Source organism: Ranitomeya variabilis, chromosome 5, assembly GCF_051348905.1.
Source record: "Ranitomeya variabilis isolate aRanVar5 chromosome 5, aRanVar5.hap1, whole genome shotgun sequence".
NCBI lineage: Eukaryota > Metazoa > Chordata > Amphibia > Anura > Dendrobatidae > Ranitomeya > Ranitomeya variabilis.
In genome coordinates this window covers 115653172-115725260 of record NC_135236.1, presented here as the reverse complement: position 1 = coordinate 115725260, position 72089 = coordinate 115653172, and positions in this window count along the sequence as shown.

Here is a 72089-nt window from a genome sequence, read left to right as displayed (position 1 = left end):
AACAAAGGTTGGAGTGGACACAGTTCAGGTGTTTTGTAATGTACTTGATTTAGCAGCTATAAACGCAACTATACTCTATAAAACAGCAACTGGGAGTAAAATTAGCAGACGGAAGTTCATTCTTCAGCTTCATGCTATTACCATGTAAAAGGAAAATGTGTGCTGTACTTGATCTTAACACTGTTCCTACTAAGTTAAAATAAATGTTCTTTAATTTGTTGGAAACAAAAAAGTTATTTTTACTCCAGAGTCAGTACTTTTGAATGGGGGTCAAAATGACCCCTAACGGGAGTTATAGGTATTATGAAACCTGCGGTAGTTCTAGTGTTTAAGAATATTAAAAAGAGCTTTGAAGGGCACCCATTGTCAAAACATTTTAAGGACCAACATAACCATTCATATAAGGGCCTGGTATTTTTTGGCATCCAAATCATCCCCACACATTGTAGAGGGGGGACAATATTGGTTGCATGTCCAGAGTGGAGTCAAAATGGATTTTTCTTTTGGATAGCCTAGCACCAAAGGGCCTCAACTTTGAAATAGATCTCTATGCCTTTTAGGCTGCTTTCACACTAGCGTCGGTACGGGGCTGTCGCGCTGCGTCGGCCCGACGTACCGATTCATACCGTGAAAAAAATTCCAGATGTGGGCAGCGGAAGCAGTCTTAGGACGCTTCTGCTGCCCCATTGCAAGGTCCAGTGAGGACGGGGTGGAGTTTCGGCCGTGGTCGAAAATGGCAGTCTCGACGCACAAAAAATTGACATGTAACGTTTTTTTGTGGCGGCGGTCCGCCAAAACACGACGCAACCATCGCATGACGGTTGCGACGTGTGGCACTGCGTCGCAATGCGTCGCTAATAAAAGTCTATGGAGAAAAAACGCATCCTGCGGGCAACTTTGCAGGATGCGTTTATTCTCCACAACGACGCATTGCGACGTGCAGTAGCCTTAAACACTACTTTTAATTACCAAGAGATCTCCCCTCCATCTTTCTTCTTCTTTTATTCATTTCTACTCTTCCTATAGCAAGTTTTAGCTTCATATATTTGTTATAGTATGATGCACTCACACAATGTTTTATCTTAATGTCTAAAATCTTTATATATTTTAACGATAATGTCAATAAAACATATTTTTTAAACGTAAAAAATAACTATAAATTCTCTTTTAATAAAATCATTTAGTTACATTAATTACATTTTTTACACACTGAAGGATTATATGAAATCACATATTTATACATGTAAGATTCACTTTATAGATAGATATACCATGTATCCGTCATGTAAAGAGCTAGGACATCCTCAATTAAAAGCAGCATTTGAAGGATCATTGGAATATCTGAAAAGCAGGCAGATTTATAAAAGGTGCTCTATGCACTGCTTGGAGCAAATACCCTGACGAAGGGGAACTGAGTATTCCCCGAAATGCGTTGGTAACCTTTTTGGCTCCTGCGGGACACCGTACTTTGTGACGTCACACCCCTTTCCAGTGCCGCCGTCCATCTTGGATTCTGGTATCCAGGGACGCTATCGGCAGGAGCCAGGGGTGGCTTTACACACGCGGTCTTTTCCTTCATCTCTGCTGCTTCTCTGCCAGACCTCTGAAGTGCTTCGCTGTCTCTAAAGTCACAGACCGCATCTCAGCAAACACCTTCCCCACATGATCTGCTAGAAAAAGGCGAAATCAGGGCACAGTAAGTACTATCTTTTTTTAAACATTACAATGCGGTATCACCAATGAAGATATTTAAGAGTATTTTGAAAGTGGTGTACATTTGAGTAATGGTATTTTACTGATAAATTTGGCTGACACGGAGCACAGTGCTTTTTTGTTAACTTACAGAGGACAATTTCTATTATTCAGGTGGGGCATCTGGCTTTGCTCCAGCTCCATATTTCTGTTCACTCTCACAGTTTGCACACAGACCTGTGTATCTGCCTGCAGCTTTTTATTCTATCTCCGTTGCTAACCTATCTTTTGGGCACTTGTGTATATACAGTGGGTATGGAAAGTATTCATATCCCTTTAAAATTTTCACTCTTTGTTTTATTGCAGCCATTTGGTAACTTCATTTTTTTTCTCATTAATGTATACTCTGCCCCCCTCTTGACAAAAAACCCCCCAGAAATGTAGTAATTTTTGCAAATTTATTAAGAAAGGAAAACTGAAATATCACATGGTCATAAGTATTCAGACCCTTTGCTCAGTATTGAGTAGAAGCACCTTTTGAGCTAGTACAGCTATGAGTAGTGTTGAGCGATACCGTCCGATACTTGAAAGTATCAGTATCGGAAAGTATCGGCCGATACCGGCAAAGTATCGGATCCAATCCGATACCGATACCCGATACCAATACAAGTCAATGGGACTCAAGTATCGGACGGTATTCCTGATGGTTCCCAGGGTCTGAAGGAGAGGAAACTCTCCTTCAGGCCCTGGGAACCATATTAATGTGTAAAAGAAAGAATTAAAATAAAAAATATTGCTATACTCACCTCTCCGACGCAGCCTGCACCTTACCGAGGGAAGCGGCAGCGTTCTTTGTTTAAAATTCGCGCGTTTACTTGGTTACGTGAAGTCCCGGCTTGTGATTGGTCGCGGCGGCCATGTTGCCGGGACGCGGACCAATCACAGCAAGCCGTGACGTAATTTCAGGTCCTGCAGGATTTTAAAATTACGTCCCGGCGTTGTGATTGGTTGCGCCGCAGTCACATGGGCGACGCAACCAATCACAAGCCGTGACGTCACAGGAGGCTGGACACGCGCGTATTTTAAAATGCGCGCTTGTCCAGCCTCCCGTGACGTCACGGCTTGTGATTGGTTGCATCGCGGTCAACCAATCACAAGCTGGGAGGCTGGACGCGCGCATTTTAAAATGCGCGCTTGTCCAGCCTCCCGTGACGTCCCGGCTTGTGATTGGTTGCATCGTGGTCAACCAATCACAAGCTGGGAGGCTGGACGCGCGAATTTTAAAATGCGCGCTTGTCCAGCCTCCCGTGACGTCCCGGCTTGTGATTGGTTGCATCGCGGTCAACCAATCACAAGCCGGGAGGCTGGACGCGCGCATTTTAAAATGCGCGCTTGTCCAGCCTCCTGTGACGTCCCGGCTTGTGATTGGTTGCATCGCGGTCAACCAATCACAAGCCGGGAGGCTGGACGCGCGCATTTTAAAATGCGCGCTTGTCCAGCCTCCCTTGACGTCCCGGCTTGTGATTGGTTGCATCGCGGTCAACCAATCACAAGCCGGGAGGCTGGACGCGCGCATTTTAAAATGTGCGCGTGTCCAGCCTCCCGTGACGTCACGGCTTGTGATTGGTCGCGGCGGCCATGTTGCCGGGACGCGGACCAATCACAGCAAGCCGTGACGTAATTTCAGGTCCTGCAGGATTTTAAAATTACGTTCCGGCGTTGTGATTGGTCCGCGTCCCGGCAACATGGCCGCCGCGACCAATCACAAGCCGGGACGTCACAGGAGGCTGGACACGCGCGCATTTTAAAATGTGCGCGTGTCCAGCCTCCCGTGACGTCCCGGCTTGTGATTGGTTACGTCGCCCATGTGACCACGACGCGCCCAATCACAACGCCGGAACGTAATTTTAAAATCCTGCAAGGACCTGAAATTACGTCACGGCTTGCTGTGATTGGTCCGCGTCCCGGCAACATGGCCGCCGCGACCAATCACAAGCCGGGACTTCACGTAACCAAGTAAACGCGCGAATTTTAAACAAACAACGCTGCCGGTTCCCTCGCTGAGGTCAGGGCTGCGTCGGAGAGGTGAGTATAGCAATATTTTTTATTTTAATTCTCTCTTTTACACATTATTACATTAATGTTGTTTCGATACCCGATACCCGATACCACAAAAGTATCGGATCTCGGTATCGGAATTCCGATACAGCAAGTATCGGCCGATACCCGATACTTGCAGTATCGGAATGCTCAACACTAGCTATGAGTCTTCTTGGGAATGATGCAACAAGTTTTTCACACCTAGATTTGGGGATCCTCTGCCATTCTTCCTTGCAGATCCTCTCCAGTTCAGTCAGGTTGGATGGTGAACACTGGTGGACAGCCATTTTCAGGTCTCTCCAGAGATACTCAATTGGATTTAGGTCAGGGCTCTGGCTGGGCCAGTCAAGAATGGTCACAGAGTTGTTCTGAAGCCACTCCTTTGTTATTTTGTGCTTAGGGTCATTGTCTTGTTGGAAGGTGAACCTTTGGCCATAACTGGTAATGTTGTGCTGTTTATTATTTCTTTTTTATTATTATTTATTTATATGGCACCATTGATTCCATGGTGCTGTACATGAGAAGGGGTTACATACAAATTACAGATATCACTTACAGTAAGCAAACTAACAATTACAGACTGATATACAGGTCCTTCTCAAAAAATTAGCATATAGTGTTAAATTTCATTATTTACCATAATGTAATGATTACAATTAAACTTTCATATATTATAGATTCATTATCCACCAACTGAAATTTGTCAGGTCTTTTATTGTTTTAATACTGATGATTTTGGCCTACAACTCCTGATAACCCAAAAAACCTGTCTCAATAAATTAGCATATTTCACCCGTCCAATCAAATAAAAGTGTTTTTTAATAACAAACAAAAAAACCATCAAATAATAATGTTCAGTTATGCACTCAATACTTTGTCGGGAATCCTTTGGCAGAAATGACTGCTTCAATGCGGCGTGGCATGGAGGCAATCAGCCTGTGACACTGCTGAGATGTTATGGAGGCCCAGGATGCTTCAATAGCGGCCTTAAGCTCATCCAAAGTGTTGGGTCTTGCGTCTCTCAACTTTCTCTTCACAATATCCCACAGATTCTCTATGGGGTTCAGGTCAGGAGAGTTGGCTGGCCAATTGAGCACAGTAATACCATGGTCAGTAAACCATTTACCAGTGGTTTTGGCACTGTGAGCAGGTGCCAGGTCGTGCTGAAAAATGAAATCTTCATCTCCATAAAGCATTTCAGCCGATGGAAGCATGAAGTGCTCCAAAATCTCCTGATAGCTAGCTGCATTGACCCTGCCCTTGATGAAACACAGTGGACCAACACCAGCAGCTGACATGGCACCCCACACCATCACTGACTGTGGGTACTTGACACTGGACTTCAGGCATTTTGGCATTTCCTTCTCCCCAGTCTTCCTCCAGACTCTGGCACCTTGATTTCCGAATGACATGCAAAATTTGCTTTCATCAGAAAAAAGTACTTGGGACCACTTAGCAACAGTCCAGTGCTGCTTCTCTGTAGCCCAGGTCAGGCGCTTCTGCCGCTGTTTATGGTTCAAAAGTGGCTTTACCTGGGGAATGCGGCACCTGTAGCCCATTTCCTGTACACGCCTTTCCACACCAGACTCAGTCCACTGCTTCCTCAGGTTCCCCAAGGTCTGGAATCGATCCTTCTCCACAATCTTCCTCAGGGTCCGGTCACCTCTTCTCGTTGTACAGCGTTTTCTGCCACATTGTTTCCTTCCAACAGACTTACCATTGAGGTGCCTTGATACAGCACTCTGGGAACAGCCTATTTGTTGAGAAATTTCTTTCTGGGTCTTACCCTCTTGCTTGCGGGTGTCAATGATGGCCTTCTTGACATCTGTCAGGTCGCTAGTCTTACCCATGATGGGGGTTTTGAGTAATGAACCAGGCAGGGAGTTTTTAAAAGCCTCAGGTATCTTTTGCATGTGTTTAGAGTTAATTAGTTGATTCAGAAGATTAGGGTAATAGGTCATTTAGAGAACCTTTTCTTGATATGCTAATTTATTGAGACAGGTTTTTTGGGTTATCAGGAGTTGTAGGCCAAAATCATCAGTATTAAAACAATAAAAGACCTGACAAATTTCAGTTGGTGGATAATGAATCTATAATATATGAAAGTTTAATTGTAATCATTACATTATGTTAAATAATGAAATTTAACACTATATGCTAATTTTTTGAGAAGGACCTGTAGAGGGGCGAGGACCCTGCCCTTGCGGGCTTACATTCTACAGGATGGTGGGGATGGAGACAATAGGTTGAGGGTTGAAGGAGCACCGGCGTTGGTGAGGCTGTAGCTTCAGTAGTGGTGAGGAGGCAGCGGGGTCAGTGCAGGCTGTAGGCTTTCCTGAAGAGGTGGGTTTTCCGGTTCCATCTGAAAGATCCGAATGTGGTAAATAGTCAGATGTGTTGGAGCAAAGAATTCCAGAGGATGGGGGATATTCGAGAGAAGTCTTGGAGGCGGTTGGGTGAGGAGCGAATAAGTGTGGAGGAGAGAAGGAGGTCTTGGGAGGACAAGAGATTACATGAGGGAAGATTTCGTTAGATTAGTTCAGAGATATATAGAGGTGATAGGTTATGGATGGCTTTGTAGGTTAGTATTAGTAATTTGAACTGGATACGCTGAGGGAATGGGAGCCAGTGAAGAGATTTGCAGAGAGGGGAAGTGGATTAGTAGCAAGGAGAGGTGAATTAGTTGTGCAGCAGAGTTAAGGATAGACTGGAGAGGTGCGAGGGTGTTAGCAGGGGGGCCATAGAAAAGGATGTTGCAGTAGTCAAGACGAGAGATGATGAGGGCATGCACAAGCATTTTAGTAGACTGACGGTTGAGGAAAGGATGAATTCTGGAGATATTTTTGAGCTGGAGGAGACAGGAGGTGGAAAGAGCTGGGATGTGTGGTTCGAAGGACAGGGCGGAGTCAAGGGTTACTCCGAGGCAGCGGACTTCCGGTACGGGGAAAAGCATGATGTCGTTAATTGCAATAGGTCAGGTAAGGAAGATCTATGAGATGGAGGAAAGATGATGAGTTCAGATTTGTCCACATTGAGTTTGAGGAAGCGAGAGGAGAAGGAGGAAGATATGGCTGATAGACACTCTGGGATTATATAGATTTAGAAGAGTAGAGGTCCTAAAACAGAGCCTTGGGGGACTCCAACAGAGAGAGGGTGTGATGAGGAGGTATGTTGTGAATTCCGTTCTTGAACTCCCTCCTGTGGTCATGAATGATACTTCGGCGAGTTCTGTCCGTGGACTCCCTCTGGTGGCTGTGACGGGAACTGCTGGTTCTGAGGTTGCTTCCTCAGCTGCGCTCGTTTGCGGCTAGGCTGGCTTCTCTATTTAACTCCACTCAAATCGTTACTCCATGCCAGCTGTCAATGTATTAGCACTGGTTCAGATCTCTCTCGGATCTTTCTGATGACCTGTCTACTCCAGCAGAAGCTAAGTCCCTGGTAGTTCATTTGTTGTTCATTGTGTACTGAATATATTTCTTAGTACTTGCTAAGTTCTAGTCCAGCTCGCTAACATGATATTGCCTTGCTAGCTGGAAGCTCTGGGTTGCAGAGTGGCACCTCCGCACCGTGAGTCGGTGCGGGGGTCTTTTTGCACACTCTGCGTGGCTTTTTGTAGTTTTTTGTGCTGACCGCATAGATCCCTTTCCTATCCTCAGTCTATCTAGTAAGTCTGGCCTCCTTTGCTGAAACCTGTTTCATCCCTGTGTTTGTGACTTTCCTCTTAACTCACAGTTAATATATGTGGGGGGCTGCCTTTACCTTTGGGGGAATTTCTCTGAGGCAAGGTAAGGCTTATTTTCCTATCTTTAGGGGTAGTTAGCTCTTAGGCTGTGAAGAGGTGTCTAGGGAGAGTTAGGTACGCTCCACAGCTATTTCTAGTGTGTGTGTTATAGGATTAGGATTGCGGTAAGCAGAGTTCCCACTTCCCAGAGCTCGTCCTGTTTTCTAGTTTAACCATCAGGTCATTCCAGGTGCACCTAACCACCAGGTCCATAACAGTACAGCTGGCCCACAAAGTGTTAATGCATCTCAATAGAGGGATAAGAGAAGTTCTGAGACCATTTTTTTTTCTCTGCAGTGTGTTTTGTCTTTCTTTTCCCCTTAACCTCTTGGTGGTTCAGGACTCAGGTGTTGATATGGACATTCAAGGTCTGTCCTCTTGTGTTGATCACCTCACTGCGAGGGTACAAAGCATTCAAGATTATGTAGTTCAGAATCCTATGTTAGAGCCTAGAATTCCAATTCCTGATTTGTTTTTTGGAGATAGATCTAAATTTCTGAATTTCAAAAATAATTGTAAACTGTTTCTTGCTTTGAGACCCCACTCCTCTGGTGACCCCATTCAGCAAGTAAAAATCATTATTTCTTTGTTACGTGGCAACCCACAAGACTGGGCATTCTCCCTTGCGCCAGGAGATCCTGCATTGCTTAATGTAGATGCGTTTTTTCTGGCGCTTGGATTGCTTTATGACGAACCTAACTCTGTGGATCAGGCAGAGAAAATCTTGCTAGCTTTGTGTCAAGGTCAGGATGAAGCGGAGGTATATTGCCAGAAGTTTAAAAAGTGGTCTGTGCTTACTCAATGGAATGAGTGTGCCCTTGCAGCAATTTTCAGAAAAGGTCTTTCTGAAGCCCTTAAGGATGTCATGGTGGGGTTTCCCACGCCTGCTGGTCTGAATGAATCAATGTCCTTGGCCATTCAGATCGATCGGCGCTTGCGTGAATGCAAGGTTGTGCGCCATTTGGCGGTGTCCTCTGAGCAGAGGCCTGAGCCTATGCAATGTGATAGGACTTTGACCAGAGCTGAACGGCTAGAACACAGACGTCAGAATAGGCTGTGTTTTTACTGTGGTGACCCCACTCATGCTATCTCTGATTGTCCTAAGCGCACTAAGCGGTTCGCTAGGTCCGTCACCATTGGTACTGTACAGCCTAAATTTCTTTTGTCCATTACTCTGATTTGCTCTTTTTCGTCCTACTCTGTTATGGCATTTGTGGACTCAGGCGCTGCCCTGAATTTGATGGACTTGGAGTTTGCCAGGCGCTGTGGTTTTTTCTTGGAGCCCTTGCAGTATCCTATTCCATTAAGGGGAATTGATGCTACGCCTTTGGCCAAGAATAAGCCTCAGTACTGGACTCAGTTGACCATGTGCATGGCTCCTGCACATCAGGAAGATGTTCGCTTTTTGGTGTTGCATAATTTGCATGATGTGGTCATGTTGGGTTTGCCATGACTACAGGTCCATAATCCAGTATTGGATTGGAAATCAATGTCTGTGTCCAGTTGAGGTTGTCAAGGGGTACATGGTGACGTTCCGTTGTTGTCAATTTCTCCTTCTACTCCTTCTGAAGTCCCTGAGTTTTTGTCAGATTACCGAGATGTATTCGATGAGCCCAAATCCAGTGCCCTACCTCCTCATAGGGATTGTGATTGTGCTATTAATTTGATTCCTGGTAGTAAATTTCCTAAGGGACGACTTTTCAATTTATCTGTGCCGGAACACGCCGCTATGCGGAGTTATATAAAGGAGTCCTTGGAGAAAGGGCATATTCGCCCGTCGTCGTCACCGTTGGGAGCAGGGTTCTTTTTTGTGGTCAAGAATGATGGTTCTCTGAGACCTTGTATAGATTACTGCCTTCTCAATAAAATCACGGTCAAATTTCAGTACCCTTTGCCTCTACTGTCTGATTTGTTTGCTCGGATTAAGGGGGCTAGTTGGTTCACCAAGATAGATCTTCGAGGGGCGTGTAATCTTGTGCGTATTAAACAGGGCGATGAATGGAAAACAGCATTTAATATGCCCGAGGGCCATTTTGAGTACCTGGTGTGTTGTGAATTTGGATTCTGGGCTCCCCCGGTGGCCGCTTGTGGAATTGGACTTGTCATCCTCTTTCCTGTTTCACCTGATTCCATCAGTAGTGGGTGTCGCTATTTAAGCTCATTTCTCTGGTGGTTTCTTGCCGGTCAACAATGTTATCTGATGCCTCTCAGTGCTTGTTCCTGCTTCTAGACAACTACTAGATAAGTTGGACTTTTGTCCATGTTTTGTTTTGCCTATTTGTTCCAGTTCACAGCTGAAGTTTTGTTACTGTGTCTGGAAAGCTCTCGTTGATCAGGGATTGCTACTCTGGCGTTATGAGTTAATGCCAGAGTTTAAGGTAATCTCTGGATGGTGTTTTGTTAGTGTTTTTCTGCTGACCATGAAAGTATACTATCTGTCTTCTGCTATCTAGTAAGCGGACCTCAAATTTGCTAAGACTATTTTCCTGCTGCGTTTGTTGTTTCATCTGAACTCACCGTCATTATATGTGGGGGGCTACTGTCTTCTTTGGAATATTTCTCTAGAGGTGAGCCAGGTCTTATATTTCCCTCTGCTAGCTATTTAGGTCTTAGGCCAGAGCTGGGCATCTAGCGATAAATAGGAAATGCTACCTGGCTATTTCTAGTTGCGCGGCAGGCTTAGTTCATGGTCAGTATAGTTCCATCTTCCGAGAGCTTGTCCCTCTATAGGCTTGCTATGATCTCTGCCTGCAGAGATCATGACAGTTTGACCGGCCAATAAAGTGTTAAAGACCCAGGTTGAGAAAGGAGAGTTATAAGAAGTCTGCTGGAATTTTTTTTTTTTTTTTTTTTTTTCCTCCAGTCTGCCTTGCTGCAGTCTTTTTTCTCTCTCTCCTCCTAATCTCTGTATGCTCTGTGTGCACCTGACAATAATGGATCTCCAGAGTGTAACTGCGGGTTTGAATAATCTCATCACGAAAGTACAAAATTTACAAGATTTTGTGGTACATGCTCCGGTATCTGAGCCGAGAATTCCTTTGCCGGAGTTCTTCACAGGGAATAGAGCTAGCTTCCAGAATTTCCGAAATAATTGTAAGCTTTATTTGTCCCTGAAGTCTCGTTCAGCTGGAGACCCTGCTCAGCAGGTTAGGATTGTGATTTCCTTGCTCAGGGGTGACCCTCAAGATTGGGCCTTCTCATTGCCAGCAGGGGATCCTGCGTTACGCGATGTGGATGCGTTTTTTCTGGCCTTGGGCTTGCTTTATGAGGAACCTCATTTGGAACTTCAGGCAGAAAAAACTTTGATGGCACTATCTCAGGGGCAAGACGAAGCTGAAGTTTTCTGCCAAAAATTCCGTAAATGGTCTGTGCTTACTCAGTGGAATGAGTGCGCCTTGGCGGCAACTTTCAGAGAAGGTCTCTCTGATGCCGTTAAGGATGTTATGGTGGGGTTCCCTTTGCCTGCAGGTCTGAATGAGTCCATGACAATGGCTATTCAGATTGATAGGCGTCTGCGGGAGCGCAAACCGGTGCACCATCTGGCGGTGTCTATGGAAAAGACGCCAGAAAGTATGCAGTGTGATAGAATTCTGTCCAGGAGCGAGCGACAGAATTTTAGACGGAAGAATGGATTGTGTTTCTATTGTGGGGATTCTACTCATGTTATATCGGCATGCTCTAGGCGTACAAAGAAGCTTGATAAGTCTGTTTCCATTGGCACCATTCAGTCTAAGTTTATTTTGTCTGTAACCCTGATTTGCTCTTTGTCATCCATTGCCACGGACGCCTATGTTGACTCTGGCGCCGCTCTGAGTCTTATGGATTGGTCCTTTGCCAATCGTTGTGGTTTTGATTTAGAGCCTTTGGAGACTCTTATTCCTCTGAAGGGGATTGACTCCACCCCATTGGCTAATAATAAACCACAATACTGGACACAAGTAACCATGCGTATCAATCCGGATCACCAGGAGATTATTCGTTTCCTGGTGCTGTATAATTTACATGACGATTTGGTACTGGGATTGCCATGGTTGCAGTCTCACAACCCAGTCTTGGACTGGAGAGCAATGTCTGTGTTGAGCTGGGGATGTAAGGGTATTCATGGGGACGTACCTTTGGTTTCTATTTCGTCGTCCATTCCCTCTGAAATCCCTGAGTTCCTCTCTGATTATCAAGACGTCTTTGACGAACCCAAGCTTGGGTCGTTACCTCCGCACCGTGAGTGCGATTGTGCCATAGATTTGATACCGGGTTGTAAATATCCAAAGGGTCGTTTGTTTAATTTGTCTGTGCCGGAACATGCTGCTATGCGGGAATATATAAAGGAGTCCTTGGAAAAGGGACATATTCGTCCATCTTCTTCTCCCTTGGGAGCTGGGTTTTTCTTTGTCTCAAAAAAAGACGGCTCTTTGAGACCATGTATTGATTATCGGCTTCTGAATAAGATCACTGTTAAGTATCAATACCCATTGCCATTGCTTACTGATTTGTTTGCTCGTATAGAGGGTGCTAAGTGGTTCTCTAAAATTGATCTTCGTGGGGCGTATAATTTGGTGCGGATCAGGCAGGGGGATGAGTGGAAGACCGCATTTAATACGCCCGAGGGCCACTTTGAGTATTTGGTCATGCCTTTTGGTCTTTCTAATGCCCCTTCAGTTTTCCAGTCTTTTATGCATGATATTTTCCGCGATTTTCTGGATAAATTTATGATAATATATCTGGATGATATTCTGATTTTTTCTGATGACTGGGACTCTCATGTCCAGCAGGTCAGGAGAGTTTTTCAGGTTCTGCGGTCTAATTCTTTATGTGTGAAGGGGTCTAAGTGCGTTTTTGGGGTCCAGAAAATTTCCTTTTTGGGGTATATTTTTTCTCCCTCTTCCATTGAGATGGATCCCGTCAAGGTGCAAGCTATTTGTGACTGGACTCAGCCCTCCTCTCTTAAGGGTCTTCAGAGATTTTTGGGCTTTGCCAACTTTTACCGCCGATTTATTGCTGGTTTTTCGGATGTCGTTAAACCACTGACTGATTTGACCAGACAAGGCGCTGATGTTGCTAATTGGTCCCCTCATGCTGTAGAGGCCTTTCAGGAGCTTAAGCGCCGTTTTGCCTCTGCCCCTGTGTTGCGTCAGCCTGATGTGAATCTGCCTTTTCAGGTTGAGGTTGACGCTTCGGAGATCGGAGCTGGGGCAGTGTTGTCGCAGAAAGGTTCCGACTGCTCCGTCATTAGGCCTTGTGCCTTCTTTTCTCGCAAATTTTCGCCCGCAGAGCGGAATTATGATGTTGGGAATCGGGAGCTTTTGGCCATGAAGTGGGCGTTTGAGGAGTGGCGCCATTGGCTCGAGGGGGCTAGACATCAGGTGGTGGTATTGACTGACCACAAAAATTTGATTTATCTTGAGACTGCCAGACGCCTGAATCCTAGACAGGCGCGCTGGTCTTTATTTTTTTCTCGCTTTAATTTTGTGGTGTCATACCTACCGGGTTCTAAGAATGTTAAGGCAGATGCCCTTTCTAGGAGTTTTGACCCGGACTCTCCTGGTAATTCTGAACCCACAGGTATCCTTAGGGAGGGAGTAATTTTGTCGGCCGTTTCTCCTGATCTGCGGCGGTCCTTGCAAGAGTTTCAGGCGGATAGACCGGATCGTTGTCCGCCTGATAGACTGTTTGTTCCGGATGATTGGACCAGCAGAGTCATCTCTGAGGTACATTCTTCTGCATTGGCAGGTCATCCCGGAATTTTTGGTACCAGGGATTTGGTGGCAAGATCCTTCTGGTGGCCTTCTCTGTCACGAGATGTGCGAGTCTTTGTGCAGTCATGTGACGTTTGTGCTCGGGCCAAGTCTTGTAGTTCTCGGGCTAGCGGACTGCTGTTGCCCTTGCCTATTCCTAAGAGGCCTTGGACACACATCTCGATGGATTTTATTTCAGATCTGCCTGTTTCCCAGAAGATGTCTGTCATCTGGGTGGTCTGTGACCGTTTCTCTAAAATGGTCCATTTGGTTCCTCTGCCCAAGTTGCCTTCTTCTTCTGAGTTGGTTCCTCTGTTTTTTCAGAATGTTGTCCGATTGCACGGTATTCCTGAGAATATTGTTTCTGACAGAGGTACCCAATTTGTGTCTAGATTTTGGCGGGCATTCTGTGCTAGGATGGGCATAGATTTGTCTTTTTCATCTGCTTTTCACCCTCAGACTAATGGCCAGACCGAGCGGACTAATCAGACCCTTGAGACATATCTGAGGTGTTTTGTCTCTGCTGACCAGGATGATTGGGTTGCTTTTTTGCCATTGGCAGAGTTCGCCCTCAATAATCGGGCCAGTTCTTCCACCTTGGTGTCCCCGTTTTTCTGTAATTCGGGGTTTCACCCTCGATTTTCCTCCGGTCAGGTGGAATCCTCGGATTGTCCTGGAGTGGATGCGGTGGTGGAGAGATTGCATCACATCTGGGGGCAGGTTATGGACAATTTGAAGTTGTCCCAGGAGAAGACTCAGCGTTTTGCCAACCGTCATCGTCGTGTTGGTTCTCGGCTTTGTGTTGGAGATTTAGTGTGGTTGTCTTCTCGTTTTGTCCCTATGAGGGTCTCTTCTCCTAAGTTTAAACCTCGGTTCATCGGCCCTTATAGAATATTGGAGATTCTTAATCCTGTTTCTTTCCGTTTGGACCTCCCTGCGTCCTTTTCCATTCATAACGTTTTTCATCGGTCGTTATTGCGCAGGTATGAGGTACCTGTTGTACCTTCAGTTGAGCCTCCTGCTCCGGTGTTGGTTGAGGGTGAGTTGGAGTACGTTGTGGAGAAAATTTTGGACTCTCGTGTTTCCAGACGGAAACTCCAGTATCTGGTCAACTGGAAGGGTTACGGCCAGGAGGATAATTCTTGGGTCAATGCATCTGATGTTCATGCTTCTGATCTTGTTCGTGCCTTCCATAGGGCTCATCCTGGTCGCCCTGGTGGATCTGGTGAGGGTTCGGTGCCCCCTCCTTGAGGGGGGGGTACTGTTGTGAATTTGGATTCTGGGCTCCCCCGGTGGCCGCTTGTGGAATTGGACTTGTCATCCTCTTTCCTCTTTCACCTGATTCCATCAGTAGTGGGTGTCGCTATTTAAGCTCATTTCTCTGGTGGTTTCTTGCCGGTCAACAATGTTATCTGATGCCTCTCAGTGCTTGTTCCTGCTTCTAGACAACTACTAGATAAGTTGGACTTTTGTCCATGTTTTGTTTTGCCTATTTGTTCCAGTTCACAGCTGAAGTTTTGTTACTGTGTCTGGAAAGCTCTCGTTGATCAGGGATTGCTACTCTGGCGTTATGAGTTAATGCCAGAGTTTAAGGTAATCTCTGGATGGTGTTTTGTTAGTGTTTTTCTGCTGACCATGAAAGTATACTATCTGTCTTCTGCTATCTAGTAAGCGGACCTCAAATTTGCTAAGACTATTTTCCTGCTGCGTTTGTTGTTTCATCTGAACTCACCGTCATTATATGTGGGGGGCTACTGTCTTCTTTGGAATATTTCTCTAGAGGTGAGCCAGGTCTTATATTTCCCTCTGCTAGCTATTTAGGTCTTAGGCCAGAGCTGGGCATCTAGCGATAAATAGGAAATGCTACCTGGCTATTTCTAGTTGCGCGGCAGGCTTAGTTCATGGTCAGTATAGTTCCATCTTCCGAGAGCTTGTCCCTCTATAGGCTTGCTATGATCTCTGCCTGCAGAGATCATGACACTGGTGATGCCATTCGGGCTTTCTAATGCTCCATCTGTGTTTCAGTCCTTTATGCATGACATCTTCCGAAAGTATTTGGATAGATTCATTATTGTATATTTGGATGATATTTTGGTCTTTTCGGATGATTGGGAGTCTCATGTGAAGCAGGTCAGAATGGTGTTCCAGGTTCTTCGTGCTAATTCTTTGTTTGTGAAGGGGTCTAAGTGTCTCTTCGGAGTTCAGAAGGTTTCCTTTTTGGGTTTCATTTTTTCCCCTTCTACTATCGAGATGGATCCTGTTAAAGTTCAGGCCATTTATGATTGGACTCAGCCTACATCTGTGAAGAGCCTTCAGAAATTCTTGGGCTTTGCTAATTTTTACCGTCGCTTCATCGCTAATTTTTCTAGTGTTGTTAAACCGTTGACTGATTTGACCAAGAAAGGTGCTGATGTGGTGAATTGGTCCCCTGCGGCCGTTGAGGCTTTTCGGGAGTTGAAACGTCATTTCTCTTCGGCCCCTGTGTTGTGTCAGCCAGATGTTTCGCTCCCTTTTCAGGTCAAGGTTGATGCTTCTGAGATTGGAGCAGGGGCTGTTTTGTCTCAAAGATCTTCTGATGGCTCTGTGATGAAGCCATGTTCTTTCTTTTCTAGAAAGTTTTCGCCTGCTGAGCGTAATTATGATGTTGGCAATCGGGAGTTGTTGGCTATGAAGTGGGCGTTCGAGGAGTGGCGACATTGGCTTGAGGGAGCCAAGCATCGCGTAGTGGTCTTAACGGATCACAAAAATCTGACTTATCTCGAGTCTGCTAAGCGGTTGAATCCTAGACAGGCTCGATGGTCGCTGTTTTTCTCCCGTTTCAATTTTGTGGTTTCATACCTTCCGGGTTCTAAGAATGTGAAGGCCGATGCCCTTTCAAGGAGTTTTGTGCCTGATTCCCCAGGAGTTCTTGAGCCGGCTGGTATTCTCCAAGAGGGGGTAATTCTGTCTGCCATCTCACCTGATTTGCGGCGGGCGCTGCAGGAGTTTCAGGCTGATAGACCTGACCGTTGTCCAGCAGAAAAACTGTTTGTCCCTGATAGATGGACTAGTAGAGTTATTTCTGAGGTTCATTGTTCAGTGTTGGCTGGTCATCCTGGGATTTTTGGTACCAGAGATTTGGTGGCTAGGTCCTTTTGGTGGCCTTCCTTGTCACGGGATGTGCGTTCTTTTGTGCAGTCTTGTGGGACTTGTGCTCGGGCCAAGCCCTGCTGTTCTCATGCCAGTGGGTTACTTTTGCCCTTGCCAGTCCCGAAAAGGCCTTGGATGCATGTTTCCATGGATTTTATTTCAGATCTCCCTGTCTCTCAAAGGATGTCGGTCATCTGGGTGGTTTGTGATCGCTTCTCTAAGATGGTCCATTTGGTACCCTTGCCTAAATTACGTTCCTCCTCTGATTTGGTTCCATGTTTTTCCAACATGTGGTTCGTTTGCATGGCATTCCGGAGAACATCGTGTCGGACAGAGGTTCCCAGTTTGTTTCAAGGTTTTGGCGGTCCTTTTGTGCTAAGATGGGCATTGATTTGTCTTTCTCTTCGGCTTTCCATCCTCAGACAAATGGCCAAACCGAACGAACTAATCAGACTTTGGAGACCTATCTGAGATGCTTTGTTTCTGCTGATCAGGATGATTGGGTGACCTTCTTGCCATTGGCTGAGTTCGCCCTTAATAATCGGGCCAGTTCGGCTACTTTGGTTTCGCCTTTTTTTTGTAATTCTGGTTTTCATCCTCGTTTTTCTTCAGGGCAGGTTGAGCCTTCGGACTGTCCTGGTGTGGATTCTGTGGTGGACAGGTTGCAGCAAATTTGGACTCATGTAGTGGACAATTTGACATTGTCCCAGGAGAAGGCTCAACGTTTCGCCAACTGCCGTCGCTGTGTTGGTCCCCGACTTCGTGTTGGGGATTTGGTTTGGTTGTCGTCTCGTCATGTCCCTATGAAGGTTTCTTCTCCTAAGTTTAAGCCTCGTTTCATTGGTCCTTATAAGATTTCTGAAATTCTCAATCCTGTGTCATTTCGTTTGGCCCTTCCAGTTTCTTTTGCCATCCATAATGTGTTCCATAGGTCGTTGTTGCAGAGATATGTGGCGCCTATGGTTCCCTCCGTTGACCCTCCTGCTCCGGTGTTGGTCGAGGGGGAGTTGGAGTATGTGGTGGAGAAGATTTTAGATTCACGTATTTCGAGACGGAAACTTCAGTACCTGGTCAAATGGAAGGGCTATGGTCAGGAGGATAATTCCTGGGTTTTTGCCTCCGATGTCCATGCGGTCGAGTTGGTTCGTGCCTTTCATTTGGCTCGTCCTGATCGGCCTGGGGGCTCTGGTGAGTGTTCGGTGACCCCTCCTCAAGGGGGGGGGGTACTGTTGTGAATTCTGTTCTTGAACTCCCTCCTGTGGTCATGAATGATACTTCGGCGAGTTCTGTCCATGGACTCCCTCTGGTGGCTGTGAGGGGAACTGCTGGTTCTGAGGTTGCTTCCTCAGCTGCCCTCGTTTGCGGCTAGGCTGGCTTCTCTATTTAACTCCATTCAGATCGTTACTCCATGCCAGCTGTCAATGTATTAGCACTGGTTCAGATCTCTCTCGGATCTTTCTGATGACCTGTCTACTACAGCAGAAGCTAAGTCCCTGCTAGTTCATTTGTTGTTCATTGTGTACTGAATATATTTCTTAGTACTTGCTAAGTTCTAGTCCAGCTCGCTAACATGATATTGCCTTGCTAGCTGGAAGCTCTGGGTTGCTGAGTGGCACCTCCGCACCGTGAGTCGGTGCAGGGGTCTTTTTGCACACTCTGCGTGGCTTTTTGTAGTTTTTTGTGCTGACCGCATAGATCTCTTTCCTATCCTCAGTCTATCTATTAAGTCTGGCCTCCTTTGCTGAAACCTGTTTCATCCCTGTGTTTGTGACTTTCCTCTTAACTCACAGTTAATATATGTGGGGGGCTGCCTTTACCTTTGGGGGAATTTCTCTGAGGCAAGGTAAGGCTTATTTTCCTATCTTTAGGGGTAGTTAGCTCTTAGGCTGTGAAAAGGCGTCTAGGGATAGTTAGGTACGCTCCACAGCTATTTCTAGTGTGTGTGTTATAGGATTAGGATTGTGGTCAGCAGAGTTCCCACTTCCCAGAGCTCATCCTGTTTTCTAGTTTAACCATCAGGTCATTCCAGGTGCACCTAACCACCAGGTCCATAACAGAGGTAGTGTGGGAGTGGGAGACGCTGAATGTGTGGTTGGAAAGTTATGAGGAGATCCAGGATAGGGAGAGGTCTTTGATGCCAAAAGAGGAGAGGATCTGCAGTAGGAGGCTATGGTCAACTGTGTTGAAAGCAGAGGACAGGTCTAGAAGGAGGAGTACAGAATATTGTCCGTTAGCTTTGGCTGTAAGTAGGTCATTAGTAATTTTGGTCAGGGCTGTCTCAGTTGAGTGATGGGGCGGAAACCAGATTGTAGATTGTCAAAGAGCAAGTTAGATGAGCGGTGGGAGGAAAGTTCAGCATGGACGTGCTGCTCCAGAAGTTTGGAAGCGAATGGTTGCAGTGATATTGGACGATAGCTGGACATAACAGTTGGATTGAGGGTTGGCTTTTTAAGGATAGGCGTGATTGTGGCATGTTTGAAAGCAGAAGGGAAGGTGCCAGAAGTTAGTGAAAGGTTGAAGAGGTGGGTTAGGGATGGGATAAGAATGGTGGTGAGGTTGGGGAGGAGGTGGGATGGGGTCGAATGCACAGGTAGTGAGGTGCGATTTGAAGAGGAGACAGTTAAGCCCCCTTCAGTGATGCTGGATAGGGAGGTTATGGAGTTTGGGCATTGGTCTGGTGTACAAAGAGGTTGTGGTGGTTGAACAATGAAAACTTGCCTTGTTTGGTCGATCTTATTTTTAAAGTGTGTGGCAAAGTCCTCAGCAGAGATGAGGGAGGTTGGAGGGGGCAGTGGGGGGTGGAGAAGGGAGATAAATGGGTTGAATCAGCGGCCATTTTTCCTAAGGGCAGAGATTTCAACAATCCTCCTTTCTCAGAGGAACATATTTGATACCCATTAGAGATCAAATGACAGGACATGCCATGCACATATGTCACTTACATACTATGCTACAATTGTCATGCGCTTTACCAATAATATATAATAATTCCTTGAGGGATTAAAGAAAGGAGTCAATGTTGAGCTGTCATAGCTGCACAGAAGATTGTCAGTCAATATTGGAAGCCAAAAGAGATGTACACACGGTGGTGATATCCATGCCTGTCGGGCAGAAAAGCCCGATGGGCAAATTTGTCCAAGAATACATAAGGACCATAGAGGCATTAACTTCTCAGTTAGCATAATCCCCCATGCAAGGTAGAGATTAAGTCTCCCTGGGACAGGATGGAAAATTCTCCAGGCAGCCAAACAAGAATGAATCAATGTGAGGCGACAACAAAATATCGGGGCACTATGTTCCCAGACTAGCCATTATACATTATATATAAGATAAGTGAGTTTAAATGAGCCACGGGATCGATAAAGGATGTAGACAGACAATATTCAAGCAGTAACACCTTATTATTTGGTGTTGCAGGGCCGGACTGGGACTAAAATTCAGCCCTGGCATTTGAAGTTACACAGGCCCACTTGTCACATGGTGACTGTATAATACCTTTGTACACTTGTAGGCAGGGCCGGTTTTAGGCAAAGTGGGGCCCTAGGCAAAGTTTAAAATGGGTCCCCAAATGCTAACATATTGCACATCACACAGAAGCCTTTCTGTTGTATTTACATGCGCTGAGTTCAGGCCGCTAAACAAGTTTGATCGACAATACTGAAGTTGTTCAACGCTTGTTTCCCGGCCTCTTTCCACCAGCTGAGGAATAATGATGAGACAGAACGATCACTAATAGATCACTAACAGATCACCATACAGTATCATGTTTTCAGCAGCACATCTACAGTTTACACTGGCAATGTGCTGCTGACAACAAGGCTTTTAGTTCCAGCAAAAACAATCCGAATATGCAGCATTTTACTTGTTTAGTAAAATACACCCCATAGTCCTCCATATATTATAATGTGCTCCATAATCCTCCATATAGTATAATACACTCCCTATAGTCCTCCATATATTAAAATACACTGCTCAGTCCTCCACATAGTATAATACACTCCTCATAGTCCTCCATATAGCATAATACAATCCTCATAGTCCTCCATATAGCATAATACAATCCTCATAGTGCTCCATATAGTATAATGCACCGCCACAGTCATCCATGTAGTACAATTCACTTCCCATAGTATAATGCACCCCATAGTTCTTCATATAGTATAACGTATTCCCCATAGTCCTCGATACAGTATAATGCAGCCCACATATAGTATAATGCAGCCACCCCAGAGTATAATGCAGCCACCCCAGAGTATAATGCAGCCACCCCACAGAGTATAATGCAGCCACCCCAGAGTATGTAACCCCCATATAATATAAAAAACAGCCCACCTCCCCATAATATATAATGTAGCCCCCCATAGAATATAATGCAGCCCCTCATAGTATATAACGCAGCCTCCCCCATAGAATATAATATACCCCCACAATAGTATATAACACAGCCACATAGTACATAACATGGCCTCCCCCATAGAATATAATATACTCCCCATAGTATATAGCAAAGCCCGCATATTATATAGCACAAACCGCATAGTATACAGCACAGCCTGCATACTATAGCACAGCTCGCGTAGTAGATAACACAGCAGTATTCAGCACAGACCACACAGTAGTATACAGCACAGACCACACAGTAGTATACAGCACAGCCCACGTAGAAGTATACAGCACAGTCCACACAGTAGTATACAGCACAGCCCACAGAGTAATATATACAGCACAGCCCACAAAGTAATATATACAGCACAGCCCACAAAGTAATATATACAGCACAGCCCACAGAGAACTATATACAGCACAGCCCACAGAGAACTATATACAGCACAGCCCACAGAGAACTATATAAAGCACAGCCCAGAGTACTATATACAGCACAGCCCAGATTACTATATAAAGCACAGCCCAGAGAGTACTATATACAGCACAGCCCAGAGAGTACTATATACAGCCCACAGTAGTATACAGCACAGAGCACAGCCCAGAGAACTATATATAGCACACAGCAGTATACAGCACAGAGCACAGCCCACAGAGAGCTATATACAGCCCACAGTAGTATACAGCACAGAGCACAGCCCACAGAGAGCTATATACAGCCCACAGTAGTATACAGCACAGAGCACAGCCCAGAGAACTATATATAGCACACAGTAGTATACAGCACAGAGCACAGCCCACAGAGTACTATATACAGCCCACAGCAGTATACAGCACAGAGCACAGCCCACAGAGTACTATATACAGCCCACAGCAGTATACAGCACAGAGCACAGCCCACAGAGTACTATATACAGCCCACAGCAGTATACAGCACAGAGCACAGCCCACAGAGTACTATATACAGCCCACAGCAGTATACAGCACAGAGCACAGCCCACAGAGTACTATATACAGCCCACAGTAGTATACAGCACAGAGCACAGCCCAGAGAACTATATATAGCACACAGTAGTATACAGCACAGAGCACAGCCCACAGAGTACTATATATAGCACAGAGCACACAGTAGCATACAGCACAGAGCACAGCCCAGAGAACTATATACAGCCCACAGTAGTATACAGCACAGAGCACAGCCCACAGAGAGCTATATACAGCCCACAGCAGTATACAGCACAGAGCACAGCCCACAGAGTACTATATACAGCCCACAGTAGTATACAGCACAGAGCACAGCCCACAGAGTACTATATACAGCACACAGTAGTATACAGCACAGAGCACAGCCCACAGAGAGCTATATATAGCACAGAGCACACAGTAGTATACAGCACAGAGCACAGCCCACAGAGTACTATATACAGCCCACAGTGGTATACAGCACAGAGCACAGCCCACAGAGAACTATATACAGCCCACAGTAGTATACAGCACAGAGCACAGCCCACAGAGTACTATATACAGCACACAGTAGTATACAGCACAGAGCACAGCCCACAGAGAGCTATATATAGCACAGAGCACACAGTAGTATACAGCACAGAGCACAGCCCACAGAGTACTATATACAGCCCACAGTGGTATACAGCACAGAGCACAGCCCACAGAGAACTATATACAGCCCACAGTAGTATACAGCACCGAGCACAGCCCACAGAGTACTATATACAGCCCACAGTGGTATACAGCACAGAGCACAGCCCACAGAGAACTATATACAGCCCACAGCAGTATACAGCACAGAGCACAGCCCACAGAGAACTATATACAGCCCACAGTAGTATACAGCACAGAGCACAGCCCACAGAGAGTTATATACAGCCCACAGCAGTATACAGCACAGAGCACAGCCCACAGAGAGCTATATATAGCACAGAGCACACAGTAGTATACAGCACAGAGCACAGCCCACAGAGTACTATATACAGCCCACAGCAGTATACAGCACAGAGCACAGCCCACAGAGTACTATATACAGCCCACAGCAGTATACAGCACAGAGCACAGCCCACAGAGTACTATATACAGCCCACAGTAGTATACAGCACAGAGCACAGCCCAGAGAACTATATATAGCACACAGTAGTATACAGCACAGAGCACAGCCCACAGAGTACTATATATAGCACAGAGCACACAGTAGTATACAGCACAGAGCACAGCCCAGAGAACTATATACAGCCCACAGTAGTATACAGCACAGAGCACAGCCCACAGAGAGCTATATACAGCCCACAGCAGTATACAGCACAGAGCACAGCCCACAGAGAGCTATATATAGCACAGAGCACACAGTAGTATACAGCACAGAGCACAGCCCACAGAGTACTATATACAGCCCACAGTGGTATACAGCACAGAGCACAGCCCACAGAGAACTATATACAGCCCACAGTAGTATACAGCACAGAGCACAGCCCACAGAGAACTATATACAGCCCACAGCAGTATACAGCACAGAGCACAGCCCACAGAGTACTATATATAGCACAGAGCACAGCCCAGAGAACTGTATATAGCACACAGTAGTATACAGCACAGAGCACAGCCCACAGAGTACTATATATAGCACAGAGCACACAGTAGTATACAGCACAGAGCACAGCCCACAGAGAGCTATATACAGCCCACAGCAGTATACAGCACAGAGCACAGCCCACAGAGAACTATATACAGCCCACAGCAGTATACAGCACAGAGCACAGCCCACAGAGAACTATATACAGCCCACAGTGGTATACAGCACAGAGCACAGCCCAGAGAACTATATACAGCCCACAGCAGTATACAGCACAGAGCACAGCCCACAGAGAACTATATACAGCCCACATCTCTTCTCTTCCTCCCCTCACCTCCTCCGAGAATGGCCCCACAGTCCAGAAAAAAAAAAAACTCTCCTCACCTCTCCTCGTGCCCAGTGTTGCTTCCTGGTTCCTGCTCCTGTCTCAGCAGCTGCAGTCTGCCCGGGACACAGCAGGTGCGCGATGATATGATATCATCGCGCACCCGCAGTGTCAGAGGCAGAGCGGGGAATGATGGGAGAGGAGCGTCTGTAGACGCTCTCAACTCCATCATTGCATTCAACTGTACCGGCGTCTATACGCCGGTATAGTTGAATGCGACGGCGGGGGCGGCGGATTGAGCGGCCCACCACTGGCACCGGCCCTTCTGGCATTTGCCAGAAGTGCCCTATGGCCAGTCCGGCCCTGTGGTGTTGTTCCCTAAAAATAACATGTAAACGAAGTCCATAAAGGTCCAATCCCGGAGAACACGTTCCCAAGCAGGGAGTGTAAAATGTCACAGTATAACGTTAAAAAGACCCTGGATTTGGTCCAATGAAAGGAGTAGAGATCCAAATGTGGTCCAAAGATAAGCTGTATTTGTGTCATCAGTATCTTCTTTTAACCTCCTGGTAATCCGGGCGTTGTTGAGACACATGCATAGATATCAACAAGGGACATGAGACCCTGGATCTATAATAAGGTATAGATGAAAAGAAAGGAAATCAGACATGGAAAACAGTGAATAGAATCTCCTTATTTAACCCCTTCGGAGTCACAGAATCCAAAGCGAAAATCCAACGTGTCTCCAGTTGGAGTTACTGTTTCAATGGATGTCCGCCTCTGTTTGATCCCATATCTCTCTCCAAGCCCACTACACTAATGGGGGTGCCCCTGCCCTGATGGTGATTAAGGTATTGGGCAGCTACAGAAGTGAAGGTTTTACCTTTCCTAAGATGTTTTTGAATCCTCCTCCTTAGTTCTTGTGCTGACTGTCCCACATACACCTGATTGAATGGACAAACAATGGCATATATTACACACTTGGTTTTACAATTGATGTATGATTTAAGAGCGTGTGCTTTCAAGTCCCGAGGGTTGTGGAACCTGTCTCTAGCGGGATGCATAAACTGGCACACATTGCAATCACCACAGGGAAAGGAGCCCCTCAGGATAATGCCCTGATTCAACCTGACAGTGGGTCTGGAGTAGTGGCTCTTAGTCAGGACATCACTGAAATTTAGAGCCCTCCTAGCCGTGAGGAGCAGCCGATCTCCTACAACCACGGAAGTGTGGCGATCCGCAGTAAGGACCTTTCAATGTTTTTGTAAAACATATCTCATCTGATTCCACTGGACATATTTGGTGATGAGCCTCAGTTCAAATTCCTGTGACTTAGATCTCGTAACTTAAAGGGATCCCTTGGTGTGCACAGGTGAGTGATGCTATGCTGTAGAGATAAACTTCCTCAAATATCCCCTCTTGCGAAATCTATCCGTGAGAAGCTGAGCCTGATCCCGAAAATCCGTATTTCGTTTACAATTTCACCTGGTCCTAAGGAATTGTCCTATAGGCACACCTCTCCAGGTCTGCAAAGGATGAAAACTGTTGAATCATAGGAAGCTGTTCGTGGTAGTGTGTTTGAGGTATAAGTTGGTGATCAATCCACCATCCTGTGCGACAACATCCGAGTCCATAAAGATGGCTGAGATATGACACAAATAATGCGTTAAGAAGATGTTTACTGAGTTTTGGTTAAAAAACTCGAGAAATGACAGACATTCATGCTTCATACCTCGGCAAACAAAAACACATCGTCAATGTATCTGTGCCAATGCTGTACTTTATCTTCGAACCAGTGTGATGGATACACCACTGTTGCCTTCCACTATCCAAGAAAGATGTTCACAAAAACTGGCACACATTAGGCCTCCATGGCCTTTTGAGACCTGTAATTAAAAGGACATATCAAATATGAAGTAGTTGTGATGGAGTTCGAAATCCAACAGGACAATAATAAATGAGTCATGCATATGGTCAGAATTAACTTTCTCATCCAGAAAATAGGTGACTGCCTTCATTCCATCTAAATGCTTGATGTTCGAGTACAGAGACTCCATGTCACAAGTGACTAACAAGGATCCAGCAGTGAGCGTGCCAGTGTCCAGTGTTATTGACAAATGAAGGTAAACGTGTCACGATGGTCTGTAGAAAAAAGTCCAGGTAAGTGCCAACCTTCTCACAGAGGCTACCTATATTGGACACAATTGTTGTTCTTATTGACACTATTTTGAACATTTGAGTCTTTAGTGAACTGTTCAGCTTTTTCAGGTTAATTATTGTCCTGAAGGATCCATTTGGTTTCTTCACCAGAAACAGCGGGGAGTAGAATTCTTATCCTTTTCCCTGAAGGGGAATCTCCTGGATGACTGCTTTGTCTACTAAGCTTAGTACCTCGTGTTCCAGGGCCAGTTGTTCCTCTGGAGAGGACTGCAGAGGACAAAAAAAATGTTTGGCACTAGGACTGTGAGGAATTCTAATTTTAGGCCCGACTCTATTTGGCTTAATATACCAGGAGCTCCTGGAAATTTTTTCCCAGGCCAGGATAAAAATGGATAATCTTCCTCCCACCTGGGAAAGACCATCACTGGGAGGGCTTCCTATCTTGAGAGGAGCCCCCAAAGAGGAAACCTCTGCTTTTCTTTTTCCCTTATTCCCATTTGTTTGGCTCTCTGGGAGGCCTTGTACGAAAAAATTTCCTACCCCGAAAATACTTTTTATATGTGGGAATAGGAAGGTTGGGAAATCCCTTTTTTCTATCCCCGCTTTCTCGAGTATGTCCTCTACTGTTGACTAGTGTTGAGCGATACCGTCCGATACTTGAAAGTATCGGTATCGGAAAGTATCGGCCGATACCGGCAAAGTATCAGATCTAATCCGATACCGATACCCGATACCAATACAAGTCAATGGGACTCATGTATCGGACGGTATTCCTGATGGTTCCCAGGGTCTGAAGGAGAGGAAACTCTCCTTCAGGCCCTGGGAACCATATTAATGTGTAAAATAAAGAATTAAAATAAAAAATATTGCTATACTCACCTCTCCGACGCAGCCTGCACCTTACCGAGGGAACCGGCAGCGTTGTTTGCTTAAAATTCGCGCTTTAACTTCCTTACGTGAAGTCCCGGCTTGTGATTGGTCGCATGCCGCCCATGTGGCCACGACGCGACCAATCACAGCAAGCTGTGACGTAATTTCAGGTCCTTCAGGATTTTAAAATTACGTTCCGGCTTTGTGATTGGTCGCGTCGCGGTCACATGGGCGACGTGACCAATCACAAGCCGTAACGTCACGGGAGGCTGGACACGCGCGCATTTTAAAATGCGCGCGTGTCCTGCCTCCTGTGACGTCCCGGCTTGTGATTGGTCGCGTCGCCCATGTGGCCGCGACGCGACCAATCACAGCAAGCCGTGACGTAATTTTAGGTCCTTCAGGATTTTAAAATTACGTTCTGGCTTGTGATTGGTCGCGTCGCGGTCACATGGGCGACGCGACCAATCACAAGCTGGGACGTCACGGGAGGCAGGACACGCGCGCATTTTAAAATCACTGTCATGCAGCACCCAGAGCAGAAAATATATTGTCAGGTGCTTTTTAATTTTAAAGGGCTAATTCAGCAAAACCATTTACTGCTTGTCCATTGTATAGGTGGCAATTCTAGGTGAGAATACCCCTGTGAGTTTCCATAGCTGTCCAGCTGTCCATATATGGTGAGAACGGGTGGGGGGCTTCACTGGTCATTCTAAAGACCATGCAGAAAATAAGTCATCACTGCTGAATGGGGTAGTTGCGTTATTGAAACCGGCCTGGTGACCTCATTGTTATAAAGGAGGCTGGAGCAGACATACCGTCGGTGCAGCCAATGCAGCTGCATCAGGGCCCGAAGCTGGAGGAGGGCCCTTACAGGCCCCGGGACCATCAGGGACACCAGCATGCTATGGGGCCCATGAGTCGGGAGAGACCTGTGCCAGTGCACTGGGCCCCCCTTGCTATAAACTGAAATACTTACCTCTCCCTGATCCTCTGCAGCTCCAGTGTCCATAACTCTCTGGCGACTCAGGGCAGAACGCATGATGACTTTACTACAGCGCGTCCTCTGCGCTGTTCTCTGCAGAGAGTCATAAGACACTGAGAAGGCTGGAGCAACAGAGCCTGGAACAGTGGGGGAAGAGAGAGAGGTAAGTATTTCAATATTTTTATTTATTTTTTATGTATGGAGCATTATATGAGGTCCATTATTCTCTATGAAGCGCTACATGGGACCCATTATTCTGTATGGAGCATTATATGAGGTTCATTATTCTGTATGGAGCATTATATGGGGCCCATTATTCTGTATGAAGCATTACATGAGGTCCATTATTCTGTATGGAGCATGATATGGGGCCCATTATTCTGTATGGAGCATTGTCTGAGGTCCATTATACTGTATGGAACAATACACGATGCCTATTATTTCCCATGCAATATTATATGGGGTCCATTATACTGTATGGATCAATATATGGGGCCCATAATACTGTATGGATCATTTTATGGGTCTCATTATTCTGTATGGAGCAATACTGTGTATGGGTCCATTTTTCTGTATGGAGCAATATATGTGGCTCATAATACTGTATTTAACAATATATGAGGCCCATTATTCTGTATGCAGCATTATATGAGGTCCATTAGTCTGTATGGAGCATTGCATGAGGTCCATTCTTCTGTATGGAACATTATATGGGGCCCATTATTCTGTATGAAGCATTATATGAGGTCCATTATTCTGTATGGAGTATTATATGAGGTCCATTATACTGTATGGAGCATTATATTGGGCCCATTATTCTGTATGGAGCATTATCTGAGGTCCATTATACTGTATGGAACAATACACGATGCCTATTATTCCCCATGCAATATTATATGGGGTCCATTATACTGTATAGATCAATATATGGGGCCCACAATACTGTATGGATTAATTTATGGGGCTTATTATTCTGTATGGAGCAATATATGTGGCTCATAATACGGTATCTAACAATATATGAGGCCCATTATTCTGTATGGAGCGTTATATCGGGCTCATTATACTGTATGGCGATATATATGGGGCTCATAATTCTGTATGGAGCAATATATGGAGCTTATTATACTGTATGGAGCAATATATGGGGCCCATTATTCTGTATGGAGCAATATATGGGGCTTTTTATACTCTATGGAGGACTATGTGGTGCCCAAAATACTGTTTGGAGGACTATACTGCTCGGTTTCTGAGCTATTATAGAATTTACAGTAGATATCACTCATCTAATGTTAGAAGTAAGTGAAATCTTTGGCATTGTACTATACCTATATTTCATCTTATTATTTATTATTATTTATTTATATAGCACCATTAATTCCATGGTGCTGTACATGAGAAAAGGGTTATGTGCAGAGTTATAGATATCGTTTACAGTAAACAAATTTACAATGACAGACTGGTAAAGGGGAGAGGACCCTGTCCTTGCGGACTTACATTCTACGGGATAATGAGGAAGAAACAGAAGGTTGGGGTTGGGCAGCTCTGGTGGTGGTGAGGCGGCAGCTCTGGTGGTGGTGAGGTGGCAGCTTTGGTGGTGGTGAGGCAGCAGCTCGGGTGGTGGTGAGGCGCAGGGCCGGACTGGCCATCGGGCACTTCTGGCAAATGCCAGAAGGGCCGGTGCCAGTAGTGGGCCGCTGAACTGTTCCTCCCCCTCCCCCCCGCCAGTGCCGCCGCCGCATTTAACTATACCGGCGTCTATGACGCCGGTATAGTTCAATGCAATGATGGAGGAGAGAGCGTCACCTGACGCCCCCTCTCACATCATTCCCCGCTCTGCCTCTGACACTGCGGGTGCGCGATGACGTCATATCATCGCGCACCTGCTGTGTCCCCGGCAGACTGCAGCCGCCGAGACAGGAGATAGGAGCCAGGAGCCAGGAGCAGCGCGGGCAAAAGGAAAGGTGAGGAGAGTGTTTGTTTTTTTTAACTGGACTGTGGGCCATTATCGGGGGGGGGGGGGAGATGTGGACTCTGCTGTATATACCCCTGTGTGGGCTCCGCTGCATACACCCCTGTGTGGGCTCCGCTGTATACACCCCTGTGTGGGCTCTGCTGTATTCTGTGTGGGCTCTGCTATATACACCCCTGTGTGGGCTCTGCTATATACACCCCTGTGTGGGCTCTGCTGTATACACCACTGTGTGGGCTCTGCTGTATACTGTGTGGGCTCTGCTGTATATACCCCTGTGTGGGCTCTGCTGTATATACCCCTGTGTGGGCTCTGCTGTATATACCCCTGTGTGGGCTCTGCTGTATATACCCCTGTGTGGGCTCTGCTGTATATACCCCTGTGTGGGCTCTGCTGTATATACCCCTGTGTGGGCTCTGCTGTATATACCCCTGTGTGGGCTCTGCTGTATATACCCCTGTGTGGGCTCTGCTGTATATACCCCTGTGTGGGCTCTGCTGTATATACCCCTGTGTGGGCTCTGCTGTATATACCCCTGTGTGGGCTCTGCTGTATATACCCCTGCGTGGGCTGGGCTGTATATACCCCTGTGTGGGCTGGGCTGTATATACCCCTGTGTGGGCTGGGCTGTATATACCCCTGTGTGGGCTGGGCTGTATATACCCCTGTGTGGGCTGCGCTGTATATACCCCTGTGTGGGCTGCGCTGTATATACCCCTGTGTGGGCTGGGCTGTATATACCCCTGTGTGGGCTGGGCTGTATATACCCCTCTGTGGGCTGGGCTGTATATACCCCTGTGTGGGCTGGGCTGTATATACCCCTGTGTGGGCTGGGCTGTATATACCCCTGTGTGGGCTGGGCTGTAAATACCCCTGTGTGGGCTGTGCTGTATATACCCCTATGTGGGTTGTGCTGTATATACCCCTATGTGGGCTGTGCTGTATATACCCCTTTGTGGGCTGGGCTGTAAATACCCCTGTGTGGGCTGTGCTGTATATACCCCTATGTGGGCTGTGCTGTATATACCCCTATGTGGGCTGTGCTGTATATACCCCTATGTGGGCTGTGCTGTATATACCCCTGTGTGGGCTGTGCTCTATATACCCCTGTGTGGGCTGGGCTGTGCTCTATATACCCCTGTGTGGGCTGGGCTGTGATCTATATACCCCTGTGTGGGCTGGGCTGTGCTCTATATACCCCTGTGTGGGCTGGGCTGTGCTCTATATACCCCTGTGTGGGCTGGGCTGTGCTCTATATACCCCTGTGCGGGCTGTGCTCTATATACCCCTGTGCGGGCTGTGCTCTATATACCCCTGTGCGGGCTGTGCTCTATATACCCCTGTGCGGGCTGTGCTCTATATACCCCTGTGCGGGCTGTGCTCTATATACCCCTGTGCGGGCTGTGCTCTATATACCCCTGTGCGGGCTGTGCTCTATATACCCCTGTGCGGGCTGTGCTCTATATACCCCTGTGCGGGCTGTGCTCTATATACCCCTGTGTGGGCTGTGCTATATTATGCAGGCTGTGCTATATGCTATAGGGGTATATTATATTCTATGGGGGAGGCCATGTTATATACTATGTGGCTGTGTTATATACTATTGCGGGGGTATATTATATTCTGTAGGGGAGGCTGTGTTATACTATGGGGGTATATTATATTCTATGGGGGAGGCTGTCTTATACTATGGGGGGCTGCATTATATATTATGGGGAGGTGGGCTGTATTATATTCTATGGGGGGCTGTATTAGATTTTATGAGGGATGATTGCATCATACTCTGATGGGGCTGCATTATATTCTATGGGGAGGTGGGCTGTATTCTATTCTATTTGGGGCTACATTAAATTCTATGGGGGGGGCTGTATTATATATATATTCTATGAGGGGTGATTTCATCATACTCTATTGGGGGGGCTGCATTATATTCTATGGGGGGTTACATTATACTCTGTAGGGTGGTGGCTGCATTATACTGTATCGAGGACTATGGGGAATACGTTATACTATATGAAGAACTATGGGGTGCATTATACTATGGGAAGTGAATTGTACTACATGGATGACTATGGCGGTGCATTATACTATATGGAGCACTATGAGGAGTGTATTATGCTCTGTGGAGGACTGAGCAGTGTATTTTAATATATGGAGGACTATGGTGCACATTATAATATATGGAGGACTATGGGGTATATTTTACTAAACAAGTAAAATGCTGCATATTCAGATTGTTTTTGCCGGAACAAAAATCATTGTTCTCAGCAGCACATCGCCAGCGTAAACTGTAGATGTGCTGCTGATAACATGATACTGTATGGTGATCTGTTAGTGATCGTTCTGTCCCATCATTCTGTCTCAGACGGTGGAAAGAGGCTGGGAAACAAGCTTTGAACAACTTCAGTATGGTCGATCAAACTCATTTAGCGTCCTGAGATCAGCGCATGTAAGTAAATACAACCGAAATGCTTTTGTGTGATGTGCAATATGTTAGCATTTGGGGCCCCATTTTAAACTTTGCCTAGGGCCCCACTTTGCCTAAAACCGGCCCTGCCTACAAGTGTACAAAGGTGTTATACAGTCACCGTGTGACAAGTGGGCCTGTGTAACTTCAAATGCCAGGGCTGAATTTTAGTCCCAGTCCGGCCCTGGTGAGGCGGCAGCTCGGGTGGTGGTAAGGCGGTAGCTCGGGTGGTGTTAAGGCGGCAGAATGGTTATTGCAGTCTGTAGGCTTTCCTGAAGAGATGGGTTTTCAGGTTACATCTGAAGGATCTGAGGGTGGTGGATAATTGGACGTGTAGAGGCGTGGAATTCCAGAGGATGAGGGATATTAAGGAGAAATCTTGGAGGCGGTTGTGTGAGGAACGAATAAGTGTGGAGGGGAGTAGGAGGTCTTGGGAGGATCGAAGAATACGTAAGGGAAGATATTGGGAGATTAGTTCAGAGATATAGGGAGGGGACAGGTTGTGGATGGCTTTGTAGATCAGTGTTAGTAGTTTGAACTGGATTCGTTGGGGAATTGGGAGCCAGTGGAGGGATTTGCAGAGGGGAGAAACAGGGGAGTAGCGAGGAGAGAGGTGGATTAGCCGAGCAGCAGAGTTGAGGACAGACTGGAGTGGTGCAAGACAGCGGGTATGCCACAGAGGAGGGTGTTGCAGTAATCAAGGCGGGAGATGATGAGGGCATGCAGAAGAGTTTTAGTAGATTGTGGGCTGAGGAAGGGACGGATTCTGGCAATATTTTTGAGTTGGAGGCGACAGGAGGTGGCAAGAGTTTGGACATGGAGTTTGAAGGAGAGGGCAGAGTCGAGAGTTACCCCGAGGCAGCGGATTTCAGGTGTGGGAGAGAGCATGATGCCATTTACCATAATAGACAGATCAGGTAGGGGGGGATACACGAGATGGGGGAAAGATGATGAGTTCGGTTTTATCTACATTGAGTTTTAGGAAGCGAGAGGTGAAGAAGTAGGATATGGCTGATAGACACTCTGTTTCTGGACAGCAGAGAGGTGACATGTGGGCCAGAGAGGTAGATCTGAGTGTCATCCGCATAAAGGTGGTACTGGAATCCATGGGATTTTATAAGTTCTCCCAGGCCAAGTGTATAGATTGAGAAGAGTAGGGGTCCTAGAACAGAGCCTTGGGGGACTCCAACAGAGAGAGGGCAGGATGAGGAGGTAGTGTGGGAGTGGGAAACACTAAATGTGCGGTCGGAAAGGTATAAGGCAATCCAGGACAGGGCAAAGTCTTTGATGCCAAGGGAAGAAAGAATCTGTATCTGTAGGCAGTGGTCGACTGTGTCGAATGCAGAGGACAGGTCGAGAAGGAGGAGGATGGAGAATGAATCGTGGCATGTGTTAAAGGTGCCCACTGAGACTCTTTCATCCGAGGCTCATGAAAACCTGGAGCAGACTCTGTGTGACTGTCTGTACATGTGTATATATGTTTATACATGTGTGTGCATGTGTTTATACAGGGGTCTAAGGGGTAACGTTTCTCCTTATGGAGAGTGACATACCAGCTGGCTTGTCAAGGTAAGGAGGCTTATTCGCCGTGCAATGCTCCTCTGGAAAATTAAATATTCAAATTGCCTCTTCTGAGAAAAAGAGGACTTAAACTCTATAGCGCCACCTGTTGGAAGTAGCAATCCTATAAGTCACAATCAACCCTTTAACGAGTCGTGCAATATGACTTAGGATAAAAGCCAAATCAGTATCTCAATTCGCAGACACGGTGTTTCGGGCTTTTGGCCCTTGTCAGTGCGAAGCATGAGAACTGATTTGACTAGGTGAGAGGCTCTGGACTGGGGTCTAAGGGGTAACATTTCTCCTTATGGAGAGTGACATACCAGCTGGCTTGTCAAGGTAAGGAGGCTTATTCGCCGTGCAATGCTCCTCTGGAAAATTAAATATTCAAATTGCCTCTTCTGAGAAAAAGAGGACTTAAACTCTATAGCGCCACCTGTTGGAAGTAGCAATCCTATAAGTCACAATCAACCCTTTAACGAGTCGTGCAATATGACTTAGGATAAAAGCCAAATCAGTATCTCAATTCGCAGACACGGTGTTTCGGGCTTTTGGCCCTTGTCAGTGCGAAGCATGAGAACTGATTTGGCTAGGTGAGAGGCTCTGGACTGGGGTCTAAGGGGTAACGTTTCTCCTTATGGAGAGTGACATACCAGCTGGCTTGTCAAGGTAAGGAGGCTTATTCGCGGTGCAATGCTCCTCTGGGAAATTAAATATTCAAATTGCCTCTTCTGAGAAAAAGAGGACTTAAACTCTTTTATAGGATCGCTACTTCCAACAGGTGGCGCTATAGAGTTAAGTCCTCTTTTTCTCAAAAGAGGCAATTTGAATATTTAATTTCCCAGAGAAGCATTGCACGGCGAATAAGCCTCCTTACCTTGACAAGCCAGCTGGTATGTCACTCTCCATAAGGAGAAACGTTACCCCTTAGACCCCAGTCCAGAGCCTCTCACCTAGCCAAATCAGTTCTCATGCTTCGCACTGACGAGGGCCAACAGCCAGAAACACCGTGTCTGCGACTTGAGATACTGATTTGGCTTTTATCCTAAGTCATATTGCATGACTCGTTAAAGGGTTGATTGTGACTTATAGGATCGCTACTTCCAACAGGTGGCACTATAGAGTTTAAGTCCTCTTTTTCTCAGAAGAGGCAATTTGAATGTGTGTTTATACATGCATGTGTATGTGCGTATCTGATTATGAATGTATGTATATGCATATGTGTATGTATTGTGAGGCAGTGACCCCTGTTACAGCTAGGGGGCGCTGTTTGTTCTCCCCAGGATGCGCACAGAGGCATAGTAGTTGCAGGTGTAGCTGTGATTACAATTGTTAAAGCCATATAGTGTAGAGAGGTTTTAGAATTGAGTCTGAGGAGTGTCAGGTGTGTCAGGGCCAGAGTGAGGCCTGCCAACCCACAGCATACACAGTGGTGCTGCTGTCCATTATGACTGGTCACGGATGTGGACAGGTCTTGTGCCTGGAGGTGAACCGGAGGTAGACTGTCCTGTGCCCAAAGGAAGGACTTGTGTGTGTCACAGCTGCAGACAGGAGTATGTCAAGGTCTGTGTACGGCTGTGAGTAGAAACTGTGATACAGCGGTGCAAGACACCCATGGAACTAGTCAGAGGAGACTAGCGTGTGTAGTGACTGCAATCTAAAGGATGCTGTTATGAACTGGTGTAAATTGAACACTGAAGTTATATGCACTGAAGTTATATGCATTTGTGTGGACTGGAACCTTTTCTGTGTGAAGATAACATATTAAAGAGACTTTTATGTTTGAACTTTGTGGGTCACTGCCTCTTCACTGCTACCAGAACACTACAGTATGTGTGTATACTATGTGTGTGTGTATCTATGTGTATATGAGTGTGTGTATGTATTTATGTATGTATGTATGTTTATGTATATACACGTGTGTATGTGTTTGTGTATGTGAACATATTTGTTTTTGGTTCTTGTATGATGCCGTAATTGTAAAGAATAGGAAAATCAACCTGGCTCTTTAAATGGTTAGTCACCAAATAATCAATTTTTCTATGATCCATAGGATCCAACCCTTGCCCCTTCCTCCAAGATCCTGAGAACAGTGGTCTGCGGACTCATCCTGGATGGAGCAGAATTGTGAATGCCAATTATCTATAGAGATGCTGAGCGCTTCGCTCGGCTGTTTCCATCAGTTCCATAGACAATGTATAGATCAGAAGTGAAGAATGCACACCTACAATCTATTCATGGCTGATATGCAGTCCTGTTCTCAGGATTGCTGGGGGTCCCAGTGGTCAGTCCTCCAAAAGTCAGTAAGTTATCCGTTATCATCGGGACTGGAGATAACTTGATTTATTTGGGGAATATATACATGGTTGGGCTCATCAGAACCGAATCCAAACCGAGATATAAATCTCCAGCTCAGTAACAAAATATATATATACAGTACAGACCAAAAGTTTGGACACACCTTCTCATTTAAAGATTTTTCTGATTTTTCTCATTTAAAGATTTTAAAGATCTTTGCTTCCAACCACCGTGTCTTTGTGCGATGCAGAAAAGGTGAACGGATGGACTCTACATGCCTGGTTCCCACCGTGAAGCATGGTGGAGGAGGTGTGATGGTGTGGGGGTGCTTTGCTGGTGACACTGTTTGAGATTTATTCAAAATTGAAGGCATACTGAACCAGCATGGCTACCACAGCATCTTGCAGTGGCATGCTATTCCATCCGGTTTGCGTTTAGTTGGACCATCATTTATTTTTCAACAGGACAATGACCCCAAACACACCTTCAGGCTGTGTAAGGGCTATTTGACCAAGAAGGAGAGTGATGGGGTGCTACACCAGATGACCTGGCCTCCACAGTCACCAGACCTGAACCCAATCGAGATGGTTTGGGGTGATCTGGACCGCACAGTGAAGGCAAAATGGCCAACAAGTGCTAAGCATCTCTGGGAACTCCTTCAAGATTGTTGGAATACCATTCCCGGTGACTACCTCTTGAAGCTCATCAAGAGAATGCCAAGAGTGTACAAAGCAGGCATCAAAGCAATAGGTGGCTACTAGGGTTGAGCGAAACGGATCGTTCATTTTCATAAGTCGCCGACTTTTGGTAAAGTCGGCGTCTCATGAAACCCGACCCGATCCCTGTGTGGGGTCGGCCATGTGGTACGCGATCTTGGCGCCAAAGTCGCATTTCGTATGACGCGTTTAGCGCCATTTTTACAGCCAATGAAGGAGCGTGGGCAGAGTGATGACATAGGGGTTAGGGCGCGCATCATTTTATCGCTTGTGCGCAGTAGCGATTTTGAATGTGTAAAACAGAATTTTCTGTGCTGGGACGGAGGGGGAGAGAGAGAGAGAGAGAGAGAGAGAGAAGAGAAAAAAAAAAAAAAATATCCCCATTGACGTGCATAGGGTTTCGTGTTCCGGCCGATCCTCGACTTTGCGCAGTAATCGGCCGATTTCGCCCGACTCGACTTTTCCAAAAGTCGGGTTTCGTGAAACATGACTCGACCCTAAAAAAGTCAAGGTCGCTCAAGCCTAGTGGCTACTTTGAAGAACCTAGAATATAAGACATATTTTCAGTTGTTTCACACTTTTTTGTGGAAAGTATATAATTCCACATGTGTTAATTCATAGTTTGGACACCTTCACTGTGAATGTACAATTTTCAGAGTCATGAAAATACAGAAAAATCTTTAAATTAGAAGGTGTGGCCAAACTTTTGGTCTGTACTGTATATATATATATATATATATATATATATATATATATATATATATATATATATATATATATATATATTTTTTTTTTTTTTTTCGAGGTGTGAGTGCCCAAAAATAACTTTTACTACGGTGGTGCCGTGTGAACTGTGATAATGAGAGCAATCAGGCCTGTTGCTCAGAGCCCGAAGCTCTGGTGGGTTCCATAGCCAGATTCCCCTCATCGCAAGCAACATGCCAGGCAGGGAGGGGTGCCCAGACATACTTCTTGCACAGGGGCCCCAAGCTGTGAGTGTCCGCCCCTGCTTCCCAGGATCTCTTAAGGAAGGAATCTGCTCTTTTATCTAGTGGGTCTTTTAACATGCCCATGTCTTTAAAGGGAAGGACAAATTTCCTAGAAGATTTAGCAATAGCCACGTCCAACTTCGAGGCTTTGTCCCAGGATACGGATATGGGATCGTCAAAAGGATATTTCCTTTTAAGGGATAGGACAGAGGAGTTTTTTTCTTTCAGGTCTATTCCACTCTCTTTTAATCAAAGATTGTATATTCTCATTAAAAGGGAATAACCTACGTTTTTTTCTGTTCGAGCCCACCAAACATTACATTCTGCACTGACATTTCAGGGTGAGGGTCTATCACTCCCAATGTGGTCCTAACAGCCTTAACCAGACTGTCTGTTTCCTCCTCTGGAAAACAATGACGCCCTCCCATATCTTCCCCATATGATGATGAAGAAGGACTGAAAAGCCATTATCTCTCTGCTCTTATTCTGAGCTACTGGTCCCGGTTTCAGGGCACCTCCTCCTGTTTATTTGCTTCTTGACACTAACCCGATGAGAGAGGAATTTAAAGGTGTTTTCAACCTCCGACCTGATTACAGATCTTAATTTGGAGGAAAAATTTGAGGATTCCTCACATAGCATCTGCTCTATGCATGATTGGCAGAGTCTATTCCTCCAGTTAACGGTGCTCAGTGTCTTTGCTGTATGACAGGCTGTATGTTGGCATCATGTAACCATGCAGCCTGCCATCTAGATGTAGCAGAGCTGGACCCGTCATGGGACAAATGGATTAGCAGCATCTCTGTGGAAAGGAGAGGAATTTTGTTGTTTGTTTTTTTAACACTTTTGCAGATGATGAGGGCATCGGGGGAATAAGCAAGGCCGTAAGTATGGTTTAATTAAGATTATTAAAGGAGTCTGGGTCATTCTTTCAATTAAAGGACTTTATTCTTTATTTATCTGTGTTTTCATACAATGTGACTATGGGGTTAGTAATGGGGGCATCTTATTGATGCCTCTCCATTACTAACCTTGGGGCTTGGTGTCACCTGACAATACAAAGGTTACATCAATCCCCCAACTATCACCCCACTTGCCACCGCTACAGGGCAAGTGGGAAGAGCGAGGCTAAGTGCCAGAATTAGCGCATCTTAGAGATGTACCTTTTCAGGGTCAGCTGAGAGGTGATGTTTATAGCCTGGAGGGGCCAGTATCCATGGCCCCTTCCTAGGCTAATATCAGCCTGCAGCTGCTGCATAGCCTTTGCTGGTTATTAATTATAGGGTAACCCCACATCATTTTTTTTAGGGCTCCCCTATTTTAATAGCCAGTAAAGGCTAAGTATACAGTTGTGAGCTGATATTAAAAGCCTGGGAATCTCCATGGGTATTACCCCTTTCCCAGGCTATCAACATCAGCCCCCAGCTCTTTACTTTCCCTCTGCTGGTTACAAAAATTGCGCGGGAGCCGACGTCTTTTTTTTAAGAAAAATAATCTTTTATTAATTAAATACATGTTCAGTAATTTGCTCACACACTGCATTAATTGTGTTTGTCACAGACATCTGTATATCTACCTAGTCTATTTGTATTTACTGTATGTAATTCATCTCTTCTATCCTGTCAGCTCCTGCAGTGATTTAACAGTACACGGCAGATGAATTGCCGGCTATTCATCTATCTATCTATCTATCTATCTATCTATCTATCTATCTAGGAAAGAAAATTAGAGCAGCACAAAGAAAGAGTCCGGGTGCAGAGCCCCCAGGCAAATACCAAAGCTCAATTATAAAAATCCAGAAAAATTGGAGGCAGCACACCGTTTGTAGTGAAAAAAAGCTATTTAATCATCCCAGAAGGCAACGTTTCGGTCCCAACAGGAACCTTTATCTATCTATCTATCTATCTATCTATCTATCTATCTATCTAATATATATACATATATATATATATATATATATGTACTGTGAGGCAGTGACCCCTGTTATAGCTAGAGGGCGCGTTTGTGCTCTCCAGAATGCGCATGGAGGTGTAGTGAGGCCATGAGGGCGTATTGCAGTCACAGGTGTAGCTATGATTAGAATGGTGAAGCAATTATAAATTGGACAGGAAAAGGATATGCATACCAATGGGATCCACTGAAAAAAATAACTTTATTTATGCAAATAGCAACACAGCAAAGCAACACACACGTTTAAAACCATTTAAAAAACAAAGAACAGGCAAAAATGGCTGATAGGCCACATGCAATCCCCCCAGACAGAAGGAACAAATGCCAGTGAGCACCCAATAGTACAAAGATAACAAATATAACACACCAAATGTACAAAAAGATGAGCTATAATAGTCTGCTACCAGCTACGCCTGATAGACAATACACATGTCACCAAGGTTTAAATGCAGTCGCCGCAAAAAAAGGTATATTTACCAAATAGAGCCATGCGGATATCAAGGTCACACAGTTGTAAGGTAATAATATCACCCAAGAACCTATAATGAAATACACATTAAGGCCCAAGATCCTACGGGTGCAAAAAGAGCCAGGCAAAGATGCAGCAGTAAACAGTAAGGTGCTAATGCTGGGGGGATGAAGAAAGACTGAAACCCCACGCGTATCGATGATATGGAAGCGTCTTCATCAGGGGATGAATGTGTATTTCATTATAGGCTCTTGGATGATATTATTACCTTTACAACTGTGTGACCTTGGTATCCGCATGGCTCTATTTGGTAAATATACTTTTTTTGCGGCGACTGCATCCCGGTGGATCCCATTGGTATGCATATCCTTTTCCTGTCCAATTTATAATTGTGTTTTCTATATGCATATGGTTGATCCCTGAGTGATATTTCTTTTTGCGGTGCCCGCTAGTTTTTTCTGTATACTAGAATGGTGATATTTAGAAGACACCACACACTCTAATTGATGCTTATGCAAAATAGTGCAAATTTATTAAATACAACTACACATTAGTGACACATGGGAGCAATATACAATTCAAGGATAAGCGACCACTTGTAGTAACAATTGACTAGAATGGTGAAGCAGTGACTGATTAAAAGCCCTGTAGTAGAGGGGTAAAGGTGTCAGTGTTGTTCTTGGAAGCAGACAGAGCACTTGTCTGCAAAGCACTCTCTGTGTGGAGTAACACAGGGGCAAGAGGAACCAAAGAAACTGACACTCTGCGTCTTCGGAGGTCTTATGTTTACCCGGCTGCAATCTGAAGGATCTAGCTTGCAGTGCATGGCATGAGTAAAGAGACTTGGTACTGGTGTGCGGTTGCCCAGGGAAACTGGACAAAGGGAAGTCCGGCCAGTTTAGGGACTGCAAACTAAAGCCATGTACTGTGTATTTCCAATGGTCTGGATGAAGAAGCCGTGTATTGTGTATTTCTGATGGACTGTGTGAAGCGACACATTAAAGGAACGTTTTGTTTGAACTTGCTTGGGTCACTGCCATTTTACTGCGTACGGTGCTACCGTTGCATCACTATATATACAGTTTACATATACTGTATATATATATATATATATATATATATATATATATATATATATATATATATATATATATATATATATATATATATATATAATATGTGTCACTGACATCTATATATCTATGTGTACATATCTATTATTCTATTCTAACCTGTCACTGTGATTTTACTTTAGGAGGCACATGAATTGCTGGCTTTTATTCTATTATTTTGAGTATATATATATATATATATATATATATATATATATATATATATATATATATATATATATATATATATATATATATATATACACTCACCGGCCACTTTATTAGGTACACCATGCTAGTAACGGGTTGGACCCCCTTTTGCCTTCAGAACTGCCTCAATTCTTCGTGGCATAGATTCAACAAGGTGCTGGAAGCATTCCTCAGAGATTTTGGTCCATATTGACATGATGGCATCACACAGTTGCCGCAGATTTGTCGGCTGCACATCCCAAAGATGCTCCATACAAGGCAGGATGGATCCATGCTTTCATGTTGTTTACGCCAAATTCTGACCCTACCATCCGAATGTCGCAGCAGAAATCGAGACTCATCAGACCAAGCAACGTTTTTCCAATCTTCTACTGTCCAATTTCGATGAGCTTGTACAAATTGTAGCCTCAGTTTCCTGTTCTTAGCTGAAAGGAGTGGTACCCGGTGTGGTCTTCTGCTGCTGTAGCCCATCTGCCTCAAAGTTCGACGCACTGTGCGTTCAGAGATGCTCTTAGGCCTACCTTGGTTGTAACGGGTGGCGATTTGAGTCACTGTTGCCTTTCTATCAGCTCGAACCAGTCTGCCCATTCTCCTCTGACCTCTGGCATCAACAAGGCATTTCCGCCCACAGAACTGCCGCTCACTGGATTTTTTTTCTTTTTCGGACCATTCTCTGTAAACCCTAGAGATGGTTGTGCGTGAAAATCCCAGTAGATCAGCAGTTTCTGAAATACTCAGACCAGCCCTTCTGGCACCAACAACCATGCCACGTTCAAAGGCACTCAAATCACCTTTCTTCCCCATACTGATGCTCGGTTTGAACTGCAGGAGATTGTCTTGACCATGTCTACATGCCTAAATGCACTGAGTTGCCGCCATGTGATTGGCTGATTAGAAATTAAGTGTTAACAAGAAGTTGGACAGGTGTACCTAATAAAGTGGCCGGTGAGTGTATATGTACTGTATGTGTGTGTGTGTTTTAACAAATATTTCCTTTAAAAAATGTGTAAATGACATAGAGAACTGCTCTATGTAAAAGCTCATGTTAAAATCGCATTGCAATTAGATAGCAATCGCACTGCACTCGGACGTAAATCGGATGCTAGGTGTGAAAAATCAGATTGTACTTGCATTACACTCGTGCGACTCTCGGCAGGGAGACTCGGACCGATTTTTCATACGTTTATTGTGACTCCGGCCTAATAAATATCCTCAGGATAGGCCATGAATAAGTGCCTTATGTGGAATTAACATCTAGGACCCCATCTATCAGCAGAATTAGAGAGCAGTGACGCACTGTGCCTTTCATTATTAACACAGATCACAGCAAAAATAGCCTTTAACTGACTGAGTTATCACAAGGCATGATGAAACAGTTCAATGACAATTCAGCTCTGCTATATCTATAATTATTGTTTTTTATGTTAGGAAGAAATGGTCTTTAACTGAGTTTTCTGCAGACTGAATGATGTCTGTGCTACTTTTTAATGTCACCACTGTGTCTGATCTTTAAAAAGCAGTGACATTTTGCACAGCGAAAATTCAAATTGCATTACTCGCCCTTAATCAATAGAGGGTGTGAATCATCAAACTCCATTATGTGTTCATACATGTGACTTTGTAGTATAGGGGAAGAATACACTAAATAGCAAAGTCACAAAAAGAGGACAAAACATTCTCAAAAAAAGTCAAGAATTAATACAGCAAAAAAGCGCCAGAAGTATTTACCTGTCCAGGTTTTGTACTTCATTTTTCAGTGTGCAGCCAAGCCCATCATTTTTGGCCTTGTATTCTAGGGTGTCTATTCTCATGGGATGCACTTAGAAAATGCTGGGCAGGTCGCCTCATCTAATAGTATGAACGTCACTAATAGGTCAGTGTCACAATAGAGAGGAATACGGACGAGCGAGAGGCGCAAAAACAACGCATTGCACACAAACCAATGTTTCTCTATGGGGCAGCTCCTATCTGCCGTATATTTCTCGAGCGTATTTTGTGCTGTTTCATGTATGTTCTTCAGTTTCTATGTATGTTGTTACATTTTACTCTGCTGCCACCCAAGGGCCTTTTTCCGTATGGCAGCTTGTTATTCATTAATTCTTGTGGGCATGTCTTTCACTTCTGGTTCAGGGGTCAAGTCTTCTCTTCCTCTGGCAGCCATTTGAGTTTCAGTTTCATGCTGTTGTGAGAGGACATGCTTTAACCGGGCTTAAAAAGGAATCAGTCTTTCGACCTCTTGCTGCTCACACTTGCAGTCATACTTGGTGCTACATCTTACTGTACCTGGTCTACACCTGCATTTCTGGAGAAAGTACTGTATTACCAGTTATACGCTGTATGTCCAGATTTACAAAATAAACCAGTCTGGATTGCACAAACCCTGGTGTGCATCATCTCTCCGGACACTGAACAGCATTGGTCCTGTCTGCCTCACATCGAAGAAATGCTGAAGGTACAAATCTCTCACAACTCTTTATAGTCATCCACACCTCCATTCGCCTCAGAATATATTTTACAGGCTTAGAAAATCGCAGCATGCTGTGTTTGTTAGCGTATTGGGCAAAAAATCCGCCAATGAAAGTCTATGGGGTGAGAAAAATACGAATTACACACGGACCACACGTCTGCCTTGCGAGAAATACGCACCGGTGTCCTATGGAAAAGCCGGCAATTCAGTGCGGTGTACAGTAAAATCACACTGACAGGTTAGAAAAGAATAGATAAAATAAATGTCTACACATAGAATAGGTATATATATGTCATTAACACACACACATATATATATATATATATATATATATATATATATATATATATATATATATATATATATATATATATATATATATATTTCATACAGAGCTAGATAGCAGAAAAGCCGGTAATTCAATTCCTGGCTTTTGCCATCTCCTTATTAAACCCTACAGGATATGAAACATGGTTTGCATACAGTAAACCATTTCATATCCCTTATATTTTTACAAATTCCTCACTAATAATGTTAGAAGTGTCTGTGTGTAAAATTTGGGAGCTCTAGGTGTTAAAATAAAGGGTTAAATCATGAAAAAAACGAGTGTGGGCTCCTGCGCAATTTTCTCCGCCAAAGTGGGAAAGCCAATGACTGAGGGCAGATATTAATATCCTAGAGAGGGACCATGGTTATTGCCCCCCCTGGCTAAAAACATCTGCTCCCAGCCACCCCAGAAAAGGCACATCAGTAAGATGCGCCTATTCTGGCACTTAGCCTCTCTCTTCCCACTACCCTGTAGCGATGGGATATGGGTAATAAAGGGTTAATGTCACCTTGCTAATGTAAGGTGACATTAAGCCTGGTTAATAATGGAGAGATGTCAATAAGACACCTATCCATTATTAATCCAATAGTAATAAAGGGTTAAAAAACCACACACATTATGAATAAAGTATTTTAATGAAGTAAATAAACACATGGGGTTTTAATATATTTATTGTACTCTCAATCCAACTGATGACCCTCGATCTTCTGAAAAAAAATCCATCTGAAGGGGTTAAATGAATTTACAACCAGGAGCCTGCTAATGCAGCCACCCCTGGCTGTAAAAACTGGGGAATGAATGGAATGCAGCTTCGTTGACTTGCGGTGCTGCGCCCCCTGGTGGCATAAACTTCTATGAACTCCAGCGTGCAAAAATATTTAGAAAAATTCCCACGCTCATATCATGTCGGGTTTGATAAGGAGATAGCAAAAGCCGGCAATTGAATTACCGGCTTTTCTGCTATCTAGCTCTGTATAAAATATAAACATATATATATATATATATATATATATATATATATATATATATATATACTGTATATATATATAGACTGCATATATGTGTTCACGAATATTTGAGCCCATGGATCCATTCTATGTCCATTTTGCAAGCCGGCGAGATTCTCTCGCCGCACGGATGCCATACAGATAACGCACGGATAATTTTTGGAGAAAAATTTGCATCCTCGATTGAATACGGATCACTGTTCAGGAAATTTTCTGCATATCTCAGCCGTAAAAAACGGACCGTATTTTGATACGTTAGGTGTGACGCCGGCCTAATAGTACTGCTCAGTATACCGTGACCAACAGTATGTATATCTCTAAACTGAGAGACAACCACTATAATACAAAAAAATAACTCTAATAAATAATATAAGGTAATGGTGGTCTTAATAGCAAGTAGATTAGAACAATAGAAAAATTATTAAAAATAGAGTTGTTATAAATAAAGTAGATAAATGTTGTAAACGCTGGATTACACAATATAAAAGGATAAACCAGGTGCAGGGGTATAATCATGCAAGTGCATTATATCATGTTCTCCCCACAAGATGGCAATCCAATACTGACTGAAAGCGGTCTCCTTTAAAACCGAAACCCTGGCTGCAGTATCACAGTAAATATGGCTGAAAAGCTCATGTAATAAATTTATTACCTGAGGCATTGGATAAAGGTGAAATTTCGACACTCCAAACAATTTACGGAAGTCATTACAGAACCGTAACAATCCGTATGGCTTCAGGATTAATGGGGCTAGCCCAGTTACTCTGGGATTCCGCAATCACTTTTAGCAGGAGCATTTGTCTCACCTCACTCGCGATAGCTTGTCTCCGGGCCTCGGGCATATGGTACAGCTTCATTCATACCCTTACATGAGGCTCGGTGGCAATGTCATGCTAGTTGACAGTGGTGCGGCCTGTTAGTTCCGAGAATACATCTTGGTTATCTTGTACTAATTTACGAACTTCTCGACATTGCAGTTTCGAGAGAGTGTCACCTATCTTTACCTCTGTCTTGGCCTCCGTCCAGGCCACTATCGGAGGGTCCCCAGATGATACTTATAGAGTCGCATCTGTAAGCATACACTCCCGGTCCTTCCACTCTTACTTCTGGCGGTGGGTACCAAGATTAAAACCAGATCTCCTGCTTTAAAGGAGTAGCCTTTCTGTTATATGTGTGGCTCTGTGATGCCAGAGCATCCACCAAATGCTCCTTTACGATAGGCATGACAGATGTGAACTGGTCCTGCATGATGGCCACGTGTTCAATTATCTTTTTATGTGGCATAGGTTCCTGCACCACTTCTTTTTGGCTACATCCAGCACACCGCTAGGACGCCTGCCATACAGTAGCTCAAAGAGTGAAAATCCCGTAGAACTTTGCGGTACCTCGCGAATGGCAAACATCAAGTAGGGCAACAACATATTCCAATCCCTTTCACCCTTGGAAACTACCCTCTTCAACATGGACTTGAGGGTTTTGTTGAAGTGCTCGACTAATCCATTAGTCTGGGGGTGGTACACCGACATGCGCAACTACTTTATGTTGAGGAGCTTGCACAGTTCCTTCGTCACCCTGGACATAAAAGAGACCCCTGATCAGTAAGGATCTCGTTCGGTAGCCCAAGGCTACAGAACATGGCAAACAACTGCGAGGCGATAAGCTTAGCCGAAGAGCGCCGAAGTGGAATAGCCTCAAGGTACCGGATCTGCATGGAGGAATGGGCCAACATACCACCAACAGTGTGTGCCAACCTTGTGAAGACTTACAGAAAACGTTTGACTTCTGTCATTGCCAACAATGGATATATAACCATAATTTGCAAAATAAATCTTGCCAAATCAGACAAGGTGATTTTCTGGATTTGTTTTCTCAATTTTGACCCTTATAGTTGTGGTCTACCTATCATGTGAATTACAGGCCTCTCTCATATTTTTAAGTGGGATATCTTGCACAATTGGCGGCTGACTAAATACTTTTTTTCCTCACTGTAGAGGCCTGATACAGAGGCCACCCAAAAATTCTTCTGTTCTCAGTGTCAAATAGTAGGGGACCTGACTTTCAAAATGCTTGCTCAGTTTGGTTTAGGTCAGGGCTCTGGCTGGGCCAGTCAAGAATGGTCACAGTTGTTCTGAATCCACTCCTTTGTTATTTGAGCTGTGTGCTTAGGGTCATTGTCTTGTTGGAAGGTGAACCTTCATCCAAGTCTGAGGTCTAGAGCACTCTGGAAGAGGTTTTAAACCAGGATATCTCTGTACTTGGCCACATGCATGTTTCTTTCAATTGCAACTAGTCATCCTGTCCCTGCAGCTGAAAAACACCCCCATAGCATGATGCTGCCACCACCATGTTTCACTGTTGGGATTGTATTGGGCAGGTGATGAGCAGTGCCTGGTTTTCTCCACAAACACCTCTTAGAATTATCACCAAAAAGTTCTACTTTCGTCTCATCAGACCAGAGAATCTTATTTCCCATAGTCTGGGAGTCCTTCATGTGTTTTTTAGCAAACTCTATGCGGGCTTTTGCAGGGAGGAGAGCCAAGCTAACGGTCTTTCTTGCGTGTCTGGGATGGAACTGTCAGGGCTGTCACCATTGTATTAGGGGGAAGAGATTTCTGACCGGAGCAGTTCTGGTATCTGACTGATGGGGCGGGTCCGACATAAATAGGGGTCTGAGTGGGAAAACGGGATACTTGGAGGGGAACGAGCTTGTGAGCGGTGAGACAGTTGACTCCCTCTCGACGGACCCATGCTAGCTGTGCCTACATTCCAGGCTAGCAAGACTGCCGACACATTCTACCCTCAGCCCAGAGAGACATCCACACTGGGTAGTGACTAGGATAGAGTGCATACCGCTCACCACCGCCGAGGCACTGCTTAGTCTCATTCTTGCCGTGCCTACTAAGGACCGGCTCTTGTCTGTGGCTGTGTCCGCTGGACTGTGAGCTTCTACTGCGGCCTTGACTACTGAACTTTCTGCTTTCACTGGGCCGCCGACCATCACCTCTACCCCACCGTGTGCACAAATGAGGAGGTCACTTGTCGAAGAACCCAGAGGATTTGTCATCGAAAGGACCGGATCGGAGACATCTTGCACTGCCTACGACGCCGCTGAGGAGTTCTTCCAGCCACCTTCCTCCACCACACAGAGACTGATAAGTTAATCTGTCATTATCTTCTGTATTTGTCTTTCCCCATCTGCAAATTTATAACCGTTACCCCCTAGCTTATATATAAAGAACCTGTTAACCCTTGCTCTGCCCTCTTTGTGTCACTGCATCCCACACACCTGCTATTATCCTACACTTTCCTATGTCTTGCACTGAGGAGAGGCTTCCGTTGGGCCACTCTGCCATAAAGGCCCAACTGGTGGAGGGCTGCGGTGATAGTTGGCTTTGTGGAACTTTCTCCCATCTCCCTACTGCATCTGTGGAGCTCAACCCCAGTGATCTAGGGGTTCTTCTTTACCTCTCTCACCAAAGGCTCTTCTCCCATGATTGCTCAGTTTGGCTAGATGGCCAGGTCTAGAAAGACTTCTGTAGGTCCCAAATTTATTCTATTTAAGGATTATGAAGGCCACTGTGCTCTTAGGAACCTTGAGTACTGCAGAATATTTTTGTAACCTTGGCCAGTTGTGTGCTTTGCCACAATTCTGTCTCTGAGCTCCTTGGCCAGTTCCTTTGACCTCATGATTCCCATTTGGTCTGATATGCAATGTGAGCTGTGAGGCCTTATATAGACAGGTGTGTGCCTTTACAAATAAAGTCCTATCAGTTTAATTTAACACAGCTGGACTTCATTGAAGGAGTGGAACCATCTCAAGGAGCATCACAAGGAAATGGACAGCATATGACTTAAATATGAGTGTCTGAGCAAAGGATCTCAAAATTTGTGATAACACAGTTTTACTTTTTTCAATAAATTTGCAAAAATTTCTGCATTTCTGTTTTTTTTCAGTCAAGATGGGGTGCAGAGTACACATTATTGAGAAAAAAATGAATTTTTTTGAATTTACCAAATGGCTGCAATGAAACAAAGAGTGAAAAATTTAAAGGGGTCTGAACACATTCCGTACCCACTTTTGATCCAGGGCATAACAAAGTAGGGTTCAAGCAGCATCCTAACCTTTGTCATCATACGTTAACCCCTGTGGGGGAGGTGATCCTGAAGAGACTCATGTCTGAGGCCCACGCGGACTGTACTGTGCTGTCAGGGCAGGAAGAGGAGGGCGACTCCAAGGGCGAGCAATGTGAAAACACAGGGGATGATGATGATGATGATGATGATGTTAGATCCCAGTTGGCATGAACATAAAGGCACACAGCTGAGTAGGTCATCTAAGGAGGAAGACGAGGAGGTTACATTGCGCCTTACGTCGCAGACACGTAATGATGCAGCCACGACGAGCAGTGCATCCTCAGCCACAACTGTGGCTGTGACCAGCAGCATCTGCGGGTCTGAAGCTCGCAGGGGTGGCAACGGTTGCCTAGCCTGGGCCTTTTTTGACACTGCAAAGGATGAGCCAGCTCACGTAAACTGCCAAATTTGCAAAAAAAAAACTGAGTAGAGGTAAAAAGTGCAACAATTTGACTACTACATGTATGAACCTTCACATGCGCAATCAAAATGCATTACTCTGGGAATCCCACTGAGCTAAAATGCGGACCAGCAGACCTCAACAACCATCATCCACCCCATCAATCGCATCTGATGCTTCTTCCTCCTCCTCTAACTGTGCCAACTATTGAGATGCAGATCTTCGACCACAGAACCTCGAGTTCTTTACCTGCGTCAGTCACGCTGACTGAAAGCCCGCCATCAGCTGTAATGGATGAGGACATGCCTGCTGTTTTAGACCCACCTCAGAGAACAAGAACACCACCACTTTTGCAATCTATTGTAACATTTCCTCCCGCACCTCTCTCACTGTCAGGCAGTTTGTCCGGTTCCCCGTACTACATCCTCTCTCAGCACTGCAGCTAGTCCACGATACCGCAGTTGTGGTCACGTTTTCTCCGAAGCATGACAAAGCTAAGAGGTTGAACTCCACTATCTCCAATCTGTTGGCCTTGGAAATTCTGCTTTTCCGCCTTGTAGATGCAGATGGTTTCCTAAAGCTGATAGCCGCTGCAGTCCCTCAGCACCAATTGCCCAGTCACCATTACTTTTCTAAGAAAGCTGTGCCTGCGCTACACCAGCATGTCGCAGACACTATCATCTGTTCCTTAAATCTATGTTTGCCAGGGTGCATTTCACCACAGACACTTGGATGAGTAAGCATGGCCAAGGGCATTACATCTTGCTAACTGGGCACTGGGTGACACTAGTGGCTGTTGGGGCAGGCGCTGCTCCACAAGTCTTGGAATCCCCAAGGTTTGCAGGACAAACCTCTACATTTAACACTTCCTCCACTGCTTCTGCCTCCTCTATCTCCTCTAGGGCCTCCACCTGTGCCCTCAACGTCTGCATTGAGACATGCATTCCAACAGTGCAGAGCGAACCCCCACCACCGTACTGCGTAGCCAGGACTCACCTCATTCAGGCAGTTAAAATTGATGTTCCTTGGAGATGGCAGTCATACAATTGAAAAGCTGTGGACAGTTCTCCAGGCTGAGCTTGATCAATGGCTGTCTCTACTGAACCTGCATCCAAAGAAGGCCGTGTCTGCTAACGATGCGAACCTTTTGGCAGCCCTACGGCGAGGCAAGCTCACACGCGTGCCTTGCATGGATCACATCTTCAACATGGAGGTACATCATTTTCTCCACCACTATCCTGGCCTGGGTAAGCTGCTCCAGAAAACACGTAAGCTGTGTGCTCATTTCCACCGCTCATATCCCTCAGGTCATCGACTTTTATCGATACAGAGGTGTTTGTCCATGGAGATTATCAGTTTGAAATGCGATGTGCCGACACAGTGGAATTCCACTCTGCACATATTGCAGCCACTGTGACAGCAGCACCGAGCCCTGATGCAGTATGTCATGTTGTATAGCAAGGGCCACTGCAGTACAGATGTGGCGCATATCACGTTTACGGAGTGGGCACAGAGTATGGACCTGTGCAGCCTTCTGCACAATTTTGAAATGACTTCTTAGATGGCTAGTGCTGATAATGCCATCTTCAGCATCACTATTCCGATCATCTATATGCTGGAGCAGACTTTGAATAGCCTGCGGGAGGAGATGTTGGTCCCAGAAAAAGAGGATGAGGCAGCGGAGGATGCGAAAGGGATAACATTGTCTCTAACTTCCAGACTGTCTTTACACAGGTGGGTGCCAAGGGAGGGTGGATTACTGCAATTGACGGGGCTGGTGATAACAGAAAAAGTGTCATCAAAGGTTCAAGATCTGAGGAGCAAATGAAGGAGGAAGAGGTGATGGGCGAGCAACTGTCAGATAAAGAGGATAATCCTTCCCTCTCTGTTGTTCGTGGTTGGTGGGAGGGGACGGAGGAAGCAAGCATTATTTTTACCCAGGCACCAACACAGCTTGGTCCTCATGGTAGAGCCCGACATATGAGGACCTTCTTGCTGCAACATGATTTGCGTGAGTTTATGGTTAGGAATACTGCTGACTAGTGGGTTACCACTCTGTTAGATTCATGTTAGAAAACCAAATTTTGTCAGATTTTGTCAGATGCTTCCTGCCCTGAAAGGAGACCCACGAATGCTGGAGTATCAAAGCACGCTTTTACACAACCTTAAGAGAGGTTTTCCTCAAGACAGCAGCGAAGCACGCAGTTTTCATCGCAGCTCTAGACTTCCAACCTCTGGCATGTCAATTCGGCAACGCCAAAACATTAGCAGCAGCAGTAGTAGTGTAAGTGAAAGAAGCAATTTCTGCGAGTCCTTTGACACTTTTTTTTAGACCAGCTCGTGCACCAGCACAACAGAGTCCAAGTCTTACACGTGGTGAACGAATGGAAAGGATGGTGTAGGAGTATATAAAACTGAATATAAATACAATCAGGGAGGGTCTTCCAAAATGGATGAGTGGCCTGAGCTCGCCTCACATGCCTTTGTGGTTTTGTCCTGTCTTCAGTGCTGCTGGTGGTGTCCTGATGGATAAGCACAGCCGGCTGTCTCCTGAAAGTGTAAACCACCTAACTTTCATCAAGATGAACAAGTCATGGATCTCCAAGGACTTCTGCACCCCAATCGCAGACTGTACAGACTAGGTGATATTGCAATTTTTAGTGTGATGCATTATTGTTATGTAACTGCACTCTGTGATATCTTTAGTGTGGCTTCCGTGCCTGCTGTGGCTGCTGCTGCTGATGATGATGTTAACACAATTTTGTGACAATGTGAACAGTCATGGTTGGTCTATATCTGCTGGGATAGCTGTAGTGGAAGACGTATCAGTCCCTATTATATTATTTCTATTCTCATGAAATTAATGCTACTTTTGTAGTGTAAGGCCCTCATTTGTTTAAATGTGAACACTCCTGGCTGGATGTTAATCTGCGTGATTGAGGATAATCGTAAAAGTCTACAGGAAAGGAAAAGAGCAAAATTCCAGAGGGACTCGGACGACTACCAATAGCACCGCGTTTATAGATGGAACGATTCACCGAACTGGGGCTCCAGGCGTGGAAATTATGGCAACAGAAGACCAGATTCCTTCAGTTCAGACAGCGAGGGATACACCAGCAGCCATCCACAAGCCCGTTTTTTATCAGGATGTCCACCCAGGAAATACAACCCACAGACTACAGGAGGAGACCGACCAGGAGGGGCCGCCACAATTGCTCCAGAGCGGATGACAGCACGATCTCGGGTAGGACACTCAACTCGGTCGTTAATATCTCCGATTACACACTAACCCCATCCGAACTGACTGTCCTCCAACGAGGCCTCTCTTTTTGTCCCATTCCACCTTGGGATAAATTCAGACTCGATCAAGATCTACAACGCTTTTTTTGTAGCATTCGTCTTAAAGCACATTTTGGACTTCAACAGGAGCCGCCAGCGAGGAATGCTACACCTCAAACCCCTGAACTTTCCATTTCCATGGTGGGGTTGCATAATGTGAGCAGTTTCAACCCACCACGGGACTACCACACCACAGAGGCATATAATGACCTCATACAAAAAGACATTAACCAGGTATTGGAACAACATGGTAAAGGGGGCCTTCCCGACACGTAACAACATGTCAGACCTAGAAAAACAAGCCATACAGTCACTTAAAAACAACAGGCATATAACTATTAAACCAGCAGATAAAGGAGGGGCCATAGTAATTATGAACCAAATAGACTACATCAGGGAAATCAGGAACCAACTGTCTGACACACAGACATATAGACAGATCACCAATGACCCCACGAGTGACATTAAAATGAAGATAGAGTCAACATTAAATGGATACTTAATTTCTAACACGACTGACCAAAAAACAGCAACATTCCTAATTAATCAACACCCTGTAACCCCGGTTTTCTACACCCTACCTAAAATACACAAATCCCTCAATAACCCTCCCGACAGGCCTATAGTTGCATCCACAGACTCCATCCTGTCCCCACTATCCATTTTTTTTGGAGAAAATCCTTACCCCTCTCACTAAACGAACCAGATCCTTTATTTTGGACACCAGTCACTTTTTGGAAATTATTAGAGTATTTTCCAACCTTCCACCACAGTGCATCCTAGCCACCTTTGATGTTAAAAGTCTGTACACATCTATACAACATTCCCTAGGCCTCCAAGCAGTTCAAAACCTCCTCAAAACTTCAGACTTGTCACAAAACTCACAATTATTTTGCCTTGATTTATTGACTATAGTCTTGTATAACAATTTTTTTTCTTTGGCGATCACTATTATTTGCAGATCTGCAGGACCGCTATGGGCTCAAATGTAGCACTAGCGTACGCAAATTCATATATGGACGCATTCGAATGCACCTTCATCTACATGAATGAGCTCTTCAGAGCTCATGTCAAGAGTTGGATCAGGTTCATAGACGATATCTTTTGTCTATGGGAAGGCACCCCTGAGAGTCTATCTTCCTTCCACAATTTTCTCAATTCAGTGAGACCTGAACTCCAGTTCACCCTGACTTGGGATTTGACTAAAATCTCATTCCTGGACACAATGGTCATCAAAAACGACACAGGTAAACTGGAGACAGACATTTTCACTAAATCTACTGACTCAAATAATCTTTTATTATATACCAGTTGTCACCCAAGATCTACCAAAAATAGTCTGCCCCGCTCCCAGTTTCAAAGGGTTAAAAGAATTGTGTCCGATAAGAACTTACTAGAAACCCGCCTCAATGAAATGTCAAACAAGTTTAAGGACAGAAACTACCCAGAACAACTCCTAAACACTGAAAAACAGAGAGCCTTAGAATCCACATCCTCCTGTAATACATCCATCAAACCTGAACGCATTCCGTTTGTACACACCCACCACCCGATAATGCCTAAACACTACAATATCATCAATAAACACTGGCCACTCCTCCACAGGGCATATCCTGATATTGAAGCCTTCAAAAATCCAGCACTTATGTGCAAAAGAAAACCGCCAAATCTTAGGAATCAATGGGTGAGGGCTGATATTGGTAGGCTAACGAAACAGCCCAAACAGAGCTTCATTGGCTCAAAACGAGTGGGGACTTACCCATGCCTGGGGTGTGCATGTTGTTCTAATGTTATCAAGGGTGAGGATGTCATCCACCCCCACTCTGGGAAGAGATACAAGGCTAAGGGTTTTTTCACATGCGATTCTAATTTTGTGGTGTATATAGTTAAGTGTCCCTGTGGCCTACTCTCTGTAAGTGAAACAACACAACACGTCCATGACCGTATATCAAGCCACAAATCCACAATTAGGTGCAAAAAAATGTGGATACCCATTCCAGAACATTTCATATCAGTCAAACACTCAGTTTCACAACTAAGATTCCAAGTTGTCGAACAGGTCGAGAGACCAAGAAGAGGTGGCGACCACAATAAAATACTTAGGGAGAGGGAAGCCTACTGGATACACACATTACAAACCCTTACGCCAAAGGGTCTCAACCGGGAATTGGATCTAACTACATAGGACACCGGGTTGAACTGCTGTATCTGCTGTACTCTGTCAGAAACTCCGTATTTTAATCTAAGAGTGTATAAATATACATGTATATGATATATTTGTAAACTTAGTGGTGGATAGATGTAGACATAGTAAATTAGAGCTATAACTTTAGTCCTAACCATTTACTATTTCTTACAGACGCACTGACCCGAGCATTATTCCTAACACCCGCCATGGGTAAGTTACAGCATTTTCCGTATTTATTTTTTATTTTTATTTTTATTTATTTTTTATTTATTTTTTATTTTTTATTATTTTTTATTTTTATTTTTATTTTATTTTTTAATTTTTAATTTTATTCTCATTTTCAATTTATTTTCTTCATTTTTCTTCATTTCATTATATTTTACTTTTATTTTCATTTCTGTTTACATCACCGTTTTCAGGATTTTGATTTCATTTTCAGTATTTTATTTTCAGTATCCTGTCACATCTACATTTGCAAGATTTTAGCATCATATCTCATCATTTTCATTATTTTCTTAATTATATTTATTTTATTTGATTTTATTTTATTTTTTATTTTGTATTTTTATTTTATTTTTGTAATTTTTGTCTATACAAGCTATTCAATATTCTTCTGCAGTCGGGGACCCTACTTCTATAAATTCAACCAGGGATGTTCCCTATTAGCTTTCACCACATACTATGTGCATCTTTTAAATAGTATAATCCCCATTCTTCCCCCCCCTCCCCTTCTGTTTTTGCCCCCTATGGATCTAATAGCAGCCTCTCGGGTAGCCCAACCCTTTCTTTTGTGCGGGCACCCATCTACATGGGACATAGAGAATCCATACATTCCTGGCGCTCCACCAGCACACACTGCGTGTGCGCAGTCTCTCAGGTATAGGCATTACCAGCCCACACTGCGCAGACGTCTGCAGGTATATTCAACGCGAATAGCGCATGCGCAGTTGCGCATTGCGGCCAGGTAGATACCAAACCTCACTTTCAGCACACTGTGCAGACGTCAGCAGATGATTCAACTAGCGCGAATCACGCAGCCAGATAGAGCCCAAGCCTCATTTTCAGTGTCCAGACTGCGCAGGCGCCTCCAGCACAGCGCGCACACCGCGCACCACCCCTCCCTTTGATGTACGCAGCCTCGCTATGCTACTATCAGGTGCTATAAATAGAAACACTGCCACCAATGCAGGCACACACTTCCATAGAAGCAGGATACCCCAGCACTGCGCCGAGAGGAGGTTAGTAGTCACTTCGTACCCCATACTACCACTTTACTATGTGGACAACACATTTCCTGACAAGGGGCTGTCCTTTTTTCTTTACCCGCAGCCCTTAAAGGGACCACACTTCATTTTTGTCTACTACCCGTTACACAGGTCAGTGCTTATGTGGTAATGCATACCAGTACACATCATGTCCACCACTAGGTGCCATTGAATTTGCCATTTAAATTACTTTACCATTATGTCTCCATTCCAAGTCTCTTTAATTATTATTAAAAATTACCTTACTAAACAGAGACCAAAGAGAGGATTTCAGTGCATTTATTGTACCTCATTAACTTTTCCTTGATAACAGGATCCATAAATTCTTAATGTTGATTGTAGATAGAGTTATATGTACATTTGTAAATTTTGATTGATGTGCCTTATTATATGTACATAGCACTAATTGTAGTTTGTGTTTACTTGCAGTTTGAGAAAGACCCGGAATAGGGTCGAAACGTTACTCCATTTACCTTATCCTACTGTGTGTGTATATATATTTATGTTTCAACACGTGTGAATAAATATATCACCTTTTGCAAGCCATATCCTGAGAGAGTGCGGCTGTTTTCTTGTTTATTAATCTGCGTGATTAGGCATACACTACCGTTCAAAAGTTTAGGGTCACCCAGACAATTTTGTGCTTTCCATAAAAACTCATACTTTTATTAATCAAATGAGTTGCAAAATGAATTGAAAATCTAATTTAGACATTGACAAGGTTCGAAAAATTGATTTTTATTTGAAATAATAATTTTCTCCTTCAAACTTTGCTTTCGTAAAAGAATTCTCCCTTTGCAGCAAATTGCAGTGAAATTGATGCCACTGTTATCGCCTGCCAATAATGTTTGGAAATGTGAACTCTCTTGGTTTGGTGTCCATCTGCTGGATTGGGTGTAGTGGAAGACCTGTCATTCCATATTATACTATCTATACTGTGGTGAAACTGATGCCACTTTGGTGGTGTCTGCCAATAATATTTGGAAATGTGAACACTCCTGGCTGGGTGTCCTTCTGCTGGATTGGGAGTAGTGGAAGACCAGTCGGACCTTATTATACTATGTAATAATAATAATAATAGTGTCTATTCTGTGGTGAAATTGATGCCACTTTGATAGTGTCTGCCACTAGTTTTTAAAAATGTGTAGACAACTGGTTGGGGCTCCTTCATGAGTTTTGACTGTAGCAGTAGGCCTCCGAGACCGTCAGGCCTCCACTTCTTTGGAATCAACTATCCATGTTACTATCCTTAAATTTTTCTGACATGGGCAGTCTACGAAACTGATATTTGTACTACCTGAGTGTGGCTCAGCATGAAAGCAGGTAGAGATGTTGCATGTGGTGTTAGGGCTCCCAGAGGCCTACACTGATCCCTCACCCACTTCATCTTACTGTGACATTCAATTGAAAGCTGTAAATGCTGTCTCAGACCCCGATACCTCATGCCTGGCTGATTGCTGCAGTGCCATGCTACAATTTGTACTGTGAATTGAGGCCACTTTCCTAATGTCTGTCCCTCATTTGATGTTTTGGCAGCATTAGAGTCAGTTATAAGGTGTTGTGCATGCGTTTGTTTTTTCCTCCCATTAACATGAATGGTGTTCAGTTATGCTTGGTGAATATACGACAAATTAATAGGCGAATATTGCAAATTTGGTGATCGTAATCTGAACTGAACATTGAAATATTCACTCATCTGTACAATGTGTTCAGAATTATTAGGCAAGTTGTATTTTAGAGGATTATTTTTTATTATTGATCAACAACTATGTTCTCAATCAACCCAAAAGACTCATAAATATCAAAGCTTTATATTTTTGGAAGTTGGAGTGTTTTTTTTTTTTAAGATTTGGCTATCTTAGGAGCATATCTGTATGTGCAGGTAACTATTACTGTGCAGAATTATTAGGCAACTTAATAAAAACCAAATATATCCCTATCTCACTTGCTTATTTTCACCAGGTAAACCAATATGACTGCACATATTGCTCTCATTTTTCATATTTCTAGTGCAGTAATGCAGTTCAGTTTTCATGTTTCATGTTTGCATGTTTCAGCGCTGCAGTGTGCTGCCTTATTTACTTGACTGTATATAAGTTGGTGACTCTAGGTTCAGCACCTGTTCACACTTAGTCTATGTTTGGATGTGACGGTCAGTTTTTTGAAATGTATTCTTTAGCCTTCTGACTGAGCACTCCGCCTCTTAGCCACAGGTGTTTTAATCGCAACAGGTCCATTACCCCTCCACAGAGAGAGAGAATGTTAGTCTAAGAAGAGGTTTCACTGGTACCCATTCAGATGGAGACGTTTATTCTCAGCGAGGAAAGGAAAGCGTAGGACCTGGTATACGAGAGATGCCCTAAAGTGGCTACCAGGTACACATAAAATTGGCCTTTTTTATGCGCTAAACGCTCTAATTTTTCATATTTCTAGTGCAGTAATGCAGTTCAGTTTTCATGTTTCATGTTTGCATGTTTCAGCGCTGCAGTGTGCTGCCTTATTTACTTGACTGTATTTGAGTTGGTGACTCTAGGTTCAGCGCCTGTACACACTTAGTCTATGTTTGGATGTGACGGTCAGTTTTTTGAAATGTATTCTTTGACTCGTATTTTGGGGACCATTTTTGATCTGTATTTGACAGGAAGCTGTTGTAAATTGGATTTTGGGCTCCCCCGGTGGCCACTGGTGGAATTGAACTTGTGTGCATCATCCCCTCTGTTCACCTGTTCCCATCAGGATGTGGGAGTCGCTATTTAACCTTGCTCCTCTGTCACTTCCATGCCGGTCAACATTGTAATCAGAAGCCTTTCTGTGCATGTTCCTGCTACCAGACAACTTCCAGCTAAGTCGGACTTTTGTCCTTGTTTGTTTTTTGCATTTTGTTCCAGTTCACAGCTGCAGTTTCGTTTCTGTGTCTGGAAGGCTCTTGTGATCTGAAATTGCCACTCTGATGTTATGAGTTAATACTAGAGTCTTAAAGTAATTTCAGGATGGTGTATTGATAGGGTTTTCAGCTGACCATGAAAGTACCCTTTCTGTCTTCTCGCTATCTAGTAAGCGGACCTCGATTTTGCTAAACCTATTTTCATACTACGTTTGTCATTTTCATCTTAAATCACCGCCAATATATGTGGGGGCCTCTGTCTGCCTTTCGGGGAAATTTCTCTAGAGGTGAGCCAGGACTATATTTTCCTCTGCCAGGATTAGTTAGTCCTCCGGCCGGCGCTGGGCGTCTAGGGATAAAACGCAGGCTACGCTACCCGGCTACTGTTAGTTGTGCGGCAGGTTTAGTTCATGGTCAGTTTAAGTTTCCATCCTTCCAAGAGCTAGTTCCTATGTATGCTGGGCTATGTTCTCTTGCCATTGAGAACCATAACAGTTTGACCGGCCCACAAAGGGTTAAATTAATTGGCAGAGAAAGGAGAGAAAAAAGAAGTCTGCTGAAAAATTTTTTTTTTTTTTTTTCCTTCAGTTCTGAGTGTGCTTTCAATTGAATCACTTGCAAGTCTGCCTATATTGCAGCCTTCCTCTCTCTCTCTCCTTCTAATCCTGGAATGGCTCTGTGTTCACCTGTTTAAAATGGATATTCAGAGTTTAGCTGCAGGTTTGAATAATCTCACCACGAAAGTTCAAAATTTACAAGATTTTGTTGTTCATGTTCCTATATCTGAACCTAGAATTCCTTTGCCTGAATTTTTCTCGGGGAATAGATCTTGCTTTCAAAATTTCAAAAATAATTGCAAGTTGTTTTTGTCCCTGAAATCTCGCTCTGCTGGAGATCCTGCTCAGCAGGTCAGGATTGTGATTTCCTTGCTCCGGGGCGACCCTCAAGATTGGGCTTTTGCATTGGCTCCAGGGGATCCTGCGTTGCTCAATGTGGATGCGTTTTTTCTGGCCTTGGGGTTGCTTTATGAGGAACCTCATTTAGAGCTTCAGGTGGAAAAAGCCTTGATGTCCCTATCTCAGGGGCAAGATGAAGTTGAAATATACTGCTAAAAATTCCGTAAATGGTCTGTGCTTACTCAGTGGAATGAGTGCGCCCTGGCGGCGAATTTCAGAGAGGGTCTCTCTGATGCCGTTAAGGATGTTATGGTGGGGTTCCCTGTGCCTGCGGGTCTGAATGAGTCCATGACAATGGCTATCCAGATCGATAGACGTCTGCGGGAGCGCAAACCTGTGCACCATTTGGCGGTGTCTACTGAGAAGACGCCAGAGAATATGCAATGTGATAGAATTCTGTCCAGAAGCGAACGGCAGAATTTTAGACGAAAAAATGGGTTGTGCTTTTATTGTGGTGATTCAACTCATGTTATATCAGCATGCTCTAAGCGTACTAAGAAGCTTGATAAGTCAGTTTCAATTGGCACTTTTCAGTCTAAGTTTATTCTATCTGTGACCCTGATTTGTTCTTTATCATCTATTACCGCGGATGCCTATGTCGACTCTGGCGCCGCTTTGAGTCTTATGGATTGGTCCTTAGCCAAACGCTGTGGGTATGATTTAGAGCCTCTTGAAACTCCTATACCTCTGAAGGGGATTGACTCCACCCCATTGGCTAGTAATAAACCACAATACTGGACACAAGTAACTATGCGAATTAATCCGGATCATCAGGAGATTATTCGCTTTCTTGTGCTGTATAATCTACATGATGTGTTGGTGCTTGGATTGCCATGGCTGCAATCTCATAACCCAGTCCTCGACTGGAACGCTATGTCTGTGTTAAGCTGGGGATGTAAGGGGATGCATGGGGAAGTACCTTTGGTTTCCATTTCGTCATCTATTCCCTCTGAGATTCCTGAATTCTTGTCTGACTATCGTGACGTTTTTGAAGAACCTAAGCTTGGTTCATTACCTCCGCACCGGGAGTGCGATTGTGCCATAGATTTGATTCCGGGTAGTAAATACCCTAAGGATCGTTTATTTAATCTGTCTGTGCCTGAACATGCTGCTATGCGAGAATATATAAAGGAGTCCTTGGAAAAGGGACATATTCGTCCTTCGTCATCTCCCTTAGGAGCCGGTTTTTTCTTTGTGTCTAAGAAAGATGGCTCTTTGAGGCCGTGTATTGATTATCGGCTTTTGAATAAAATCACGGTTAAATATCAATATCCGTTGCCACTGCTGACTGATTTGTTTGCTCGCATAAAGGGGGCCAAGTGGTTCTCTAAGATAGATCTCCGTGGGGCGTATAATTTGGTGCGAATTAAGCAGGGGGATGAGTGGAAAACCGCATTTAATACGCCCGAGGGCCACTTTGAGTATTTGGTGATGCCTTTTGGCCTTTCAAATGCCCCTTCAGTCTTTCAGTCCTTTATGCATGACATTTTCCGTGATTATTTGGATAAATTTATGATCGTGTATCTGGATGATATTCTGATTTTTTCGGATGACTGGGACTCTCATGTCCAGCAGGTCAGGAGGGTTTTTCAGGTTTTGCGGTCTAATTCCTTGTGTGTGAAGGGTTCTAAGTGCGTTTTTGGGGTTCAAAAGATTTCCTTCTTGGGATACATTTTTTCCCCCTCTTCCATCGAGATGGATCCTGTCAAGGTTCGGGCTATTTGTGATTGGACGCATCCCTCTTCTCTTAAGAGTCTTCAGAAATTTTTGGGCTTTGCTAACTTTTATCGTCGATTTATTGCTGGTTTTTCTGATGTTGTTAAACCATTGACTGATTTGACTAAGAAGGGTGCTGATGTTGCTGATTGGTCCCCTGCTGCTGTGGAGGCCTTTCGGGAGCTTAAGCGCCGCTTTTCTTCCGCCCCTGTGTTGCGTCAGCCTGATGTTGCTCTTCCTTTTCAGGTTGAGGTCGACGCTTCTGAAATCGGAGCTGGGGCGGTTTTGTCGCAAAGAAGTTCCGACTGCTCCGTGATGAAACCTTGTGCTTTTTTTTCTCGTAAATTTTCGCCCGCCGAGCGGAATTATGATATTGGGAATCGAGAGCTTTTGGCCATGAAGTGGGCTTTTGAGGAGTGGCGTCATTGGCTTGAGGGGGCTAGACATCAGGTGGTGGTATTGACCGACCACAAAAATTTAATTTATCTTGAGTCCGCCAGACGCCTGAATCCTAGACAGGCGCGCTGGTCGTTGTTTTTCTCTCGGTTTAATTTTGTGGTGTCATACCTACCGGGTTCTAAGAATGTTAAGGCGGATGCCCTTTCTAGGAGTTTTGAGCCTGACTCCCCTGGTAATTCTGATCCTACAGGTATCCTTAAGGATGGAGTGATATTGTCTGCCGTTTCTCCAGACCTGCGGCGGGCCTTGCAGGATTTTCAGGCGGATAGACCTGATCGTTGCCCACCTGGTAGACTGTTTGTTCCTGATGATTGGACCAGTAAAGTCATTTCTGAGGTTCATTCTTCTGCGTTGGCAGGTCATCCTGGAATCTTTGGTACCAGGGATTTGGTGGCAAGGTCCTTCTGGTGGCCTTCCCTGTCACGAGATGTACGAGGCTTTGTGCAGTCTTGTGACGTTTGTGCTCGGGCCAAGCCTTGTTGTTCTCGGGCTAGTGGATTGTTGTTGCCCTTGCCTATCCCGAAGAGGCCTTGGACGCACATCTCGATGGATTTTATTTCGGATCTTCCTGTTTCTCAGAAGATGTCTGTCATCTGGGTGGTGTGTGACCGTTTCTCTAAGATGGTCCATTTGGTTCCCCTGCCTAAGTTGCCTTCTTCTTCCGAGTTGGTTCCTCTGTTTTTTCAAAATGTGGTTCGTTTGCATGGTATTCCGGAGAATATCGTTTCTGACAGAGGAACCCAATTCGTGTCTAGATTTTGGCGGGCATTCTGTGCTAGGATGGGCATAGATTTGTCTTTCTCGTCTGCTTTCCATCCTCAGACTAATGGCCAGACCGAGCGGACGAATCAGACTTTGGAGACATATTTGAGGTGTTTTGTGTCTGCAGATCAGGATGATTGGGTTGCTTTTTTGCCTTTAGCGGAGTTTGCCCTCAATAATCGGGCCAGCTCTGCCACCTTGGTGTCTCCTTTTTTCTGTAATTCGGGGTTTCATCCTCGATTTTCCTCCGGTCAGGTGGAATCTTCGGATTGTCCTGGAGTGGATGCTGTGGTGGAGAGGTTGCATCAGATTTGGGGGCAGGTGGTGGACAATTTGAAGTTGTCCCAGGAGAAGACTCAGCTTTTTGCCAACCGCCGGCGTCGGGTTGGTCCTCGGCTTTGTGTCGGGGACTTGGTGTGGTTGTCTTCTCGTTTTGTCCCTATGAGGGTTTCTTCTCCTAAGTTTAAGCCTCGGTTCATCGGCCCGTACAAGATATTGGAGATTCTTAACCCTGTGTCCTTCCGTTTGGACCTCCCTGCATCTTTTTCTATTCATAATGTTTTTCATCGGTCATTGTTGCGCAGGTATGAGGTACCGGTTGTGCCTTCCGTTGAGCCTCCTGCTCCGGTGTTGGTTGAGGGCGAGTTGGAGTACGTTGTGGAAAAAATCTTGGACTCCCGTGTTTCCAGACGGAAACTCCAGTATCTGGTCAAATGGAAGGGATACGGTCAGGAGGATAATTCTTGGGTGACTGCCTCTGATGTTCATGCCTCCGATCTGGTCCGTGCCTTTCATAGGGCTCATCCTGATCGCCCTGGTGGTTCTGGTGAGGGTTCGGTGCCCCCTCCTTGAGGGGGGGGTACTGTTGTAAATTGGATTTTGGGCTCCCCCGGTGGCCACTGGTGGAATTGAACTTGTGTGCATCATCCCCTCTGTTCACCTGTTCCCATCAGGATGTGGGAGTCGCTATTTAACCTTGCTCCTCTGTCACTTCCATGCCGGTCAACATTGTAATCAGAAGCCTTTCTGTGCATGTTCCTGCTACCAGACAACTTCCAGCTAAGTCGGACTTTTGTCCTTGTTTGTTTTTTGCATTTTGTTCCAGTTCACAGCTGCAGTTTCGTTTCTGTGTCTGGAAGGCTCTTGTGATCTGAAATTGCCACTCTGATGTTATGAGTTAATACTAGAGTCTTAAAGTAATTTCAGGATGGTGTATTGATAGGGTTTTCAGCTGACCATGAAAGTACCCTTTCTGTCTTCCCGCTATCTAGTAAGCGGACCTCGATTTTGCTAAACCTATTTTCATACTACGTTTGTCATTTTCATCTTAAATCACCGCCAATATATGTGGGGGCCTCTGTCTGCCTTTCGGGGAAATTTCTCTAGAGGTGAGCCAGGACTATATTTTCCTCTGCCAGGATTAGTTAGTCCTCCGGCCGGCGCTGGGCGTCTAGGGATAAAACGCAGGCTACGCTACCCGGCTACTGTTAGTTGTGCGGCAGGTTTAGTTCATGGTCAGTTTAAGTTTCCATCCTTCCAAGAGCTAGTTCCTATGTATGCTGGGCTATGTTCTCTTGCCATTGAGAACCATAACAGGAAGCATCATCATTAATTAATTTTTTTGTGAAATACTGTTGGATTTTTATGATATAAATAAAGTATATATTTTAACAATACATTCTTTTGCCTGTCCATTATGGTGGGAGGTTTGGTATATAGATTGTAATTGAATGTGTTTCTTTGCTATCATAAATTTAATGGACTAAAATGTATACATGGATGACTATGAACTGTGCAGTATATTATATAGAGGACTATGGGGGTGCATTATATTATAAAGAGGACTATGGGGTGCATAATACTTCTTATATGGATCCCCATGACTTCTATGTAAGCCCCTGATGAGTATAATGGTTTATTTTGTTTCATACATTACAGAACAATGGCAGAACGGGGGACAAATATATACCAGAATGGGGGACCGGATAGTTACGCCACTGAGGTCAGACTATACAACATTGCAACAAAGCTATAGTGTGCGAAATTAATAGGAAAATGTGAATTTGGGTGGAAAATATTTTGGCATGGTGGGGGGGAGGGGGCCCCATTTGAAAGTTCGCACCGGGGCCCATCACTTTGTAGTTACGCCACTGAGTAGGACAACACGTATAAAAAGTATCATGTGATCAAAATACAGCTTGCCTAATAATTCTGCACACGGTGTAGTGAAGACATCTCCTGCTGCGCCTGAGACTGTTTTAGTATTTCCTCCATCTTGTCAGCAGGCCTGGGCTCCAGTGTTGCAAGCTTAATAACTGACATGCAGCTTCCTTTAGGTATGCTTCAGGTCACACATTCTCTACCATATGTAATTCAGCGGGGTTTGTGCCGTGGGACAGATAGGCAGGGACGACAGAAAGTTCAACATAAATGATGTCTTTATTTTCAGAACTTACGCATAGGAGTGATGTCCTATGGATCCCAGTCGTGTTTCCACAAACACAGTCCAGAGCTCAAAACCCATTGCCGTGGACAATGGCACTGCCTTGTCTTTTGGGCTCATCAGCCGCCTGGAAGTCCTTCGCTCTGTGATAGCTTTACACAGACCTGGGTTGCACAGAGACACCTGCTTTGCAGCTTGGAAACTTCAACACTGACACACCCAAGGCAAAACTGACAGATTTAAATGGAATCGTGGCCATAGAGCCACTTCCAAAACCTAGAGTGGAGAGAGGGATTCGCCCCACTACAAAACCTGCAAATCCTTCTAAAAATAATAGCTCTTAACAATTTTTCTTAAAAATCTGACTGAGTTACTACTTAGACCCAATGCATTCTTTCTTTTATTTTGCCTTGTGACTCACAGGCATCCTGCTGTGAGCACAAGGCACTCCAGTGGGTTTAATCTGACTCAGTCTGCATTCTGTGGGACACTATTGATCCTCATATGTGATCCCCCTCACTGGCTAACATATCCCCCCCTGTTCAAAACTTGTGGGGTTGAGCACTTGTCACCATACAGGGTGCCCATGACAAGGCATCCACATTCCCTTGCACCTTCCCTGCACGATGTTCCATGGTAAAATTGAAACAAGAACCATTGGGTCACCGATCATTCCTCTCCTTGGCATTTCTCATCCAGACCAATAGTGAATGAACTGCCACAAATGGCCGACCGAGCAAATAATAGCATCACTACTTGGAGCCAGTCCATTCCTTCTTTTATTTTGCCTTGTGACTCACAGGCGACCTGCTGTGAACACAAGGCACTCCGGCGGGTTTAATCGGACTCCGTCCGCATTCTGGGGAACACATATCGACCCTCACATATGATCCCCCTCACTGCCTCACAATATATATTTTCTCATTTTTTACATTGTAAAAATTACAAAAAGAAAAATGGGCTGATGAGGGGTGCTCAAACTTTTACATGTCCCTTTACATTTTCTCTGAAACACTGGACCCTTTCAAAGAATAATATACCTGGCTGTAATCATGCAGCCAAGCTTTGATTCATGCTACCTGCAGTTCGGACAGGATAAGTCTGATGACAGGTTCCCTATATCTTGATTCTTTATACTCCTGTGCCAAGAACGAATATGTGGATTGAAGAGAATTTACGTAAATGTAAAATGACAGGTATAGACACTAGAGGGCAATATTGTACTAGAAATAAGAGAGAGCATGTTCCTGTTTATATTAGAGGACTTTGAAAATGTTGTACATTTTTAGACACACTAGTTGCTGAGCTAAAGGCAATTATTGAAGGTGTCAATAAAATTTTCTTGTCATTCAATGCACATTACTTTAGATCCATGACTGATGACTGATGCTGTTCTGTCAGTTTTAACCGGTCCAGTCACTCTCTGATCTCTCGTATTAACAAAATGTTTTCGGCTACGGAGTCTCCTCCAGGTTCCTTGGGCTTAATTTTATGAATGCTCCTGAGACCATTTCATGGAAAAATTGAGCAGTTTATGAAATACTCATATTTCGCTGGGCCCTAACAAGCATTCTATGGTAACAGTGATTTAGATAGAACTTTCTTTTTCACTATAATTTCTTGTCAAATTTTTGACCATGTATTATTGTGTTTTGTTGTTGATGTGGACAACTGACAGTAATATCTATGTGTGTCTGTTGGTGACAGTGTTATAGAATTGTTTTTGCATTTATAAGAAACAGCCTCCACTCATCTGGGAAGACTTTTACAAAGTCCACATTGTGTCTCTGAAAATTTCAGTCCATTCAGGCAAAGGATCATTTCACGGGTAAGGAATAGAGATGATGGGACCCATGGAAGTTCAGGTTCTAGTAATCGGCCGAAGGTTAGTCCAAAGTTCGATTCAGGTAACAAACAGTTTCCGAACTTGAACCTGAACCCGAAACCTGTTGAAATCAATGGGGCCCCGAACTTTGGAGCTGCAAAATTTTTCTCTCTCTCCACATGAGCTGAAGCTGTCTACTTTGATTTAGGCACTAGAGAAACAATTTCCTGAGTTTTTGTGCATGACCATATCTCCTTTAAAGATCTTCCCATTGACCACTTGTTGCTAGATGCAGCAGCAATTCGGAACTTCGGGACCAACCATTTTAGAAAAGAATGAGCCAAGACAGTAAACAAAAATAAACTGTAGTTTACTGGTGAAACTCATGGAATGTATGTAGCAGATACTAAGCTTGTTCTTTGCATTTGCTTTACACAGAGGTTCACATATTGTGGTAACAGGGTGCTGCACAATTCTTGCGAGAAACGTTTCAGAGTTACAGGATAATTGAACAGGCACACCACTTTCTAGCTTGTCTTCCTTCCATCCACAGCTCACTTTGGTTCAGTACTAGTGATGAGCGAATATACTCGTTACTCGAGATTTCCCGAGCATGCTTGGGGGTCCTCCGAGTATTTTTTAGTGCTCGGAGATTTAGTTTTCATCGCTGCAGCTGAATGATTTACATCTGTTAGCCAGCATAAGTACATGTGGGGATTCCCTAGCAACAAGGCATTTTCCTTTTCGCTCCCCTCCTTCCCAGAGCCATAACTTTTTTATTTTTCCATCAATATATCCATGTGGAGGCTTATTTTTTGCAGGACGAGTTGTACTTTTGAACTATACCATTTGTTTTCCAATGTCGTGTACTAGAAAACAGGAAAAAAATTCCAAGTGCCGTGAAATTGCAAAAAAAAAGTGCAATCCCACACTTGTTTTTTGTTTGGCTTTTTTGCTAGGTTTACTAAATGCCAAAACTGACCTGCTGTTATGATTCTCCAGGTCATTATGAGTTCATAGACACCAAACATGTCTAGGTTCTTTTTATGTACGTGGTGAAAAAAAAATTCCTAACTTTGCTTAAAAAAAATTGCACAATTTTCTGATACCAGTAGAGTCTCCATTTTTTGTGATCTTGGGCTTGGTGAAAGCTTATTCTTTGTGCGCCAAGCTGACATTTTTATTAATACCATTTTGGTGCAGATAACGTTCTTTTGTTTGCCCATTATTGCATTTTAATGCAATGTCGCAGCGAACAAAAAAACCTAATTTTGGTTTTGACATTTTTTCTTGCTATGCAGTTTAGCGATCAGGTTAATCCTTTTTTTTATTGCTAGATCGGGCGATTCTGAACTCGGCGATACCAAATATGTGTATGTTTGATTTTTTTTTTTTATTGTTTTATTTTGAACTAGCTGTACTACCCAGCTTTGCCTGGGTTAATAACTGCTGTTAGCAAAATAGAATGTGTTAACAAAAATGTATTCTGCACACAAAAACCACAAAACAAATAGATAGAAATGTAATTATTAAAAGGCAAAAACTAAGCTAATAGAAGAATTTCACAACATATATTAGCTTTGTTATACTGAGAATGTCCTTTGCTGCCTATATTAACCAATCAGAGCTCAGATTAATTAACTGTAGCAAAATAGAAGCTGAGCTGTGATTGGTTGCTATTGGCAGCCTGACAAAATCCCCAGCCAACAGGAAGCCCTCCCCCCTGGCAGTATATATTAGCTCACACATACACATAATAGACAGGTCATGTGACTGACAGCTGCAGTTTTTCCTATATGGTACATTTGTTGCTCTTGTAGTTTGTCTGCTTATTAATACAATTTTTATTTTTGAAGGATAATACCAGACTTGTGTGTGTTTCAGGGCGAGTTTCATGTGTCAAGTTGAGTGTGTTGAGTTGCGAGTGGCGACATGCATGTAGCGACTTTTGTGAGATGAGTTTTGTGTGGTGACATGCGTGTAGCAAACTTTTTATTTGTCGAGTTGCATGGGACAGGTTAGTGTAGCAAGTTGTGTGCAGCAAGTTTGGCGCATGGCGAGTTTTGCGCGTGGTGAGTTTATGTGTGGTGCGTTTTGAGTATGTGCAAGTTTTGTGTGAGGCAACTTTTGCATGTGTTGCAACTTTTGTGCATGTGGCAATTTTTCCACGTGTGCAAGTTTTGCCCGTGTGGCGAGTTTTGTGTGAGCCTAGTTTTGCATGTAGCGAATTTTGCGCGTGGCGAGTTTTGAGTGGCGACTTTTGTGTTTCAACTTTTATGTGGCAAGGTTGGTGAAATGTGTGCTGAGGGTGGTATATGTGTTCAAGCATGTGGTAGTGTGTGGCGCATTTTGTGTGTGTGTTCATATCCCCGTGTGTGGTGAGTATCCCATGTCGGTGCCCCACCTTAGCTACTGTACGGTATATACTCTTTGGCGCCATCGCTCTCATTCTTTAAGTCCCCCTTGTTCACATCTGGCAGCTGTCAATTTGCCTCCAACACTTTTCCTTTCACTTTTTCCCCATTATGTAGATAGGGGTAAAATTGTTTGGTGAATTAGAATGCGCGGGGTTAAAATTTCACCTCACAACATAGCCTATGAGGATCTCAGGGTCCAGACGTGTGACTGTGCAAAATTTTGTGGCTGTAGCTGCGACGGTGCAGATGCCAATCCCAGACATACACATACATACATATGCAGCGCCCCAGAGTCCTGGTCGTTGCAGTGATGTCGCTCTACCACTAAGGATAGTGATGTTACGTCTGATTGCACTAAAGGAGTTCACCTAACCAGGCATCACAGTCACACATTTCACTTCACACTCTGGCCACCAGGGGGAGCAAAGGGTTCTATGTATTAGGCCACTCCTCACACTCTGGTAAAACTGGGGGTTGGATAGGAAGTTAGGGAGAAGCTGACTGGGTTTTGCCCCGGCAACATCCTGTGAGAGAGGGAGTTCCTGGGAAGATTCAGGGGGGTCTCTGTCGGGGGTGGGATCCTGACAGTGGCCTAGCGAAAAGGACAGATCGTTACGGAGCCGCGCCTCCACCCGTTGCGGTGGCATCTTAAGAAAGGACACGAAGCGAGGTTTATTGTGGAGAAGTGAGAAATGAGATCACAGCACAAAGGAGAATAGAACCAGTAGGAGTCGTGCCCTAAGATCGTGGCAACATCCTACTGAGGCGCGTAGCCGGTGGCCGGAACGCCGAGGAAGTATTGGGCTCTACGCATTACTTCAAACAGCGGCAGGACAGTTAACTTTAGGTTGGCTGTCTCACCTAAATCACCTAAGCAGACAACGGAGGCAATTGTGGGAGAGGGGCGTCTCTAGGGTCCCTATAAAATAACTCCAGGCCTACCCCGTCATACAGGTGATGGGGAAATCAGGGACCACCTTACTTGAATCTCATAATTCATATACATGACTGTTAGGAATATGTCTTGACATGTCTGAAGACTTCTGCTAAATCATACCTGCTGACTGCTAATTAATATTGTTGATTAGGTCTAATAAAGATGAGACTTAGACCTTTAGCTTGTGACATGGCTAAACTCAAGTTACCCCTTATGTAAGACTCACCTGACCAGCAAGATGACCTTATTAGGGATTAGACCTGATATCTTAAGAATGATTTCATATGTAATAAACAGCTGATTGGCGCTCGGACATAATGTATACGCCTACTCAAATGTGTATATAAGTTCATGTCTTAATAAACCAGGTTTATGGCCTGATCAGATACCACATCTGTCTGTGTCCATCACTTTCCGGAAAGGTTCCTCCAATTCGGCAGCCATCCAATATTCCAGACGGGTCTGACTTGCAGACCACCCCAACATATTTGGCGTCCCTTTGGGTGGGCGGCCACAACAGGAGACCGTCAATATCTGGAAGCCGGCATCACGTAGACCTGAGACCAGGACACACAGACAACATCACCGGTGAAGGTAAGAACCTTTAGCTTCTTACAAACTCTCTCTGTGTCTTCCTCTGTCTCAGTAAACTGCAAGCCGGCCTCCGAGGTATGTTATAGTTGGTCTACCTTACAAGGCCGTCCTTATTGGCAAAGAACCGTAGAATATCCTAGTGATACTTAAAAGGCATATTGGATTGGTTAATTTTATGTGCTGCTATACCTGTTGTCTGTCTTGTTACTTGTTCAGTATATGACTGAAGATTGGCTGACTGTGTGAATTTGCCCTTGAGGAGACGTCCTCTGGGGACAGGTGTGATAGAGGTACGGTATAAAAACCGGGCTGAATCGGGTCAGGGTCTTTGCAGTTCCCAACAGCGACTCCCAGTGGGCACTTTGGGTCAGAGGCCAGTATCACGTCCGTCTGTCTGTCTTATGTGTGCATAGATGCTGCCCACCACCTAGATGGTGCTAGTAGATCGAGAGATAGTTTTCATCACATTACTCTGCCTAGCGTTAGTTA